The sequence below is a fragment of the Pinus tabuliformis genome, chromosome 1_1 (genome assembly GCF_031772625.1).
Source record: "Pinus tabuliformis cultivar Carrire ecotype Pingquan chromosome 1_1, CPIR1, whole genome shotgun sequence".
NCBI lineage: Eukaryota > Viridiplantae > Streptophyta > Pinopsida > Pinales > Pinaceae > Pinus > Pinus tabuliformis.
The window spans coordinates 329,175,872-329,247,960 of record NC_142297.1 but is presented as its reverse complement, the minus strand read 5'-3'; the positions used below and the strand labels follow the sequence as shown (position 1 = coordinate 329,247,960).

General features: G+C 38.1%; 3 protein-coding genes across 3 annotated transcripts; all 3 read left to right on the top strand.

The window, feature by feature from the left end:
* Window positions 1-34,421: 34,421 nt before the first annotated feature.
* On the top strand, window positions 34,422-36,329 carry LOC149212898 (disease resistance protein Roq1-like). Its single transcript, XM_089390686.1, has 2 exons — window positions 34,422-35,094; window positions 35,201-36,329. Exons 1-2 carry the CDS (start codon window positions 34,559-34,561, stop codon window positions 36,327-36,329), a joined length of 1,665 nt encoding a protein of 554 aa, XP_089246812.1. The 5' UTR covers window positions 34,422-34,558.
* A 74-nt stretch (window positions 36,330-36,403) lies between these two features.
* Window positions 36,404-37,334, top strand: LOC149212897 (uncharacterized). The gene is made up of 3 exons (XM_089388862.1): window positions 36,404-36,697; window positions 36,866-37,257; window positions 37,325-37,334. Exons 1-3 carry the CDS (start codon window positions 36,404-36,406, stop codon window positions 37,332-37,334), a joined length of 696 nt encoding a protein of 231 aa, XP_089244988.1.
* On the top strand, window positions 37,331-39,680 carry LOC149212896 (uncharacterized). The gene has a single exon (XM_089390685.1). It carries the CDS (start codon window positions 37,334-37,336, stop codon window positions 39,548-39,550), a length of 2,217 nt encoding a protein of 738 aa, XP_089246811.1. The 5' UTR covers window positions 37,331-37,333; the 3' UTR covers window positions 39,551-39,680.
* Window positions 39,681-72,089: the final 32,409 nt, after the last annotated feature.

Here is a 72,089-nt window from a genome sequence, read left to right as displayed (position 1 = left end):
CTCAAGTATACTCAAGCACATTTTATCTTTGTTTCAAGCTTTTGTAAAAATGAAACCATTCCCACTTTACATCTCATGTCCCACTTTACATCTCGTGATTGTCATTTTTATCAGTCGATTTTTGCAAGATGAGCTTTGGTTTTTTCATTCCATCATCACCATCTCTTTAGCCGATCATATGCTTTCACTTGGTTGTTTTACCCTTTCCTGGGGAACAGCTGTGATGAGTGGTCTTATTAGCTAGCCCCTTGACCATTACATGTTTTGAGAAGTTCCATCATTACCAAAACCAGTTTCTATCCTTTTTTTATCATTCATTCCTCCAAGAGGAATCATCTTTCGGCTCTTTTCTGACTCTCAAAAAATGAAAGGATTTCTGAGTACTTGTCATTTCGAACTCATTAAATTAAATGAATTGGTGTCCTCTCAGTATAAATTTACCCATTTTTCGAGTTGGGATTGACTATTTACGAAAAAGGAAAACCTTGATCAACATGGTCAAGAGGTTCTCTCGAATATTGTTTTCTACCTTTTCAAATTCGAGAGATAAATTATGAAATGGGACATGATGGAGTTTTATTTTTCATCTCTTTTTTAGACTATCTAAGTATTAAAAAGATACCGAGCCATTCTTCCATCGGACTCATAAAAAATTAAATGATGAAAGATTTGCCACCATTGTTAGCCCTGCTATAAAATTATGGTTTTTGGAGGGCAGGGATAAGCTCGATTAGATGGATTGTGCTCAAAAGAAATCCTACAGTGGTCACCTATCTTCTTATCCTTTATCCCGTTTACTCCCTTCCACCTCCGCTGCCTCTGTTTTTCCTCTAAAACCTGGCATAAACCCTTGTTTCCTCAAGCTCTGAGTGCAAATCTTAAACCCCCGTAAATCCGTATTCACATGACCCCGTACCTCAATAATCCATCGTCACCTTTAATCACAGTCGTCGATTTCGACACAAACGATCCAACGGCAGTCTCTCTCCTCGCACCCACAAACCACTAGGACGATAACGCGCGATGGAGAGTAGTTTTCTCTCTCCTTCGCCGCCACGCATCATACGCCGAGTGGAATCGCGTGTGTCCATCCTTTTACTGCCTTATGCCCTAAAGTGGTGTGATCAATACCGGTTACCGCTCAAACCTATGTTCCTACCCGATAAATGTTGTGCGCCGTCGTCGCCCGATCACCGTTGGATCTGTCCTCCTGAGATCCAACGGTCCACATTCATTCTGCTCCCGCTTCTTCTGATACCCTCCGCCAAGTCATCCCCGCCATCTATCCTCCCGATCCGATGGCCAATCTCGCCCCTTCATCCGACTAGTCCACTTGCTATGCAGTCCACATCCCTTGACTATTCCGTGCACCCGAAGGACGAAGGTGATCAGTCTTCCAATACCATTTGCAGTTGATCCTCAACAACTGCATTCAACAGATAATATGGCCGAGAAGGAAAAGGACAGAGCATGAGCATGTAGCTACATTTATCAGTTATGGAACTTCATGAATAAGGACACTCCAGCTACCTGAGAGGATAGTAGAGCACCCGAGGAGATCAAATTCACACACAGAGACAAGTAAGCGCACTCAGAGACTCCATCAGGCAGTTAAATGTAGTTGGTGGTCAATTATGACCCCTCCATACCTAGAATGGCCAAGTGCCTTTGTAATGAAACTCTATATATGCCCAGAAACAAGAAGTAATTAGGGTTGATGGTTGATGTTTTGATGTAAGGTTCAACTTCTAGAGACTGTAACTATTTTGACACTTGGACTGTCTGGTATTCATTTTCAGCTAATACAAGATTCTTTTGTTGTTAATTGCTCACTTTCCATTTATCTTCTCTTCTAAGTTGTGCCTGATATGTTGTATGCTTGAAATCTTGATGTTTAGCATTGGAATAGCTGTCATCCTGGCTCAATGTTAAAATCTTGCATGTATCATTGCATAAGTTATTCAGGTTTCTCTTCATCTAGTGCCAGAGAGTTGTCATCCTGTCTGTGCTTTGGTAGATTAGATTTGTAGACTTCTTTACTAGTTGCAGCTGACCATCACATGGTCTTGTGCATCTGCTGGTGTGGTCAGTATTCTCCATATTCACCCAATCTTAAACTGTGAGTAGTTGGTGGTCTAAAACCTTGTATTCTAAGGGTGTTCATGCATGTCTGGAGTTAGGCAAAGTAGAAGTGGTTATCTGGCTTGGACAAGCATCATTCCTTCCATTCATCCATTTGCAACAATAAGTTGAATTTATATGTTACCAGGCATCTCTGAGCTACAACCTAGGAGAGTTTCTTGGAATCCTAACATAATTGGCGCCATTGCCAGGGAGAGGAGATTGAAGCTCAGCTTCCCTAGGAGAACGACACAGTTCCAGCTTTGATGATAGACAAAGTTTGGATACATTTATGGTTGTAATCATCTATCTGGCAACTCTACTGGAGGACCAACCTTTGGCAACTCCACATTACAGTTCTGGCTTAGTTTGTGAGGCATACTTAGAGAAATCCTCAGAAATCACCAGCTGACCCAGTGCTTGACCCTGAGAAGATTGTCAAGAAAAGGAAAACATCACAGAAAGGAGCATCAGGATCAGGTAAGCCTAAAAAATCTTATGTGTCTCTACAAGGGGGGACTATAGCTGAGAATATACAGTTCGAAGATATAGAGCCTAGAATTGTTAGTGAAGAAATACCCTCAGAGATTCATAAATCTCCTTGTTCATTTAGTTCCCCTTCGGATCTCAGTCCAAAGAAAGTCTCCCATATAGTCGATCATATTCCTTTGTCTTTTCCATCTATTTCACTGCTCCCTACCACTCAGACTACTAGTATCCTTCCACCTACCCCAGTCATGGTAGGCCAGCAAGCACCTACTAAGATGGAAAAACTCATAGCTGCTAGATATGGACCCCTGGTCCTGCCTATTCCTTCGAATGCCATGCTTGCATGAGAATATCAGAAGTACATGCCTAAGTTCAATGGAATAGAGGTAGTAACTACTGAAGAACACCTTGAGTCTTTTTATAGTTATGTTGATAACCTAGATATCAGTGAGGACGATGTGTGGATGAGAGTATTTGTCCAAAGCCTTGATGGAGAGGCTAGAAAGTGGTTTAGAGAATTGGCCCCTAGGTCGATAGCAGACATTGAAGCATTAGATGATTTATTTTTAAAGCATTGGGGAGATAAGAAAAACATGTTGTATTACCATACTGAGTTTGGTAACCTGAAGAGGGAAAATGGGGAATCATTATCTGATTTTAATAAAAGATTCAATCGTATGTATAGTAAGATACCAGCTGAAGTAAAGCCTACCCCCACCTCTGCCAAACTCACCTATGACAATGCTTTTGACTCTGGTTTCTACCTGCTTTTGAGAGAAAGAAGATGTGCCACTCTAGCTGAAATGCAAGATGCAGCTTTAGAGGTGGAATCTAAAATCACGGCTGCAGAGAAACTCAAAAGTCACGTTGATCGGAGGAGGTAGAGAGCTGAGGCTTCTTCTTCCTCTGCTTCATCTTCAGAACCTAAGTTAGACAAAATGACTAAAATGATAGAGTCATTGGCTGCTGAAATATCTAAGCTGAAGGTTGAGCAGAGCTCTGGAAAGGCAAGGCTTTCAAACACATTTGCTCCAAGAAATTCAAATCCATTCAGAAAAGCAAATGAACAATTGCAGGTTATTAAGAGGGGTAAAGAAGTTGGTGAAGAACAAAAGGTTAAAGCTCCTTTCCAAAACGTGGTCATGGAAGAGGAGCAGTTTGAAGAAGAGGATGAAATTCATTGTATGGAAGATAAAGGCAGTGCTGCCTTTTTGACATTGGCTGCTTATGAAGAATCACTACTCTAGGACCAAACCAATCAAGAGTGGGACAGAGAAGTTGTTCTAAAAACTGATGAACAACAAAGATATAATCAGAGGTCAAGAACAAGAAATGTCAAGGAGAATCCTGCCCAAAGAGCTACTGCCCCCACAGAACATCAGAACATCAAACAGAAAGGATCAGCAGCTGACCCAACCATCCTCAAAGCGCCAACCCAAGAGGTAAGAGGCCCTGACAAGTCTCCTTCCCCTTTCTATTTTGAATCAAAAGTCCAGAAGTTAAAAATATTTGTACCTCTGATAGAACTTGCAAAGAGTGAAGTTTTTAGAAAACCTATCCTTGATGTTGTCAAGCTAAAAGCCTCACAAGCCTCCCATGACTATGTAAATTTGCAAGATGATAAGCCTACAATTGTGCTTAGCCCAATGGCTGAATCCTCTGACAATAACTCCCCATCATTCTATGTCTCCTTGACCATTCATGACAAAACCCTCCATAATTGCCTGCTAGACACAGGGGCCAGCCACAATCTGATGCCCAAAGCTGTCATGGAAGAGTGTTAGGCCTTGATATCACCATACCATATCATGATTTATTCTCATTTGATTCAAGAAAGGTAAAATGCCTAGGATTAATCAAAGCCCTGGCCATTACCCTAACTCAGCTGCCCATGAAGAGCATGATGATGGACATTGTGGTAGCAGATGTCCCTCCTAAGTTTGGCATGTTTTTGTCCAGAGGATGGATTAAAAGGCTGGGTGGAACATTACAAAATGACTTATCTTATGCCACTGTCCTAGTTTTTGGAGGGGAGAGCAGGAAATTGTACAGAGCAGCATAGCTGGCATACATCATCAGTGATGAGAAGAACCCTTCTAATCATCCCATATATGCTGTTGAAACTGATTTTGGAGCATGTATTCTCTTAATAGAAGAATCCTAGAAGGCCTCGTTGCAACTCAAGAAACCAATAGTCCAGGCCGTGGGAGAGCAAGGAAGTCAAGTTTGGGAGATGTTATTTGATGGATCATGTTCGAGGGAGACTGCAGGAGCAGGAGTGGTGCTGATATCTCCAGAACAAGAAAGCACACATCTGTCTTTTAAGCTGGCTTTTCAAGTCACCAACAATATAGCAGAGTATGAGGCTCTGATACTGGGCCTTAATGTAGCTAAAGACAGAGAAATCAGAAACATAAAGGTTTTTGGAGATGTTGATCTCATCATTCAGCAAGTGAACAAAACGTTCCAAGCAAAGCACCCAACGCTGAAAGCATATAGATATGAGGTATGGAGACACAAAGACTCTTTTGATAATTTTTGTATCTCATACATCCCTAGAGTCAAAAATCATCTTGTTGATTCCCTTGCTATGTCTGCTAGCATGTTTATTCCTCCCATGCCTCCCAGGCTAGTTTATGAAGTTCAGATGAAATCTGGACCATCCTTACCTGATAATGTCTAGCATTGGAAAGTTTTTGAAGATGATGATGAAGTGAATAGGTTTCTGCAAGTCATTGATGAATTCTCTGAAATGCAAATTGATCAAGAGAATCAAGCCTTGGAAGAAAGTCCCCAGCCCCAGCTTAGAAACAAAATTGGCAAAGGTAGCATTGTCTAGCTGCCCAGCAATACCTAAAGGCCTAGTTCCCTTAGAAAGGCTTTTTGACCAAAATGGTGTGCCTTATAAGGCTGCCCAAAAAGAAGATCAGTCTACAGTCTATAAGCATAGCATAGGGAGTCCAGAGCATCCAAGGTATATAAATCTGTCCACCCATCTGTCTGCTGCCCAAAGTTCTGAGTATTGCAATCTAATGAAGCAATTTGCTGATGTTTTTGCCTGGGAATATAGTGACCTGAAAACGTATGACAAAAAGATCATCCAACATAAAATTCCTTTAAAGAAAGGCACCATCCCTTTTAAGTAGAAACTGAGACCCATAAATCCTTTGCTCCTCCCTCTGATTGAAAAATAAATCAAGAAACTGTTGGCTGCCAAAATCATAGTCCCTCTCAGATATTCAAAGTGGGTAGCCAACTTGGTAGTTGTGAGGAAGAAAAGTGGAGAAATTGGGCTTTGTGTTTATTTCAGAAACTTAAACAAATGCTCTAAGAAAGATAATTACCCACTACCCAAGATGAAGCATTTGCTGCAGAAGGTCTCAGGAGCCAAAGTGATGTCTTTCCTAGATGGATTTTCAGGGTATAACCAGGTTGTTATACATCCAGATGACCAAGAGAATACTGCATTCACCACTCCTTGGGGCACTTTTATATATTCCAAGATGCCTTTTGGGCTGACGAATGCTGGAACCACCTTTCAGAGAGCTATGGATATAGCATTTGTAGGAGAGAAGGATAAGTTTATCCTTATCTACTTAGACGATATAATAGTATACTCCAGTAGCCATCAAGACCATTTGCAGCATCTGAAGGAAGTGTTCCTGAGGTGCAGAAGGTTTGGGATTTCAGTCAATCCTAAAAAGTCACAGTTTTCTTTAGATGAAGGCAAGTTGTTAGGACATGTTGTGTCTGCTGCAGGTGTCAGAATTGACCCAGAAAGAGTAAGGGCAATACAGACCTTGTCTGTCCTGAGATCAAAGAAGGATATCTAGTCCTTTTTGGGCAAGATAAATTTTGTAAGGAGGTTTATTCCTAATTTTGCAGAACTTGTAAAACACATCACCTCCATGTTGAAAAAGGGGTTAGAAATCAAATGGACTGATGCAGCAAGAAGATCATTTGAATCCATCAAAAGGGCCATTATGGAAGCTCCTACTTTGATTAGCCCAGATTATAGCAAGGAATTCCGTATATTTTCATTTTCCTCTGATGACACCCTGGCAACAGTTTTATTGCAAGCAGATGAGGAAGGTTCAGAGCATATAGTGAAATTTTTCAGCAAAACCTTAAGGGATGCTGAGCTAGGTATGATATCATTGAAAAACAGGCATATGCTCTTATCAAATCCTTGAAAGCTTTCATAATTTACATTCTACGTTCCAAGGTAATCGCATACGTGCCCTCTGCTTCAGTGAAAGATGTTCTAATGCAGCTAGATGTTGATGGAAGAAGGGCTAAATGGATTGAAAAACTGATTGAATGCAAAATAGAGTTGAAGCCCACCAAGCTAGTCAGAGGTCGGGGCCTTGCTAGATTAATGGCTGAAGAAAATTGCAGAATGCTACATGAATCTCATAAGCACAATTTCAGAAGATGGTCAGATAGAAGAGGAAACAGTTGAACCAGGGCAAAATTAGTCATTGGCAGAAAATTTAGCCTCTTTTAGATGGTATTCTGCAATAGCTCAATTCTCGCTGAAGCTAGAAGTTCCTCCAAGCCCCAGTTCAAGCCAAGCTAGAACTATCAAGCTCAAGGCAACCAAATATTGCATTCATGAAAACCTATTCTACTGGAGGGACCCCTCTAGAATTCTTTTGAGGTGTCTGGACAAAAAACAATCCATGGAGGTTATGCAGCAGTTTCATTCCAGAAACTACAGCCCACAAGATCCTCAGGGCTGGGTATTATTGGCCCGCCTTATTTTATGATGTCTTGTCATTTGTTAAATCTTGTGACAAGTGCCAAATATTTGAAGGGAAGCAGCAACTGAAGTCCCTGCCCTTAAAACCCATACATGCTAGTGGCCCTTTTCAGCAGTGGGGCCTGGATTTCATAGGGGAAATCAATCCACATTCCAGTGGCTAGCACAGGTGGATTTTAGTAGCCATTGACTACTTCACTAAGTGGATTAAGGCCATCCCGACCAGAACGGCTGATCACCATGTAGTAATGAAGTTCTTAACAGAGAATATCTTCACCAGATTTGGTTGTCCACATAAGCTAGTTACAAACAATGCAGCAGCCTTCAGGGCAAAAGAATTGGTTGACATGTGTGACTCAATGGGCATTAAGCTAGTTCATTCCACCTCTTACTACCCTCAAGGCAATGGTCTAGCAGAATCTTCCAACAAGAGCCTAATAAGGATAATTAAAAAGCTGTTGGAAGACAACAAAAATAATTGGGATTCTAAGCTCAAGTATGCACTATGGGCTGATAGAGTGACCATCAAGAAATCCATAGGGAATTCTCCATTCAAGCTGGTATATGGCAGTGAGGTTGTATTCCCAATTCAGTTAACCCTCCCTGTGGCAAAGTTCTTGCAAGGAGAGCAGAATGAGGAAGATGAAATGGAAAAAAGGATCACTAATTTAGCAGAGGTACACCAAATTAGAGAACAGTTGGTTGAGAAGTATGCAGCAAACCAAAAGAGAATCAAGGAAGCCTTTGAAAGAAAGGCAAAAGTAGACAATTTTCAGGTTGGAGACTGGGTTCTTAAGTGGGATGCACTAAAAGAGAAGAAAGGCAACCATGGGAGGTTTGATGCTCTATGGACGGGACCTTTTATCATCACTCAAATCCAAGGGAACAATACTTTCATACTGCAAAGTATGGAAAGAAAGAAAACTTTTGATGGTCTAGTTAATGGGTAGTTTTTGAAAATTTATGTTGTTTAAGGTCTTCAGGCCTTAAAGTTGTAAATATGTTGTTTTAATCAGTTTTAGTGTAGGCTCAATTAGACTCCATGCCCAATGGAACACTAGGAAATTTTGCTCATCTAGTTTTGATAGGAAAGGCAATGGTTTGCAGTTCTTGAGACCTCACAGGGAGGATCTCATCCCCAGAAGGAGCCAGTGTTAGCCCTGCTATATAACTATGGTTTTTGGAGGGTAGGGATAAGCTCGGTTAGATGGATTATGCTCAAAAGAAAGCCTACAGTGGTCACCTACCTTCTTATCCTTTATCTCGTTTACTCCCTTCCACCTCCGCTGACTCTATTTTTCCTGTAAAACCTAGCATAAACCCTTGTTTCCTCAAGCTCTGAGTGCAAAGCTTAAACCCCCGTAAATCCGTATTCACATGACCCCGCACTTCAATAATCCATCGTCACCTTTAATCACAGTTGTTGATTGCCGCACGACTGATCCAATGCCAGTCGCTCTCCCCGCGCCCACAAACTGCTAAGGCGATAACACGTGATGGAGAGTAGTTTCCTCTCTCCTCCACCACCACGCATCATGCACCGAGTGGAATCACGCATGTCCATCCTTTTACCGCCTTATGCCCTAAAGTAGTGTGATCAATACCGGTTACCTCTCAAACCTACGTTCCCACCTGATAAATGTCGTGCACCCTCGTTGCCCGATCACCGTTGGATTTGTCCGCCTGAGATCTAACGGCCCATGATCATTCCACTCCCGCTTCTTCCGATACCCTTTTCTAAGTCATCCCCGCCATCTATCCTCCCGATCCGACGGCCAATCTCGCCCCTTCATCCGACTCGTCCACTCGCTATGCAGTCCACGTTCCTTGACTATTTCGTGGACCCGAAGGATGAAGGTGACCGGTCTTCTAGTACCATTTGCAGTTGCTCCTCAACAACCACAATCAATAGATAGTATGGCCAAGAAGGAAAAGGACAGAGAATGAGCATGTAGCTGCATTTAGCAGTTATGGAACTTCATGAATAAGGACAGTCCAGCTGCCTGAGAGGACAACAGAGCACCCGAGGAGATCAAATTCACTCACAGAGGCAAGTAAGTGCACTCAGAGACTCCATCAGGCAATTAAATGAAGTTGGTGGTCAATTATGACCCCTCCATACCTAGAATGGCCAAGTGCCTTTGTAATGAAACTCTATATATACCCAGAAACAAGATGTAATCAGGGTTGATGGTTGATGTTTTGATGTAAGGTTCAACTTCTTAAGACTGTAAATATTTTGACACATGCAGCGTCTTGTCTTCATTTTCAACTAATACAAGCTTCTTTTGCTGTTAATTGCTCACTTTCCATTATTCTTCTCTTCTCAGCTGTGTCTGATATGTTGTATGCTTGAACTCTTGATGTTTAGCATTGGAGTAGCTGTCATCCTAGCTTTGTGTTAAAATCTTGCATGTATCATTGCATAAGTTATTTAGGTTTCTCTTCATCTAGTGCCAGAGAGCTGTCATCCTGTTTGTGCATTGGTAGATTAGATTTGCAAACTTCTTTACTGGTTGCAGCTGGCCATCACATGGTCTTGTGCATCTGCTGGTGTGGTTAGTATTCTCCATATTCACCCAATCTTAAACTGTGAGTAGTTGGTGGTCTAAAGCCTTGTAGTCTGAGGGTGTTCACGCATGTCTGGAATTAAGCAAAGTAGAAGTGGTTATCTGGCTTGGACAAGCATCATTCCTTCCATTCATCCATTTGCAACAATAAGTTGAATTTATATGTTACCAGGCATCTCTGAGCTACAACCTAGGAGAGTTTCTTGGAATCCTAACAATCATGACGAGACCAAGTTTCTCCTTCCTAGGACTCGTAAAACTTACTAGCATGGATTCATCCGAAGGGTGAACTTATATGACAAGCCTATGCTATCCCCTTCAAGCTTGTGACTAAAAATAATTGGGGTACTCGCTAGAAATAGTGGAGAAAATGAAAGTGAAACATCCTTTGTATAGACAGCATGTTGCTCTTGAACATGACACTCATATGTTTCTCGTGTCAGGTTTAGGATATCCTCACTCAGTCACTTGTCTTTCCAGGTTTGGGTGATCCACTTTTCCTCTTATTTGACTATTTCATTTCTTCATTATGACCCTTGTACTTACGTTGAGTCAAATGCCACACTCCAGAATCGTGTCACCAATATGTTCAAGAGAATTCCTATCTGCATTTTATTACCTATACATTGTCTGACCCTTTGTTACAGTCCTAGATCCTCTTCATTTCATTCCACTTTATTCCTCATCTCGTGTCAATGATTGGGGAATCATCATGGCCCTCCTTCAACGAGTCACTTCTTGTCCACTTCAGCTCATTATAGAGGAAGATGACTTAGAGACCCCCTTTTATTACCTTAGATCTAGAATGCCTTAATGGCAAGTTCTTCACATTTGATGACAGGTTCTCATCATTGGCCCTCAATCAGATGATTCCATGAGTGTTTGACTTCAGTTTCATTTTCACATTCACATATTGTACTATCGTACCTTGAGATCCATTGTCATTATTGGTGGTTTGTCTCGTGCTTGTTAACGGTCCACATCATTGGCCGGTAATCAGGTGGTTTTCTAACATGTTCGACTTCGACACATTCATTCGCATGATAGAATTCGTACTTTGATCTGGTTGGGATGGAGTGCAAGACCTTGAGTTTTGTCTGATATAACTCAAGTTGCATGGAGTTATGTATTGTTAATGATTGTACACATGTTTCTTTTATACGGATGGATGTGACCATACTGTGGGACTTTACATTTATTATGATCCTTCTATGTCATATCGTTGCATCCATCACTTGGATCTTAGATTTACAAATGATATTTTTTAATTTGGATGGCTATGGCCATACCATGGATCCTTTCCAATAGTCCTTATTATCCGGATGAATGCGTCCATGCCGTGGATTCATGTTTTGATATTAGATATGTATATGTATATGCATCCTTGATTTGTAGGTCTCCTGATAGTGTTTTTTCTCGTCCTTGCAAAATCTCGTAAAGCATCTCAACCACCACTACCTGTTCCGCCTTCATGCTTTAGGGGGCATCTGTTACACAACATTTTGTCATGCCTCCTGCACTTCCTTGTGACATACCCTGAAGTGCCTGAAACATGACCATCATGCAGTGTACTTATCCAGATATGTAGCTTAGATCCTCCCTAAAACAATGATTGCAAAATGCCTTGAGCTTCCCCTGAAGGAAATGGCTCTAAAGCCCTAATTTTAGCATCATCATTCCTCTGGTAATGAAAAACGTGATGGTCGTCAGTTGCACTATACAAGAACCGCGATGCCAATGCGCTTTTGGATTGGATACCAGCGATGATCCCTAAAAGGAAATTTTCCCAAAGAGGACAAGAAGCTTCGTGATTTAGAGGATTCCAGAACGACAAGCTGGAGGTTGTTCAACATGGATGAGGTTGAGTTCTCTCAACTTGGCCTTTTGGTCTTATCCCTATGAGTTACCTCCTTGAGATGAGGGCCTTCTCCTATCTTTGGAGATATCCTAACTCCCTTTCCCTACCTATATATGCATCCTCTCCCATTCCCAAATGGTTGGTCTTTGGCTATTTGCACCCTTATGCTGAGATTGTCCCTCCATGCTACTCCTTTGGCTTGGAGAAGGAGTGCTTGGAGAGCTTGAACTTGGACTTGGACATTCACTCAAGGAGAGCTTATTAACATCAAGGCTTGGTTGTATGATAACTCCTTTATTCTATTTATATATACAATTGTTGGTTCTTTTTCCATAAATGTGTATGTTAATGCATCATTTATCTTAATGTTCCTTGATCAGTTAAGTAGGTTACTTTTTGATGATGTTATTTGTACTTTCATGCTTTGTTGTGCCTTGATCTCTTGTTCATGCATTTAAACATTGTGAGCAGTAAGATTGAACCCGTGATGCAAGTGATTCAAGGTCTTCAACAAAGGAGGATGTTATAGCATTAAAACAATGTAGGCCATCTTCCTCGTCTCCTATTTCAATTGTAACTTAGGAAAGTGTCCAATAGATTGTCACCTAGGTTGCTAGTCCCACTCATTGGGCTAGAGGGATCATCTCTATCTGCAAAGAGGATTTCCTAGATAACACTCATCATGAGTTTCCTCGACTACCTTTCCATCATTAGGAAGCCTTTCTTGTAGCAACTTTGTCCAATCTTCCTTCAAACCTTCCATGTATTTCTTAAAATCTTCCATGTTTCCTTTCAATTATGCTTCTATACCATCAATATTAGCTTCCATGGCATATATAAAACTATTTATCTTAGCTTCAATCCCATTCTTCAAATCGACCATCCAATTTTGCTTACTAGGTGTTTCTATTTTCTTGATTCAAGTCAATTGTTTTCTTGCTTTTAAGATATCTATATTTAAATGACTATAACTCTGTAATTTTGGATCTCCAAGTTCTGAAGTTCTAGCCCACAGTAGTCCTCAAGTCGTCATTCCAACCCCATAAGTCTTATCGAGATTGGATTCCCTAAGAAAGAGTTATGCCCAATATCCCACGATGATCTGATTATAGACTTGTTCAGTAGAGCAAACTTGTACAAGGTGCCACGTGTCACTGTTTTGACCTTCGACCTTCAAAACAATACCCAACAAATTAAATTTTGTCTTCTTTCTGTGACATTTTATGAAATTTGAATCTGATGTTAAGAGAGAAAGTTATGATGATTTTCTCTAGGTCACTTGTTTGAGATGGAATTCTAGACCCTAGAAAAACCCTAGCTTCCTCAGCTCATATCTCCGAAAATATAGTGAGAAAATATCTGAAAATCAGACCCAAAGTTCATCAAGATTTAGGCTTAAATGGGTTTTAATTTCAGCTTCTAAAGCTTCGTAGAAAATAGTTATAGCAAAAATTCCATGATGACCTGTCTGAAGCAACAAAACCCTAGAATCCAAAGCTCTGATACCAAATGTTATGCAACCAGCTCACAGGAAATAAGAAGAAATAGATCAACGACTTCAAAATTAGCCTCTTCGAGGGGAAACCTCTTTTACATTACACAAATGATCAAATTATTGGATGATATAAATGACAAGACCTCCTTTCTATTGTACCTCTGAGATGATAATGGTCAGCTATCATGCCAAAGCATATAAGGTAATTGTTTTGGGGGTTTTGTTTTAATTTGGAGGACCAATGAATGAAACAGATATAACACTGTAATGCCTAACCTTGTGAATAATATTAATACCAAAGCAGAGGGCTGCTATAAAATTTCACACAGTGATATAGCTTGAATAGTGGTGAGCAGAATCAAAGAAATAATATGATTATCACAGTTTTGAGACTGAAAATTAAATAATCATAAGTATGAAAAACTTTAAATTATGTTCAGAAGGTTCAAGAGAATATGCTTAATCTTACAAAAGATGCTGATGATTTATTGATTCAGAGGGAATTAATTAAACAAACAGTCCATTAATTCATTCTCTTTATAGATTATCACTTCATAAGCTTATAGGAATAGATTGAAACCCAATTATTCCTACCTAGTTATCTCTGTAAGACATAAGAATATGAGGAAAAACATAATGTGTAATATTGGAAAAACTTACAAGAAACACAAATTGTGTAAAACATGATTCAGAAACTTTTGCTTTGTATTAAGGCTCCAGAAAAGTCACGTACATCAAATGCCTAGAAATGTTTCATCAAGGGTGCAACCCTTTAATAACTCGTGAAGAGAGTAATTTATACAACAGTAGAACTAAGAAAATATCCTAAAGTATTTTTACAAAATTAGATTATTATAAAAACAAAATAAAGACTGCTAGTTGATCTGGCACTATTTTGATGTTGTGCTATTGGTGACTATCATTGAAAAACTAAAAAATTGTTGAAGTTGGCTGACTGTTCCTGTTATTAAGGTTCTGTTATCTTTTAGACTTTGATCTTTTTCTCTTTAAGCTACTTGGCTGTTTGGTCTTCACGTTGGATGTCATATTCACTTATGACCTTTGATCTGATACACTTTCATCTTATACTCTTTGACCTTGTTGACCTGTCAATATCCTATAATGTGCTTTTTACTTTTATTGTACATTTCAAGTTTTTACTATGTATTTCAACATTAAATCATTTAGTTTTTCACATGTCTCATCATCTAGTAGTTGGATATTCATCATATTCCTATCTATTTCATCTGTTTGTCTTTTAACTGTATGCTTTATCTGCCTCCTATGTTTTAACATTTACTGTCTCTGTGTAAATTATTTCTTCTTTGTTTAAAATTATTGTATAAATTGTTTCCTTCTGCTCTGTGATAATTTCCTTTTTCTTCTGAATAAAGGCTTTTGAATGGATTTCCTTGTGAATCTTGGAGTAAATATATTTTTAGATCAGTATCAAACTTTTTATCCAAACTTCTGGGCTTTTGCTAATCACCTGCAAAATACAACAATTTATTAATAAAAACATAGGTTGGCAAGGAGGTGATAATTCTTTGAGAGAATATGAAAGTGTGTGGATGGAATCTTGGTAGTGTTTGGATGGTAATCGAAGGTCAAATTGTGTTGCAAAGGTTTAGGGTGGCACAGGAAGGGTTAGGCAAGTTTCACTGTGTAAACGGGCGAAAAGAGCGAAAACGAGGGTCTTTGGCGTTTAAACAGGAAACTTTGACATGGAAATTAATAATGTGAATAGTGAGTGGTTTCATCATACGTGAGGAGGCGGTTTCGGAGGCCATCACATCGCTTTTGACAGTCAGGCGGTATTTCCCTAAGGGCACGCGAGTTAACGTGAGACTGTTGTTAGCCTCCTGTTGCAACAGGTTTCATATTTCATGATTGACAGTGGAAGTGCCAAAAATGTTCATCTTTTTCATGCTGCAAAAGTTCCATTTTTGAAATATTTCTCAGTTAGGGAAAGCCAAATAGCCTAAGCTTGGTTTCCCTAGGTTTAAATTGTTTGTCTTAGATAATAGAGAAAGAAAATCTGTCCAAACAGTTTAATCTTGGCAGATTTGTAGATAGGTAGAGAATCAAAGGAGCCCAACTGCTTAATCTGGGCCCTTGGCAGAAATAAGTGTAGATTTAGATAGGAGGGCAGTCAAAAGAAAAATTGTAAAGCAGGGTCTGCAAGTCTAAGTGCACCCAAACCAAAAAGAAGAAAAAATGCTAGGTAAGTAGGCTGGGTAGGTAGTTTGTGAGATTGTGGAATGTTGATATGTGATAAGTTTTGTGTTTTAAAGTGATATTGTACTTCAGATCACAGGTACAAGGTAGTTTTCATTTGGAGGAGCTCAAACTGGACATCTCTAACCTCCCCTTCTTCCTCTTCCCCCAAATCACTCACTAATTTCCCTGAAGAGGTCAAGATCTGCTTCATTCCTCTTAGTTTCATCATTTTCCATATCATTTGTGTGGTGAAGATCTGCTTCACTCAAAGATTTCCATTCTTCCTCTATGAGTCACTTTTCCCCCTTTGATAGCCTAAGATCCACATACTTAGCGCTTTCTTGTCATTTCCATATTAACTACTGACTCTATTATGTAAATCCCTATCTGTGTTCCCCTTCCCCTACTAAAATTATGTTAATAGCTCCCCTATATACTTATCCCCTCCCCTTGGTTGAAACATAACCATAAGTTCATTGGGAATTGCTAAGTTTATCTGAAACTCAGCAAGAACCCTCATCTCCACCCTCCAACTATCTCTTCATGCATATTACTCCATCACACAGCATAAAATTCCTTTCATGTGTATAAAAACCATCTTATTTGACTTATTTTCACCCTCCCAAGGCATAAACCCCTTGTTTTGCCTTAAAACCCTTCTCAAACTGCATAAATCCATCTTTCTAGGCTTTCGGACCCCTCCCGATGCCTTTAAAAATCTGTTATAACCCATAAACCCACATTTCTAATGTTTAAAACCCCCCTCCATTTAATAAATCATTCAAATCGCGCCGCGGGCCCCATCCCTAATCCTCCGCCGCCTCATCTTTGCCGCCAACCGTTAGATCTGGCGCGCCGCAGATCAACGGTGGGCGGGTCCTTTCCCCAGCGAAGCCGCCGAGGGTTAACGCCCGGGAGATCGGCGGTTTTGCCGTCGTACTCCCGCCACGCGTCACCCTCCCGGCTGTGGCGGAGCCCCCTCTGCCGAAACCACCTACGCGGATAGGCGGTGCGCCCGAAACCGGATACCGCTCTCTCCCCCTTCCTGCGTCAGCATGACGTCACCCTGCCGCATCACCATCCCGCGCCGGCCTCCTGCCACCATGTCCTTGCCACGTAGCTGCCTCCGTACCGCCAAGTCACCTCCTCCGTCATCCTGCCACGTCACCGCCGTACTGCTGACTTCATCTGCTGACGTCATCGTCAAAAAGTGCGAAAGGCGCAAATCGCAGCCTAGGAAGCCCGGAATCAGAATCTGAGGCAGTTTTTCATGCGCGATTAGCGCCTAGCGCTAATCGCGCATGGCTACGGGAAATAGGCCAAAATGGAAAGCCCCTCACCGCACGGCCCCCAGCAAGCCCGAAAGGCGCAGAATGACCAGATTTTCTTCGCGAAGCATTCAGAAAGGGGCAAACACAGTTTTTAAAGCAACAGAGGGCCGAACAGCTGCCATGAAAGATCGATGGGACAGTCTAAACCACTCAGAAGACATTAAAGAGGCCAGGTTCAGTGCCAAAGAGTATCAGAGGAAAGATGAAGCAGCAAAGAGTATCAGTTCAGCAACATCGAAGCAGGTGAAAATTAAAGACCTTCATCAAAGTCAGCAAAACAATTAAGGCCATTTAAAAGCCTATCTGGTCGGGATTAGTGCACATTAATGCCAGCAAACAGCAGCAAAACCAAGTTAGAGGTGGAGATAAAAGACAAATCACAGTTATTACAGGAGGACTGCACCGAGCCACCCAGGACAGACATTAACTCAGTTTGATACAGCTGCCCTCAGCACAGCTCAAAGATATTTTCATGCATTTATTTCTGGATAAGATTAGGTTAAAGTAATCATTTTCTTTCAGACCTGTTTAGGTCGGCTGTAGTAGATTAATTTTTGGATAATTTTCCTATTTATACCGACCCTCTGTATTGTTTAAAGTTTTGGTTGGTTGATAATCCTTATTAGAGACTGGCACTGGATATTTGAGATGTTTTACTTAATCAAAGATTGCTGAAAAGCTTTGGGGAAACGACTGTCTTCTCTGTGTCTAATGGTTTGAAGAATTGAATGTGGAATTCTTGTGCTGCAATATGAATCAATAAGTGTTCTTCACCTCTGTTATTTCAATTTCATTTATGCTCAAGTTGCAGAACGAAGGATTGGTTTAGAATTTGCTTAGCTGCACTCTATGCTTAGTTTCTGTGGCTTATTAATGTTTTCTTCTTGATTTAGGCATAAATATGAATTCTGTTACGGCTCATGTTTGACCTATTTCACATATGGATGACTGTTATCTAGGAATTCTTAATTGCTCCTAGATAGGCTCATTTATCTTCTTTCTGCTAACCTGAATGAGATATTCTTAATTGCCCCTCATTCCTTAGCCTTTAATCTATCTTTTTTACCTTGATGATTGTTTCATATGTAGTTAGCTTGCTCCATATTCCTTCTTGTGACCAAGAAAACGCACCAGCAGTCCTACTCCTTGACTCCACGCCCAATGGTTCTAAAACTTTCATGCTATCCCGGCCTCTTTACTTGAAAGCATCATCCTTCCCACCAAAAAACAAAACAAAATCCCTTGAACTCAATAACTAGCCTAAAAACCTTATCAACAAAGCTAAATCAGAAAGAGAGAGCCCTCTCTGATTGCAGGTGGGCTAGAACCTGCAGTCCAAAGATTGGTCTGTGGTTACCTCGGTCGTATCCTTTTGAGCCGACCAGAAGGACAACCTGAGTGATAACAACTGCCACGTACCCAAAAGGGGCCTGAGCAAAACCACGAATCTCACGTGCTCTCCGGCCATTAAAGCTCAGAAAAGAAATGAACATGATATGGATGTGTGTCATTAGATTTGGGGCTGAAAGATCTAATGGCTATCGTGCGGTAAAGCTGCACGGAGGGCGCATGCACGAAGATTAGCGGGGCCCGGGGGATAATTACAAAGGATTTGTAATTATTTAATAATAAAGTGGCGATTAAACATATGCGGGTTTATGGAGTGGGACCAGGGTTAACTCCGGTGGGGTTTATTTAACCCCACCAAGGGTGGTGGGTTAAAAGAGTTTTTATATCGGGAAAATGGTGATTTGCGCAGTTAGTTTAAATAAAGTGGGAATAAACAAAACTTAGGCTAAATGGGGTTTTATGGGGTTTTAGGAAAAATATGGTATGGTGGAGTTAATAAAGTAATGCGGGAGTAAAGTGAGGCGGTAAGTAGTTTTGGGATTTTAAGTCCCGAAACACTAAAAAGCAGATAAGGTTGTTTAAGTGGGAGGTATAGAAAACTGCCTATTTCGGACCCCCCCCCCCCGCCGATAAAGTTTGGATGGCGAATGAGGGCTAAAAAGGGCCGTGGGCCATCAGATGATGGAAGGGTGTGTGGAATGAGAGGTGAGGTAGTGGGTGTTTAACACATGAGTGGAGGGGGGAATAAAAGTTAGGATAAGGGGTATTTATGGGTTTTTTTGGGTGAAATAGGGAAATTAATAAGGGGAAAGTGATTTTTTCAAAGGGGAAAGGGTTTCACAATAGGAAAAATGGGTTTTTGGGTAGGGGAATGAGTTTGGAGGGTAATTTGCTAGGAAAATGTGTGAAACCAAGGGTCAAAGGTGAAAATGAAGGGAAAAGGGTATATTCTTAAGAAATATGTTAGATGATCCAAAAATACAATTTTATCATAGGTTATAAAATTAGAATAAAATAATTATTAATTTAAGATATTAAATTAATAATTATTATTCTAGAATGTTTAATTATTTAATGGAGACTTTTAGAATTAGCATATTGTTGTAACTAGATATGACTCTCCAAATGTGTCGTATCTTAGGCTCTATTTTAGGAGATTAGTTAGCTAGTTGGTTTGAATAGCATTTATTGTAAATATACACTTGTTATTTAATAAGTGATCCATAATTAGAGGTAGTTAGGACATGGAGCTTATAAATAGCTCATTGCAAGAGTGTTTGTGTTGTTCGGGTGTAAACTCTTGCAAAATCAATTATGTAATTGTTTTTTTTCTTATTAATAAAACTACGTGTCTGAGGACACTTCTGCCATTAAAATAATGGGATATTGGGGAAATTAGTAAGTATGTAGTGGGGGATGAAATTAAATGAATGGAAGTTAATCAAATAAGCTAGTGAACATCCTTTCACTTTCATAAATGCTCCTGCACACTGAACACATGATCAAGTATAATGAATGTGCTTATTCTTTAATCAACTTTGTACTTCTGCAACCTTTCTTCTACCTACCCTTTACTTACCCTAACATTTTTTCTTCACTTTATTTGGTGCATTTAAGCTAGCAGACCCTTTTTTTCCTTTTTCTTTTAAAAAGAAAACTATCTAATCCTAACCTTATAACATCCAAGGGCTTAGATTAAATTGATGAGCTCCCTAATTCTCTACCTAACTACTGATATGCCAAGATTAAACAGTTTGGCTAGATCTTTTATTTTCTAACTATAAACATGAAATTTAAGGCATGAACTAGTCAAGATTAAACTATTTGACTATCATGGGTTGTGGCACTTATGACAAGCTGCACACAACCATTATTTTGCATAATAAAGTAAAAAGTAGTGGCACTTGGGCTTGCACACTTTCATGATCTGTTTTTTGTTTTTCTCTCTAACCTAACATTTTATTTTTTCCTTCATTTTTTAGGGCATCTATTCTAACATTTTCTTTGATATGGACATATTTATCAAAATATTTCCTAACATTTTCATTCATTATTCTTTTTTCCACATCCTAGCTTAAGATTTTTTGAAAAATATTTTCTTTTTTTGACTAATTGATTCTAACTTACCAAAACCAAAAAATACTACAACATTGGCTCCAATTGGGGACTAATTTCTCCTCTAGAATGCAGAGAACTTGTAGATCCATGTGCCTTCTCCTCGGGCTATGGAGTATTTTGTTGTAAAATATCACATTGACAGCTTGAAACGCAAAAGAAACCGGAGTTTTTACTATGGTAGTAATGAAATCTACTTCAACTTCTCAGTACTGAATGTAATTTTTAAGAAACCTTCTATTTACAAGATATGTGGAATATAGCCCCTCAAGATTTTGTAGCACAAAAGTGTTGTTTCCCTTCACTTCAGCAATTGCTAAAGGTCCAAACCACAGGTTGTCAAACTTGCCATGTTTTCCCTTTTATTCTCTCCTGGAATCCCATCTTAGAACTAGATCACCTTCCTTGAAGTCCCTTTCCTTGGCTCTTCTATCAAACAGGCTCTTCATCTTATTCTGATACTTTTTCAATTTGTATTGAACTTCATCTCTGTTTTCATTTAGTTCAATAATCTGATTTATTCTCCTTGAAAAATAATCAAGTTCATATGTTGAATCCTATAGGAATTTTAGAACAGGGAAGACCAAATTGGTAGGGAAGATTGCATCTTTCCCATAAACTAACTGGAAAGGAGATTTTCTAGTAGATCTCTTTGGAGTAATTCTGTTTTCCCATACTGCATAAATTAATTGAGAGTCCTAGCTCTTTTTATGATCTGCTAGTGTCTTTTTTATTACCTTTACCAAACTTTTATTTGAGGATTTTGCAAGGCCATTACCTTGTGGGTAATATGAAGTTGAATGATGTAACAACATATGATATTTCTGGAAAAACTCAATCATTTTAACACTAGAAAAATATGTTGCATTATTAGTGACAATTTGAGTTGGGAAACCAAATCTAGATAAGATGTTCTCTTCAATAAATTTGATTACTACGGAATCAATAACATTTCTCACTGGAATTGCTTCCACCCATTTAGTGAAGTAGTCTGTTGCAGTGAGGATCCATTTATGTTGATTACTTGAAGTGGGATGAATCTCTCCAATAAAACCTAATCCCCATTGGAGAAAAGGTTGTGAGACTATTGATGGAACCAATGGAAGAGCTGCTAGTTTTTGCTTACCAATAAACATTTGACAAGGAACACAACCTTTGACCTTTGCTCCTAATTGTAAGAACAATGTTGGCCAATAATATCATCCCCTTAATATCTTATATGTTGTTGCTCTCCAAGCATTATGTCCTCCACAAAATCCTGTATGAAACTGGTCAATAACTCCTTCAGTTTCTGATTCTGTTAAACATAATAACAAAATATTTAGTGGGTCTTTCCGGTACAAATTTGCATTTATGATACAATACTTGATTACTTTTAGTTTGAGAGTTTTACACTGGGTTTTGGAGAATGATGCTGGACATTCAAAATGGATCAAGAAATTTACAATGTCTTGGTACCAATATGACAACAGAAATTTGTCATCAATGTATAAAGGGTAGATATGATATGAAGGTAAAGGTTCTTGTGGATTATTTTCTTTAGGATGAAGGGAAGGTTCTTGTGTATTCTCCCCTTCCACAAGGATATAAGGTTCTTGTGTACTCTTCTTAACTAAAGTTTGAGAAGGTTCTTGTGGATTCTTCCCTTCTCCAGTTTGAGAAGGTTCTTGTGGATTCTTCCCTTATATCTCTAAAACAGAATTGATTCCTAACACTTTACTTCAGCTAGAAGCATAGCTAATACTTGGCCTTTTACTAGCTTTGTAGTTTTGATAGTTAGATCAAACTCCAGTATTTGAGTGATCCATCTACCTCTCTTTCCATCAGTGTTTGGTTGAGTTAAAACAATTTTTGCAACACTGTTAGGAACATAAGAAGTATAGGAGAATGTAGGACATACATCCTGAATGATTTCAGGGTTTGAATAAGGGCATAGGCTTGCTTCTCAATTATGTCATACTTAAGCTCGACATCTCTCATAACCTTACTGAAAAAGGCTATGGGTTGGTCATGGGAATCTTCATTCTTTTGTAGTAGAACAACAACAAGGGTTGTTTCTGAGGCAAAGGAAAAGATACTGAATGGTTTAGTGTAATCAGGGTTGGCCAAGGTGGGAGCTTCAGAGATAACTTTCTTGATCTGATCAAATGCATGCCTAGAAGAGACAATCCATTTAACTTCATGATCTTTTCGGAGCATGCTAGTCATATCTTTTACAATATCAACATAATTTGGGACGAATCTCCTTAAAAAACTAATCTTGCCTAGGAAAGCTTGAATCTCCTTGTTTCTAGGTAAGGTCAATGTTTTAATGGTAGACACACGTTGGGGATCAATCAACACCCCTTTTTCTAAAATAATATGGACCAACAATTTTCCTTCTTTGATTGCAAACAAAGACATTTTATGATTCAATGATATTCCAAATTTTCTACACCTATCAAAAACCTTCATCAAGTGCTTTAGATGTTTTTGACCAGATTTAGAAAAAACAGTTATGTCATCAAGATAAATGACCACAAATTTATTTACCTGACCCACAAAAGCTACATCCATAACTCTCTGAAATGTTGCTCCAACATTGGTTAAGCCAAATCGCATTCTAGCATACATGAATGTACCCCAGAGTGTAGTAAAGGTTTTTTTCTCTTTGTTTGCTGAATCAACATTTACCTGATTATAGCCTGAAAAACCATCAAGCATAGAAATTCTTTGTGCTCCTGAAACCATTTGAAGTAACTGATCCATTTTGGGCAAAGGATAGTTATTCTTTAATGGTGCTTTTTTCAAATTTCTAAATTCCACACAGAGTCTAATTTCTCCATTCTTCTTTCTAACAGGAACTAAATTTGCAACCCAATTAGAATATCTAAGAGGGAGAATGATCTAGGCATCTATCATTTTCTTGATTTCCTTTTCTACAGTTGGTAGAAGAGCTGGATTGATCCTCCTAAGTTTCTGTTGATAAGGAACTGCTTCCTGCTTTAAAGGAATCTTATGTTGTATTAATGAAGTATCATAGGTTTTTAGATCAACATAGGTCCATGCAAAAACATCCTTATAATTTTGAAGTAACTTAAGATATTTAGCTTTGATATAAGGATCTAGAGATGCACAAATTTGATGTTTTTAATATCATCATTTTTTCCAATATTAATTTCTTCTATGTCATCTTATGAAGAAATGCACTGAGTGTTTCGGAGGACATCATTTTGATGAGACAATTTTTCTAAAGGAATGAGGCCTTTGGGAATAAAATTGTTAGACAATTGAATAATGTCATGATCAGCAATTTTTGAATTGAAATTTGAAGTATCATTTCCATTTGTATTTTAAATTATTTTTGTTTTATCTTCATCAATTTGTAGAACTGGAAATTCATCTATAACCTGCATAAAAGATTTAAAATGTTCATCATCTTCAAATATCTTCTAGTGTTTTAGATTGTCTGGGATGGATAGTCTGTACTTGACTTGTATTTGATAGAGTACATTGGTCTGATCAGGAATTTTAAATGAACTAGCAGAAACAGCTAAGGCACATGCATGAATATTCTGATTTCTTGGAATATAAATCAAATTAAAAGCATCAAAGAAGTTTTCGACTGAATCGCAAACTTCATTTCGATAAGACCTAAGTCTAGGATGCTTAGTCTAGCAAATATTTCTCACTTGTTTGACAATAAAAACACTTAAGTTTTGAACCTTTAAGATTTTGGCTAATTGCAGTCCCAAAAGGAAAGCTTCATATTCAACCACATTATTTGTAACTTCGAAGTCGAGTTTGCATGAATGGGTGATATTTTATTTTTTCTAGTGAAATTAAAACTACTCCACCTCCTACTCCATCTTTTGTACAAGAACCATCAAAAAATAATTTCCATACGTCAGTTTGATTTGATACGGTACTTTCAATTACATCTTCTATTTTAACTTGAGTTTCATGTATTTGGTTTGAAGAAGTTGAAAGCAACCAAAATCCTAATCAATTGCATAAATGGGATGGTTCCTTGGCTAGTCTACTTTGAAAACAGTGTGCACAAATCTTAGCTCTCTATATAACCTTAGTTGTTCTCCCCCATAAAATGGAATAGTGGCATAAGACATATCCATCTGAAGGGTTCCCCTAATTTGGCACAACAAGACCTAGAAAGGAGCATTCGAAATTTGGTAGGAATATCTATGACAACTATATCAAGAACTACACTTTTCACTAGAATTTGGGCAAGGGTGACTACTAAATCCTTAATCAATCCTAAGCAGGGCACCCTTTTAGAATCAAAGGTGTACAAGTCATGATAGGATCTAGTTATGTCAAGTTTCAAATGGTCCATGATAGTTTTGGCATGAGGTTATGTGATGCTCCAGAATCAAGCATACAATTATATAACATGGAATCTTTTGTCTTAAGAGTCCCGTAGAAAGGAGGCACTATTTCATCTATCATATCTGAGCTAGGACCAAAGACAATTGCTAGTTTTTCATCTTGCAGACTAATGATATCACTTTCAGCATCAATCGAGGTGTTTTGTATCCATTTGGAGACTTGATTTTTATACCCAGGGTTTTTGGAAAGTTCTGAAAGTGGAATTGGGATTTTAACTCTTTCCAGCTCTTTTTCAACATTAAATGTAGTCAAAGCATTTTTATCATTTTGAGCAGTATTAGTTGACTGTTTTAATGGTTGAATAACAGTTGTTTGAGTTTCAGCAGCTTTGGTACGAGGTTCAATTATTGGAGTCTCCTTAGCAGGTCTTCCAGGGTTGGGTCTAGGCCTAAGATCATATCTCTTGTTCAACTCTGCAATTAAACATTCAGAGAAGACATGGTATTTAGAAATCTGTGAGGATTCTTGATCTTCTTGAACTTAATTTTGTTGTGAGAGAGGAATAATAACTGTTTGATTAGAAGAAGTATTCATGTTATTGATATCTTCAGTAATAGTCATAGTATTTTCATTAGGTTGTTGGTCATTTATCAGTAAAGGAGTGGGAACCTGCTGATCACTACTAGGTCTCTGAAGAATTTGTAATTGTGGATTCCTTTTATACTGACCTTGATTTTGATTTTGGGGTCTAGTAACTGTTTGTTGAACTATCCTAGGTTGAGTCTCAATCTTGGAAATTCTATTAGATAGATTCCTAAGAAGAGAAGTTATTTCATCTATTTTAGAATCTTCAGTTTTAGTCTTAGAAAAACTAGAGGAACTAGAGGCCTCTTGAACAGATTTGAGTTTTCTTTGGGCCTTTTCTTCTTTAACTTTCAAGGAAGTTGAAGCAGCCCTATTTGCTTCCACCTCTATAGCATTTGTTTTCATATCTTCAAGAGTTGTTGAAGTTCTCTCTCTTAGAATTACAACAAAATCATCCTCAAAGGCTTTAGGAAACCTAGACTTAGTTGCTGCTATAGGGGGTTTACAATCAGGGGGCATCTTATGATAAAGATAATTGAAACTTTTGATGAAATATAATACAGGTTCACAAAAGTTTCTTTTAAGTTCTTCAAACTCACTCAGAAAGTAAAGAGGATCTTTCTTCACACCCCATTGATTTTTAAATATGTTTGTAAGATCTTCCCAATTTCTAATGGAATTTAAAGGTAACTGCCTAAACCAGATTCTTACATTTCCTTCAAGTGACTGTACAAACAATCTCATCTAAACATCTTCTTGTTCGATATTCATGTTTTCTGCAAAGTCTAGAAAAGCTTCAAGATGGTCCTCAGCTGAGGAACTAGTTTCTCCATTATACCTGGGAAGGTATTTCAAGTACCCAACTGGGAATGCATCGAGGTTAGCAGGTAAGACTAAAGCTGCATATCTAGCCTATACAATAGGTCTGAATTCCATAGTAGAAGGTGGTGTATGAGGTGTTTTTGTCGATGAAGAAGAAGAAGATGAAGAAGAGTTATAAGAAGGTGATTGAGGGGGTGTGTGACTATGTGGAGGTGAAGAAGGAGGGGGTCTCCTGAATAACTTTAAAGGAGTCTTAAGAACTAACTTTGGGACCTATGAATGAATACCCTCTTTTGTTTCAAAGAGTGGATTTGAATATACAAAGAGGATCTCTTCAGGTTCTTCAGAAGTAGAAGCTTCAGGGCATTCAGAAGTGGAAGGAAATGAACAAGTGGTAGGAGATATGAAATCTGTGGGTTTGTATTCAGGTAAATAAACACTCAAAGTCAGACTCAGTTTTAGGTGATCCTAGTGGTAAAGGGGGTTCTTGATGTGTTTCAAAAGAATGAATGAGGAAATATGAATCTAAATCAACTCCCCTATCTAATAGTTCAGAAACCCTAGGAGGTATTTGTGTCAAATCAAGATCGGATGGAATATTACTAAAAGGATCAAATGATACTAAATCTTCATACTGCAAGGCTGAAGAGGAAGAAGAAGATGGTTGATGTATCCTTTTAGAAATGGCTTTTCTCAGAAGTTTTTCAGGATCTGACAGAGGATTAACTAAGTCAAATTCTGAATGAGATCTGGTGTGCTTAGAAGGTGTCAGTTTGGGCTAGTGGAGTCGCCAGGTGAAGGATTTTAACCTTTCTAGACCTTTAATCACCTTAAAGGAATAGAATGAATATCATTGCCCCACGAAGACTTAATGAAATTCGAATCCCCGACAACAGTGCCAGATTGATGTTGTACCTCTAAGATGATAATGGTCAGCTATTATGCCAGAGCATCTAAGATAATTGTTTTGGGGGTTTTGTTTTAATTTCGAGGACCAATGAATGAAACAGGTGTAACATTGTAATGCCTAACCTTGTGAATAATATTAATACCAAAGCAGAGGGCTGCTATAAAATTCCACACAGTAATATAGCTTGAATAGTGGTGAACAAACACAAAGAAATAATATGATTATCAGAGTTTTCATACTGAAAATTAAATAATCATAAGTATGAAAAACATTAAACTATATTCAGAAGGTTCAAGAGAATATGCTTAAGCTTACAAAATATGTTGATGATTTATTGATTCAGAGGGAATTAATTAAATAAACAGTCCATTTATTCATTCTCTTTATAAATTATCACTTTAGAAGCTTATAGGAATAGATTGAAACCCAATTATTCCTACCTAGTTATCTCTGTAAGACATAAGAATAGGAAGAAAAACATAATGTGTAATATTGGAAAAACTTATAGGAAACACAAACTGTGTAAAACGGGATTCAGAATCCTTTGCTTTGTATTAAGGCTCCAAAAAATTCAAGTACATCAAATGCCTAGAAATGCTTCATCAAGGGTGCAACCCTTTAATAACTCATAAAGAGAGTTATTTATATATCAGTAGAACTAAGAAAATATCCTAAATTGTTTTTACAAAAATAGATTATTATAAAATCAAAATAAAGACTGCTAATTGATCTGGCACTATTTTGATGTTGTCTTGTTGGTGACTATCATTGGAAAAACTGAAAATTGTTGAAGTTGGCTGACTGTTCCTGTTATTTAGGTTCTGCTGTCTTTTAGGCTTTGATATTTTACCCTTTAAGTTGCTTGGTTGTTTGGTCTTTACGCTGGATGTCGTATTCACTTATGACCTTTAATTTGATACACTTTCATCTTATACTCTTTGACCTTGTTGACATGTCAATATCCTATACTGTGCTTTTTACTTTTACTGTACATTTCAAGTTTTCACTGTGTATTTCAATAGTAAATCATTTATTTTTTCACATGTCTCATCATCTGGTAGTTCGATATTGATCATCTTCCTGTATATTTCATCTGTTTGTCTTTTAACTGTATGCTTCATCTGCCTCCTCTGTTTTAACATTTACTTTCTATGTGTAAATGATTTCTTCTTTGTTTTAACCATTACTGTGTAAATTGTTTCCTTTTGCTCTGTGATAATTGTCTTTTTCTTCTGAATAAAGGCTTTTGAATGGATTTCCTTGTGAATCTTGGAGTAAACAGGTTTTCAGATTAGTATCAAACTGTTTATCCAAACTTCTGGCCATCTACAAATCACCTGCAAAATACAACAATTTATTAATAAAAACACAGGTTGGCAGGGAGGTGATAATGCTTTGAGGGAACAGGAAAGTGTGCGGATGGAGTCTTGACAGTGTTTGGACGGTAATCAGAGGCCAAATTGGGTTGCAGAGGTTTATGGTGGTGCAGGAAGGGTTAGACAGGTTTCACTGTATAAACGGGTGAAAAGAGCGAAAATGAGGGACTTTGGCATTTAAACGAGAAACTTTAACGTTGGCGTGGAAATTCATAATGTGAACAATGCATGGTTTCATCGTATGCGAGGAGGAAGTTTCGAAGGCCATTGCACCGTTTTTTATAGTCGGGTGGTATTTCCTCGAGAGCACGCGAGTTAACGTGACACTGCCACGTAGCCAAAAGGGGCCCGAGCAAAACCATGAATCTCTCATGCTCTCGGGCCTTTAAAGCTCGGAAAATAAATGAGCACGATATGGATGTGTGCCGTCAGATCTGGGGGTGAAACATGTAATAGCTATCGCGCGGTAAAGCTACACGGAGGGCAGAGGCAAGGAGATTAGCGAGGCTAGGGGGATAATTACAAAGATTTGTAATTATTTAATAATAAAGCGACGATTACATATGCGAGCTTATGGAGTGGGACTAGGGTTAACTCTGGCAGGGTTTATTTAACCCCACCAAGGGTGGTGGGTTAAAAGAGTTTTTATATCGGGAAAATGGTGATTTGCACAGTTAATTTAAATAAAGCAGGGATAAACAAAACTTAGGCTAAAAGGGGTTTTATGCGTTTTTAGGAAAAACATGGTATGGCAAAGTTAATAAAGTAATGTGGGGGTAAAGTGAGGCGGTAAGTAGTTTCGGGATTTTAAGTCCTGAAACACTAAAAGGCGAATAAGGCTGTTTAAGTGGGAGGTATAGAAAACTACCTATTTCAGAACCCCCCTCCTCCCCCGCTGATAAAGTTCGGACGACAAATGAGGGCCAAAAAGGGTAGTGCGCCATCAGATGAGGGAAGGGTGTGCAAGATGAGAGGTGAGATAGTGGGTGTTTAACACATGAGCAGAGGGGCGAATAAAAGTTAGGATAAGGGTATTTATGGGTTTTTTTTTGTGAAATAGGGAAATTAATAAGGGGAAAGTGGTTTTTTCAAAGGGGAAAGGGTTTCACACTAGGAAAAAGGGGTTTTTGGGTAAGGGAATGAGTTTGGAGGGTAATTTGCTAGGAAAATGTGTGAAACCAAGGGGCAAAGGTGAAAATGAAGGGAAAATGGGATATTATTAAGAAATGATGGGGTAATGGGGAAATTAGTAAGTATGTAGTGGGGGATGAAATAAAATGAAGGGAAGTTAATCAAATCAGCTATTGAACATCCTTTCACTTTCATAACTGCTCCTGCATACTGAAACACATGATCAATCATGATAAAAGTGCTTATGCTTTAATCAACTTTGTACTTCTGCAACCTTTCTTCTACCTACCCTTTACTTACCCTAACATTTTTTGTTCTCTTTATTTGGTGCATTTAAGCTAGCAAACCCTTTCTTTTCTTTTTCTTTTGAAAATCAAACTATCTAATTCTAACCTTATAACATCCAAGGGCTCAGCTTAAACTGATGAGCTCCTTATTATTCTCTACCTAACTACTGATCTGCCAAGATTAAACAGTTTGGCTATATATTTTATTCTCTAACTATAAACATGAAATTTAAAGCATGAACTAGCCAGGATTAAACTATTTGACTATCATGGGTTGTGGCATTTATGACAAGCTGCACACAACTATTATTTTGCATAATAAAGTAAAAAGTTGTGGTACTTGAACTTGCACACTTTCATGATCTGTTTTTTTCTTTTCTCTCTAACCTAACATTTTCTTTTTGCCTTTATTTTTTAGGGCTTCTATTCTAACATTTTCTTTGATATGGACATATTTATCAAAATATTTCCTAACATTTTTATTCAGTATTTTTTTTGTCCATATCCTAGCTTAACATTTTTTGAAAAATATTTTCATTTTTTGACTAATTGATTTTAACTTACCGAAACCAAAAAATGCTACAACACTTTCTATATAGAGGAGTCTAAGAGGTCACAATATAATGAGAGCATACATAACAATAATATTGTAAGGGCACAACAATAACAATAGTGGTCCTCTATGGGGCACAATAATAATAATATGGGGACTACATGGGCACAATGATACAATAAGGGGGTTGGACTAATAACAATAAAGGGCTACACTAGTAGTATAGGGACCTAACACGTTGATTACTACACACCCTAACTAGGACATTTGGATATGATATTAGAATATAATCCACATATCCATGTAACATTACAATATAATTTGTAGATGATTGGAAAAGGGGGGCTTCATATAAATTCCAACGCATTAAAGTAAATTATGTTATTTATGTTCGAAGTAACAAGCTTTGCACAATGTAAACATCATTCCTACGAAATTTTAAGCTACATCCTCAATTTCCTCGATATTTGTTGTTATGAATCCACTCCTTTGACATCAATTTCACATTGTAAGGTCTATACTATTGATCTTATGTTGGATGAAGACATCATCTTTTCAATCTCTACAATTTGATTTAAAACACAATGGGTTGAACAAGATTTACAACACATTGACTTTGATTCTCTAACATCATTGTGAGTTGTCATTAAGTTTTGTTGCTCGGGGGTCTTTCAAACCACTAATGATTTTGTTGTTGGGCCCGCCTATTCATCTACTCCAAAAACTATGGTTTTTATAGACGGCTCGCTTGTTCTTCCACTCCAAACACTATGGTTTTCTAGAAGGGTCTACCCATCTCTACTTTAAATGTTTTTGTATATATATTTAAGGGTTTAGAAAAACCCAAAACACTATGGTCAAGCCCTTTTCACCCTAAATTGCAAATGCTAGTTTAAGAATTGATCGACAAAAATGTTTGATTAAAATTACGAAATGACTCCAACAACCTGTCATCAAGAGGGATGGGTGTATATGTACACATTAAATCCCTCACCTTTGGCATATCATTCATTAAACAGTCACTTGCCCATAAAATAAAATGTTCACTTCGCCTTTCCACTCAAGTTTCCACAGGTTTTACATTCAAGTGTTGTTGTGGTGTGAAAGCCATCAATTGTGCCTCCCCAAACTTGCTTCTTTATGTGTCGATCAATTCACTGTGAAAGAAAAAAAGTACAAAACACATGCGGACTATAATTCATTGTCGTCCATTCAGAAGCCAATATTAGACACCAGTCATGGACTAGATGCTCAAATAGCGGTATTCGCCCCCTCAAAAAAGAAAAAGCAACTGAATGGGGACCCCGGACCACTACCCTTTGGGAATATTTGGTTTACTTTTATGTTGCCACCAAGTATCACACAAATCACTCATAAAGTTGTACACCATTGTATTGATGGTTAGAATCAGTGATCAAATTTGAAGGGCTAGTCTTAATTTCAATTTGAAGGGCATATATTCATCAAACACTTGTATAATGAAAAGCTAAAAAAAATATTATTTCTACATTTCTTTTTTAATCATTTTTTTTCTATTAAATAAATTAGACTTAAAACTTTGTCCTTAGAAGATATCACATTATGAAAATATCAAATAGATAATATAATGGGATCTAAAAATTATGAAAAATGATTAGAATTGCAATTTTTTATAATTGTTTGCATTTATTAAATAACAAAATGTTTTCATTATTCTTAAAAATAGCTATGATATTCAAATTATGCATTCTTAATAATTAATATATGTGATTCAAGCCACTCTTCTAAAGTTTAACTGAAAAAATTCCAAGTAATAAAAAGCTATATATAAAACTAACTCACCAGCCTAGTTGTGGTTGATGGCTCTCTCGGCCAGACAAGAGATTTTAGAATTACCTTGAAATCATATTGAATGAACTTGTTGTTGTCATTATACTTATGAATAGGTTAAGGGTAAGGAACTGTTATTCACATTAATTGTGGTTTACTCATACAATGACAGTTTTTCTCTCAACTTTTCCAGCATCAATTAGACATTGAACATGGACATTACATGCAAATATAAGAAACCCAACAACACCTAGAAACATATTGAGAATAAGCAACAAATTATTCATTCAACAACAAAATATTCAAGTAAGCACTGCCATGAACAAATAGAACACATGCCATGAACAAATAAAACACGTGGGAAGTTCAAAATCTTGAGCCTACCATCTCTATCTTTCTTAATTAGAATCCATTCTACCATTCTTTCGGCAATAGAAATCAATGCTAACCTAAAAGCAAGACCTAGGTGGATACAAAACATATGATTTATAATACTTCCATCTCCCTTGAATAGATCAAGTAGAGCTGCATTCTTGTTGAAGGACATGTCTGTGCCCTTTCCTCCCATGGGCGCATTATTAACACTCTTGTTACGTATCCTTGGAATAGGGTTTCTGTAATATTCTTAGCATTTAATTATGTCTCATTGTTCCTCTCAGAGTTATAGGAGGAGCATGAATCTTGTTGCTGATCTTGGAGAAGATTATATTCAAACACACGTTAGACATCTTTTAACTATATGTTTGGCATTAAATGCTTCTTGATTGCAGGGACCCATTGGTCCTATTATTTACCAGAGAGCATAGGAGTAGGAAATTCAATGGATATGTACATGGTGTCTAGCTTTCACTTAAATCTTAATCTTTATCTTAGTGCCTATAATATAAATCTTGAGTTGATATGTTTGTTTATATAAATATTATAGTTGTATAAAAAAAGAGTCTTCTATGGAGGGGAGGAATTACCCGGTTAAAAGTGGCTGGAATCTGGGCAAAATTGTTTCAAAAAATCTTGCTCTAGTAGTGTTTGAATCATGTTTTTGATGGTGGAAATAGATTCAGCACCATCAAAAACCTCTAAAACACCCAAAATATTGAAGTTTGACTACTATAACTTAGATTTAGAAAAATTCCTGCTAGATTTTATCTAAACAGTCCGGTTAGACTAAGGCTATAAAATAAATGCTTAGATATAATTATTTTGAATTTCATTGTGTTTCATGAACAAACATTGATACAGTGAATGTGGTGGTGAAGAGGAATAATTTGTGGGGGATATAAGTTGTTCGTTTAAAGTTAAAACAAAAATTATAATGCGTAAAATAAATTTATAATGTCCCGGCATAGTTATTAGTACGCACTCTGGCCTTCATCAATGATATTTGGTGACATTACGACCGTGAAATTCATGCGTAACAGAAAGTGATAGGTTTTATTATTATTATCATTGATGTCGGATGCGTATTAATTATCATTTAGACCATTGCCTCGACTCAAGCCATAGCTCTAGGAATCAATCTACAACCTTGATGTGATGTTCACGAAATTTCTATGAAACCGCCCACCGACATATTTTATTGGTTATTGGTTCTTGGAGTCTGAGCCAGAATCCTGTAATTTTCAGAAATGGCCGCCAGACGAGGATCCCTTCACAGCGAATTTTATAATAATATTTAAATGGTTTAAACCGAATTTTATAATAATATTTAAATGGTTTAAAAAACCCGTAGAAATCAAAATTAAAATTTCCTTTTGACGCGTAATTTTTGCTGACCAGTTCTCTGACGTGTTCAATTTTGGGAGTATATTCTTCATCGATGTATTCGCACCATCGCTCACGGCGCTGTGCTCCCCCACCAGTGGTAGTGACAACCATCAATTGTGTGGCCCCTCGATTTATACACGCAACAAGCAAATTGAATTTCAAAATAGGCAAAACACATAAGTTTTTATTAAAATATTTTTATATATAGTTAATTGAATTTATCTTAAAGATGCTTGTTATACGCTCACCTAAAATTTAATTCCAACCAATCAAATAATGAACTTTATTATTACAGTAATTTGATGATAATGAAAAGTATGTTAAAAACAAAAGAAATAGAAAAGTCTACACATACGGCGTTAGCATCTCTGTGAAGGCTAAATGACCTATACAGGCACTAGAAGTCGTTGACGGTCAGCATATAGTTTGAATAACGTGTCCGAGAATTTAGTGGTCGAAATGGGTCTGGGTTCTTTAATTATAAAGAATAAAAATGCAGAAAACCCGCAAATAATTCAGTGGTAGGGTTAATGTGTGTGCATATAGAAGGATACCACTGCACACCGATCCTCACGACAATCTCAATGCGCTTCTGAAACCATAACTTATTTCCTCCTCTGCAAATTGCGTTCATAGCATCGACAAACATTACCTACCATTTTTACTTCTGTTTTTCTCTTTGCAATGGCTGCATCGTCTTCCATCGTTGCCTCTGCCTCCATCGCTCCTCATCCCAGCAACAATCAGTGGTACGAAGTGTTTATAAGCCACAGAGGTATTGATACGAAGAAAACCTTCGCCAGGTCTCTCTACCTTCGCCTTCTCGAAAACGGGGTGAGGGCCTTCCTGGATGAGAAGGAGATGCAACAAGGATACGATTTTCCTTCTCAAATAAAACAAGCTATCAGTACCGCCTCTGTCCACGTCGCCATCTTGTCTCGCGGGTATGCTGAATCAAATTGGTGCCTAGATGAGCTCGTACAAATGTTGCAGACAGGGGCTCCTACCATTCCTGTCTTTTACGGTGTCCCGCCCTATGAGGTTCGGTGGACGCGCGGTAAATATGACCTACAATACCTGGCAGTGAAGAAAACTTCTGACCCTCAAACACAGGAAAAGAAACGCATGCGTTATGACTCCAGCATCATCGAAAATTGGAGAAACGCACTTTCCCAGGTCGCACAGATCAGCGGTTTTGATCTGGAGGCGTGCAATATTGGGTGAGAACTCAACCTTTGAGCGCTTTGGATATGGTAGTATTTTATGTTTAATAAATAGAAATAGATGGTTTCTCACAATTCTATTTATGTTCTTCTGAATTACTAGCGAGGAGGCGGAGGTGGAGCTGCTAGATAAGGTGGTTAAACGTCTGCTGGACATACTGAAAAAGAAAAAACCAGATTTGCACGTCGCCAAATTTCCAACAGGTTTGGACGAGAAACTGAGAGATTTTGAAGATAATGTGGGATCGCAGCAACAGCAGAGTGGGAGATCTCGGATGTTGGGGATCTGGGGTTTAGGTGGCATAGGAAAGACTACATTGGCTAAAGAATTTTACAATAGGAGAAAATCTGATTTTCAGAAATCGTGCTTTTTGCATGACGTCAAAGAAAATGGGGCTAAAGGCACATTAAATTTGATGCAGAGAGAACTTTTTCAAAGCTTGACCTCAAAAGATGAGCCAGTAAAGAGTGTTGATATAGGTACAGAGATGCTCAAAGAGCCTCTCAAATCTTGTAATGCCTTAGTTATATTAGATGATGTAGATGATGTGAATCAAGTAGATGCACTTTTGCCAGTTGAAATCCGCGATCTCCACCCGCATACCTTAATATTGATCACATCGAGAGATAAGCAAATTCTCATAAGCTCAAAAGTTGAAAACTCATCCATTTATTGGTTAAGAGAGCTTAACCCAGAACATTCTCGTGTTCTCTTCTGCTCCTACGCCTTCAGCCAGCCGCATCCAACGCCAACATTTGAAACTTTAGTAGATCGGTTCTTGGAAGCTTGTAAGGGATTGCCCCTCTCTTTAAAGGTATTTGGAGCACTACTTTATGGAAGAGACCGATCTGACTGGGAAGATGAATTGGGGAGTCTCCAACACATACTTCCGGACGAGATCCATAAGAGGTTTAAAATAAGTTATAATCAACTTAATAATGAGGAAAAACAAATATTCTTAGACATAGCATGCTACTTCATAGGAACAGAGAAAGAGACGGCCATAGGAATATGGAACAGCTCAGGCTGGAGAGGAAGGAAGGGTTTTCAAACTCTCCAAAATAAATGTTTAGTAGAAGTCGACAGAGCCAACAGGATACGTATGCATGACCACGTTAGGGATTTGAGAATAGAATTTGCTGAGTCTTCGGCTCCGCGTCGACTTTGGCGTCTGACTAAGTGTTCAGTTATTCAGTCCTTTATAAATTATGACTTTTGGATCGATTATTGAATGAACATGTAATAACGATTGTTCTTTTTAACAATGGATAGGAAATAAGGTCTGTGCCTGTGCGGGGAATTCGGATGGTTCACGGTGAACATGATGAAGATAATGTTTTTGGTGTTGATGCTACTGAGAAAGCTACTGAGAAAGCTGTTCTGGAAAGGATTTTCAGGAATTTGAAAATTCTTGATACTGAAAATGATCTCTTGGAATGCATTTTGAGGAAGGTGGAGTTACCAAATCTCTTGTGGCTCACATGGAGAGAGTGTCCCCACTCGACCCTGCCTTCCTGGGTTGGTGTGAAGAATTTAAAGTATCTACAGGTGTCCGGCAGCGAATTAAACACACTGTGGGAAGGGGAAGGTGAATTACAGGTAAATAGGAATTTGTTGTGTCAACATTGTATATTTAGTTCCTATAAAGATTGCACCGCAACGTATCGAATGAATTAGAAAGGTTATGTAGAAGAAAATCAAGATACACATATACACATATAAATATCTTTGTCGTGTTTGAAAGACGTGAACATTTCGTTTTCGCAGGAACCCCTCGAATTGCCGGAATGTTTGGAGGAGTTGTGGGCAGACGGATGCGTGGAGCTGAAGAACATACCGGGCTTGGCGCGGTGTACAAGGCTTCGAATCCTCAGTATCTTTGGCTGCTCTGAGCTAGAGGAGCTGCCATGTATGGCAGCATTGGTATGTTTGGAAGAGCTATGGGCAACACAATGTGTGCAGCTGAAGAGAATCAGGGGGCTGGAGCATGCGACAAAGCTTCAAAAGCTAAGTGTCGAAGGGTGCTCCCAGTTGGAAGAGCTGCCAGGTATGGAAGCATTGGTATGTTTGGAAGAGCTATGGGCAGCTGATTGTGTGAAGCTGAAGAGAATCAGGGGGCTGGAGCAGGCGACAAAGCTTCAAAAGCTAAGTGTCACAGGGTGCTCCCAGTTAGAAGAGCTGCCGGGTATGGCAGCATCGGTATGTTTGGAAGTGCTATCCGCCAAGGATTGTGTGATGCTGAAGAGAATCAGGGGGCTGGAGCATGCGACAAAGCTTCAAAAGCTAAGCGTCAAAGGGTGCTCCCAGTTACAAGAGCTGCCGGGTATGGAAGCCTTGCTATGTCTGGAGGAGCTATATGCAGCGGGATGTGTGCAGCTGAAGAACATACCGGGCTTGGCGCGGTGTACAATGCTTCGAATCCTCGTTATCTCTGGCTGCTCTGAGCTAGAGGAGCTGCCATGTATGGCAGCATTGGTATGTTTGGAAGGGCTATGGGCCAATGATTGTGTGAAGCTGAAGAGAATCAGGGGGCTGGAGCATGCGACAAAGCTTCAAAAGCTAAGTGTCGAAGGGTGCTCCCAGTTACAAGAGCTGCCGGGTATGGAAGCATTGCTATGTCTGGAGGAGCTATGGGCAGGCGGATGTGTGCAGCTGAAGAGAATCAGGGGGCTGGAGCATGCGACAAAGCTTCAAAAGCTAAGTGTCGAAGGGTGCTCCCAGTTACAAGAGCTGCCGGGTATGGAAGCATTGCTATGTCTGGAGGAGCTATGGGCAGGCGGATGTGTGCAGCTGAAGAACATACGGGGCTTGGCGCGGTGTACAAGACTTCGAATCCTCAGTATCTTTGGCTGCTCTGAGCTAGAGGAGCTGCCATGTATGGAAGCATTGGTATGTTTGGAAGATCTACGTGCCAATGATTGTGTGCAGCTGAAGAGAATCAGGGGGCTGGAGCATGCGACAAAGCTTCAAAAGCTAGGTGTCGAAAGGTGCTCCCAGTTACAAGAGCTGCCGGGTATGGAAGCATGGTTATGTCTGGAGAACCTATGGGCAGGCGGATGTGTGCAGCTGAAGAGAATCAGGGGGCTGGAGCGGTGTACAAGACTTCGAATCCTCAGTATCTCTGGCTGCTCTGAGCTAGAGGAGCTGCTATGTATGGCAGCATTGGCATGTTTGGAAGAGCTATGGGCCAATGATTGTGTGAAGCTGAAGAGAATCAGGGGGCTGGAGCATGCGACAAAGCTTCAAAAGCTAATTGTCGAAGGGTGCTCCCAGTTACAAGAGCTGCCCGGTATGGAAGCATTGCTATGTCTGGAGGTGCTATCCGCAAAGGGATGTGTGCAGCTGAAGAACATACCGGGCTTGGCGCGGTGTACAATGCTTCGAATCCTCGTTATCTCTGGCTGCTCTGAGCTAGAGGAGCTGCTATGTATGGCAGCATTGGTATGTTTGGAAGAGCTATGGGCCAATGATTGTGTGAAGCTGAAGAGAATCAGGGGGCTGGAGCATGCGACAAAGCTTCAAAAGCTAAGTGTCGAAGGGTGCTCCCAGTTACAAGAGCTGCCCGGTATGGAAGCATTGCTATGTCTGGAGGTGCTATCCGCAAAGGGATGTGTGCAGCTGAAGAACATACCGGGCTTGGCGCAGTGTACAATGCTTCGAATCCTCGTTATCTCTGGCTGCTCTGAGCTAGAGGAGCTGCCATGTATGGCAGCATTGGTATGTTTGGAAGAGCTATGGGCCAATGATTGTGTGAAGCTGAAGAGAATCAGGGGGCTGGAGCATGCGACAAAGCTTCAAAAGCTAAGTGTCGAAGGGTGCTCCCAGTTACAAGAGCTGCCCGGTATGGAAGCATTGCTATGTCTGGAGGTGCTATCCGCAAAGGGATGTGTGCAGCTGAAGAACATACCGGGCTTGGCGCGGTGTACAATGCTTCAAATCCTCGTTATCTCTGGCTGCTCTGAGCTAGAGGAGCTGCCATGTATGGCAGCATTGGTATGTTTGGAAGAGCTATGGGCCAATGATTGTGTGAAGCTGAAGAGAATCAGGGGGCTGGAGCATGCGACAAAGCTTCAAAAGTTAAGTGTCCGAGGGTGCTCCCAGTTACAAGAGCTGCCAGGTATGGAAGCATTGCTATGTCTGGAGGAGCTATGGGCAGAGGGATGTGTGCAGCTAAAGAACATACGGGGCTTGGAGCGGTGTACAAGACTTCGAATCCTCAGTATCTTTGGCTGCTCTGAACTAGAGGAGCTGCCATGTATGGCAGCATTGGTATGTTTGGAATATCTATGTGCCGATGATTGTGTGAAGCTGAAGAGAATCAGGGGGCTGGAGCATGCGACAAAGCTTCAAAAGCTAAGTGTCGAAGGGTGCTCCCAGTTAGAAGAGGTGGAAGGTATTGAACATTTGTCGCTCGAGATGCTTGATGTCTCTAAGTGTCCAGTGTGGGAGTAGTTCATTCCAATTTGGCAATGAGAGGGTTCATTCCAAAGGGTTAGTATCTGGCAACTTGTTACTACTACATTAATCTGTTTTTGACGGGTGAAAGCTCTTTAAGAAACTAGTACATTGTTACTGTTTTCATTCCGAGCGTATGAATTGATTCCCTTCGTTGCAGAAAAATTGATCCGGATTATTAGTCAAATTTGAGTAACATTCCATTAAGCAATGAGGTATCCAGGATAGGTTTGGTAGCTATTTATATTATAAACATTATTAAACGTTAAGGGTAATAATTTTTCTTTTGATTTTGTTCTTTTAATTAAATTAATTATTTACTAACATGTTTAAATTCTATATTTTCACGGAATATCGATTTGATTTCAATTGGTACATATTGTATCACGAACAATTTTGTGAAGAATAACAAAATAAAAGAGAAAATGAAATATTCCAATTTATTAAAAAGTTTTTGTTAATTTAATTAAATATAATATAATAGGTTACAAATAATTTGTATTATATAAAATAAAAATAATTATTTAAATGTAAAAATATATTTAAATATGTAATTATATGTAAAAGTTAATTGATTTTATTTTAGGTGGTCGGTTGTTATTTTTTGAGTTTAGTATAATTTTTTTTTAATAATATAATGAGTATGTTTTGATAATTTTTATTATATGTTTTGATAATTATGGTTATAATAACTTTTTGTTTATAAATATTGTTATATTAGTTTTTTGTAAAATTATATATATAATTATGATTGATTTATGGAATTTAAAAACAAGTTAAAAGTTATTTTTTTAATTTTAGTTAAAAAATATTAACAAAAATTTTTCAAGTTTGTAATTTTTGATGATTTATAAAATTAAGAAGTTCAATATTGTAAAAGATATTTTGAAATAAAATTATAAAATTTAAGTGTATATAAAACATTTTAAAAGAAATTTAAATAAAATATTTTTTGGAAAAATATAAAATTAAATTTATTTAAAGAAAATTTAAAATTTATTATATAAAAAATAAACATTATTTTAACTTAGTCTTTATTTAATAATATATTTATTTATTTAATAATTTGTTTTTTTAAATAATAATAAAATCATTTTGATATTAAATAACATTTTAAAAAATAATTATCATTATTCAACAAATACAATTATCATCATAGTTTTCTTTACGTAATAAAATGGATAAAAAAATAATGTTTAATTGAAATACACAACTATTGTCTTTTAGATAGAATAGATAAAAATAATAAAGTTTGAACGGGTTCAACCAATGAGCTGCAATGTTGCACTTAGGATTCTAGGCAGAGAAAATGAATCCTAGAGTGTGACTAAGGAGTGATTGTTAGAAACCTTGAACAATACTGAGAGGGAGGAGGGTGAATCAATATTGTTTCTTATGACCAATTTTACCAATTTTTCACCTTTCTTATCACAAACCTCAATTCATCTATTCATTCGTAGTTCATTAGCAACATAGGATATGAGAAGATATAAATATGAACGAGTAAACCACATGAGCAGCTACTACATAAGTAAATAACCATGAACCATAAGTAATAACATCAATAAACATGAACATAATATCAACAACAGATCAAGGCGTAATCACACATAGAGACACCAAATGTAAGGTAGAACGCGCAAGGGTAAAAACCATCGGCGAAAAATAGTCTTCATCATCGTCTCTTCTATTATCATATTAATTTTACATCTGATTCACTGGCCACCACCAGTGTGTAAGCCACAAGCTGTCAATCATCCAAGTCATTATTCGCTTTAGACAACAACCTGTATGAACTTTGCAGACCAACACCTACAGGAAGCCACCACTCCCTCGACTTTATAGGGCACACCTGCTGGAAGATATTACTTCCAATAAATCTCACCCAACCAACACTAAGCTATCTAGCCACAACTAGATGGAAGTCAAACACTCCCAAGTTCTCGGTCTGCTACCTGAAGGATGTCATTACACCCAAAATATGCAAGCCACCACTTGCTCACTAAAAGCCCCAACCTTCAACACATCTCATGGACCCCATTTCAAAATATTTCACACTGGGCCCATATACTCAAATCAACAAGACAATGAGCCTCTTTTCATCAATTTTCAAATTGGAATCACAATAACAATTTGCACATATAACAATCTCTCTACGACAACCAATCTACTCATATATCAAACTTTCAATATATGCCCTCCAACGCAATCTTAGCCGCAATCAATACATCATCTCAACACAATCAATACATCATCTCAACACAATCAATACCATAAATAAATCTACAATCCACATATCAATCCTCCAACATATATAATCTCAACATAACTCAATCAATAGTATAACAAATCTAAATACGAAAACTCAATCGTGTATCAACAAAATGACCATACGAGCTATATGAATACAATGCTACAACCATATGAAATAAAACATGATTTGCTTAGTTGTAAACCCCTACATACACCATGTTAGCAATACAAGTGTGTTGTATAAAATATGCTAAAATCCAATCTCCAACGTAGCGAGAATCGCCTCCATCAAATGTCTTCATAAACCTGCATCAACCATTTGTTGAAGCATGCATACAAAAATTCTGCAATAAAACTTATCACCTCCAACAATATGCTATAGCTATGTCTCTCCTCTCACCATTGGTTCTCAAAGCTCTCCAATGACTAAATCTCATAAAGGAACCAACCAACTTTCACAAATTTTTCTCCTATAAATAAGTTTTTGGAGCAATTAAACATTCAAAGAGAAGGAGAGTTAACCATGAATGTTCATACATTATAAATTTTGTCTGACTCATAGAACTTTCCTCCTTAACTCAATCGACCATCGTTTTCATTGAATGAGAGATATTTTCGAACTTAACTAATCACCTTCTTCAATAAATAAGAGACTTTTTCAAGTTTAATCAATCATGTCGTTCAATAAATGAGAAGATATATTTTCAAATTTGATGGAGATGATGATTACATTGAATTCCTATTTTCTAGAGGACCAAAATCAACCTACAGATCATCAAATTTGGATAAGGGAAAGTGTGCTTATGAAGAAAATCCCACACATGCACATTTGGATAGGTCAACCCTAAGGGAAAATTGGTCACCCTTGGAAGCATATAAATAAAAGTGACCGCAAGCTCATTTGGACATCACCAAGCATATTCCTATTCTTGTTTCATTGATTGGTTTTCACGGGTCTTAGGTTGGGTTGACAAAAGAAGTTCGCAAAGGTATGAGATTACAAGATCTAAAGCTCGCACATGTTTCTAGGGTTTTGGTTTACAGTTGTTGGCTTGTCAAAGGATAAATTTGGTTGCAGTCATTAGCTTATAGGATCAAGGGAGCAACTGAAATCTCCCAGTCATTTTCAAAACTCTTCCTCCATGCGGCTAGAAAGTAGGGTTGAAATTTTACCATTAACCGAAGACATGAAAAGTTGTCTTTGATGTATATTGATGCTAGAAACATATTTATGAATTTTATTTGGTTATTTCGCTAGATGATATTGTATTGGGCTCATTGTAATCTTTGCTGAAACATTTTATGACAATCTAATAGAAGAATAATTTTAAAGGGTTTTCCCCCGTAGTGGGGCTTTTCCTTGGCCTTTGACCAAATCTAGCGTCTCTTGTTGATGTGTTGATTGTCTCTAATCTAGGTGGATGTTGGCGGCCACCCACCTAGCCCACTTGGACCCCCATAACTATCTCTTTCAGTTTTTCAGTTTCCTTAGTTGTAGCACAATTTACTATTTTTGGCAATTTTTCGTGTCCTGAACTTCCGGAGCCATTTTGAGGCCCTAAACGACATTTTTTGGGAAAATTGGGAGCAAAATGGGTCCATGAGCCTATGTTTCTCACTCGAAAGTTGTATTCTTCGGATAGATCTTTCTAATGAGGTATTGTGCGCGTCAAACGAAGATTGTATGCCAAAGTTACGACCCCGAGAAGTTGATGCACCAATTTACCCAAACGGGGCCCATAGTTTGGCGCTTCATCTCCTAGGGTTAGGTTTTTGGATGTTTAGGGTTTTCCATTGTTTCTCAAAAATAAATAGACCTGCGAGCCTCATTGTAAGACAATTCAGAGGCATCTAGCCGCCACATCTCTTCTCACAGATAAGCTACCATCGCCCTAGCTGCTTTATTCCCCTTTTTGTTTGTAAGCATATTTCAACATTTTACATTAATGAAAAGAAGTATTATTTCTGCTGCATCTTTGTATTCATGGTTATGTCTGTAATTTGTTGTTTTCCTGTTTAAATCTAGATCAGTCTCTTTTATCATTACATTTATTATTCTATCTTTAATTATTGTTGATGATTGAAAAGATTAATTGTTATTGAAGAGATTGCTAATTGAAGTATTGAATTGGTCTAAAGTAATTGATTTAGTATAGAACAATCTAAAAATTAACATGGTATCAGAGCTAAGGTGAAGTTTAAGCCCAAAATGAGACAAGCATTGAAGCAATCATATTTGGAAATTGAAGGAGCCTATCTAGTCAAGTCAAGATGTTTTCCTTCTTCAAGGAAAATGAGAATTTAGGTGACTCATCCAATTTTACTGCATGGAAAGTCAGGTTGGAGATCATAGTTGATAACACTGATGTTTTGGAATACATTCAAGGAAAATTACCTGAGCCTTTGGAGAATACTTGCACTGCTGCCAATAACAAGTACAAGAAAGGTGAGTTAAAATCAAAGCAAATTATAGCTGATGGTTTACAAGTTAATCTACCTGCATATGTTGGAATTTTGAGGAATTCTAAGGACATGTATGATAAGATAGTTGGCATGTATAAAGTCAACGGTTTGAATGAAATCATCTCTTTGAAAGATCAACTCAAAGACACCTAGAAGTAAGAATAACATGTTTGATGATTGAAAAATAAAAGATGACCGAAGGAATGATCGCAATGGAAGAGATAAAAGAATATTCAAAAGATATGCTCCAAGTGATCATGAAGAAGATCATCATCCCCAAAAGTATTCAAGATTCTCCACATATGAAAGTAATGTTGCAAATCAATCTGAATATATTCGTATATATTCCCTTATTATTTCTTCTCATATGGATTCGTGGGATAGTTGGTTGTTTGATAGTAGGGAAACTCATCACTTCTCTGGGTATAAGGAAGTTCTCTCTAATTTGATAGAGAGGGAGACAAATTTGAAAATTATTCTTAGAGACAATTCCATTCATCCCGTCTAAGGCTTTGGGTTCACCAAATTTCATTTTAATTCCAGGGAATCTGTTTTTCTTTATGATGTGATGTATGTGCTAGGATTGAAGAAGAAATTGGTATCGATATGCACTTTGGAAGACAAAGGGATGAGGATTATCGTCATCAAAGGAAATGTTCTTACATGGCCCATTGGATCACTTATGAGAGATGCATTCACATTGGGATCAAGATTCGAAGTAATCTATAGAGTCACTGGAAAACCTGTTCTAACATTGGTCCATGATACTAATCATCTAAGCGATCAATGACACCAAATATTGGCCCATATACATTATGATGCTCTTCCAAAATTGGAGAAATTGATCTCTGGGATTCCAAGGTTCAAGCCCTACCTGATGGAGTATGTCCAGGATGTGCGGGTGGGAAGAGTACAAGGGGACCATTCCCCTCTAGCGAGAACAAGACAATTGACATCCTCCATCTCATTCATTCCGACATATGTGGTTCGATGCCCATGCACTCTATTGGTGGCCATCTCTACTACATCACCTTCATTGATAAATTCTCAAGAAAGACATGGATATCTTATTTGAAGCACAAGGATGAAGCCTTCGAACTGTTCAAGTAGTTCAAAGCCTTGATTGAAAATCAAACAGGGAAGAAAACCAAAATATCCAGGTCTAACAATGGTGGACAGTACACTTCAAAGGAGTTAATTGATTTTTACAAGAAGGAAGGTATCAAGAAAGAGACAAGTATTCCCTATACTCCCGAAAAAAATGGAGTGGTTGGAAGACAAAATAGGTCCATTATATAATTTGCTCGTGATGTGCTTTGTGATCAGAAGTTGCCAAAGTTCATTTGGGTAGAAGCAACAAATGTTGTCATATATGTTCAAAATAGGGTGCCTCATCAAGCATTGGACACCAAGACTACCAAAGAAATGTTCACAAGTATCAAGCCTGATGTTAGCAATCTTTGTATCTTTGGCTACCCCGTGTAATTTCATGTGCCAAAGGACAAAAGAAACAAGTTGAATGCCACGAGAAGGAAATGTATGTTGTTTGGATATTGTGAAAATTCTAAAGCATTTAGAATATATATTCTTGGTCAGAGGAAATTTGAAATTAGTAGGGATGTTACATTTGATGAAGATGTTGCCCTTGGGATATAAAGGGAACTTATTCTGCCTCCTCCTCCTGAGAAGAATGATGACATGGATATTTTAGATGGTCCTTCTATGCCCGAATATGAGACATATATTGTCGATGATCCCATGGATCCTTTAGATCCTCCTCCATGTGATCCTCCCACCAGGAAGAGGCCACTTTAGATTCGTGACACATTACAGGGTGATGAGAGACACACTCCCGTTCAAAGATCAGTTAGATAAAACAATAATGTATGTAGATACCAGGGGTATGTTGCAGCCATGAGCACCATGATTCAAGCTGAACCTCCCACCTTTGAAGAAGTTATGAAAGAACAAGTTTGGAAGGATGTTATGGCCAACGAATATGAATCAATTATGAAGAATCATGTATGGGATGTCGTGTCGAGACCAAAGAGAAAATCCGTGATGACTTCAAAGTGGATATTCAAGATCAAACATGGATTTGATGGTAGCATTAATAAATTCAAGGCAAGATTCATGGCCTAAGGATTTTCATAGAAAGAGGGAGAAGATTATGACAATATATTTTCACCTATGGCTTAATATACAACCATTCATTTAATAGTTTCCTTCATTGCAAGTCAAGGATGGAACCTTCATCAGATGGACGTAAAGACAAAATTCCTTCATGGTATGTTACAAGAAGAAGTGTACGTTGAGTAGCCACTGGGATTTGAAGTAGAGGACACATGTTTGTAGGTTGAAGAAGGCATTACATTGTTTGATGCAAGCCCCTAGAGCATGGTAAGCCTACATATACAATTACTAGGTGAAGTTGGGATTCACTAGAAGCAATGTCGATCCCAACCTCTACTTCAAGGTAGTCCAAGTAATGTCATTTATTTTGGTTTTATATGTTGATGCCTATTCTTGACAGGTAGTAAGCCCCTGATGATAGAGTGTAAGAGGGAGCTAGCCTCTGAATTCAAGATGAAGGACCTTGGACTCATGCACTACTTCTTGGGCCTTGAGGTATAGAAAAGGCCCGATAAGATTTTCCTTTCACAAGGAAAATATGTTGTGAAGCTATTGGAGAGATACAAAATGACAGAATGCAAGTCCCTACCTAAACTGATGGAGATTATTCAAGAAGTTATATGGAGAAGCTGCAAAACCTAATTTCATGAATCCATACAAATATAGATAATTGATTGGGGCTCTAATGTTCTTGCTGAACACCCATCCAGAAATATGCTATGTAGTGAACACATTGAGTCAATTCATGATTGAGCCTCTCCATGCACATTGGATCACCACCAAACACATTTTCAGACATTTGCATAGGATAATCACACTTGGTTTGAGATATTCTGCTAGAGATGTTCGACTTCATGGATACATAGATGCTGACTGGGAAGGAAATGTTGTCGAGAGGAAGAGTACATATGGATGTTAATTTATCCTTGGACCTTCCATGATATCTTGGATGAGAAGGAAGCAGAAGTCTGTAGCACTGAGTACTGCTGAGGCAAAGTATATTTCCACTAGCATGGCTAGTTGCGAAGTTGTTTGGTTGAGGAAGCCATTTGGAGAGCTATTCGAGTAGGTCTTGGAAACTACAATGATATATTGTGAAAAAAAGAGTGGGATCTGTCTAGAATATAATTTCGTATTTCATGACAATTCTAAGCAAATAGAGATCTGATATCATTTCATTCGAGACATGGTGTATAGAGGAGCCACTAGACTCCATCATATATCGACTGACGAGCAGATTGAAAGTATTCTCACTAAAGCTTTGTTAAAAGGAATGTTCTTGGTCTTCAGGGAGTAGCTTGAACTGACAGATGTTACCCCTCCTGATAGGGGGCATCATTGATCGAGGACACTAAGCTAGCTCTTCCCCCTGTTTATCTCCCAAGGTGTGGAATTGAGATAAAGGGCTCCTGAGGTTGAGGGATCTCTGGACAGTAGGGTATCACCCCTATCTGTTACCCATAGGGTTGGAGATGTTGCTCCCTTATCTTGGTATTTGTAGAGTATACCCCAGTTAGCATCATACTCACAAGCTGGGCTTGTTGGGATTGTCCCTCCCAGTCTGGCCAATGGGTTGAAGAGGCTTGGGGCATGTGATCCTTACCTTTTAGTAAGTCGGGTATCTAGCCCAAGTTTAGATTATAATGCAAGTGTTCTACCACATTACCCTTAAAGGGCATTGATGGGAAGATCAGTGGCTAATAGGTTGGGTTGAGATGTGCTCCCCTATTTCACCTATTTCTTGATATGAGGTCAGAGATACTTAACTCCCCCATGAGATTCCAGGTTGAGATATGCTCCCCAATGTGGTTTCAGGTTGACATGTGCTCCCTGATATTATTTCGGATTGAGATGTTCTCTCCGATGCTATATAGGGTGGTAATTGATGCTCCCCAATGATTCTTCCTTTTTATATTGGAGAATTCTTCAGTAGATAGAGTTGAGTAGAGATGGGACATTATATGACGACAAGATACACATGACATGATGCAAGTGGAATTCTCCCTAATTGAGAGGGAGTGTTAAATTGGAAACTAGGGTCAAATTCCTCTTTAGACAAATCATTTTATAGATATTATTATTGCATTGAATTCCTCTTGTCGAGAGGACCAAAATCATCCTAAAAATCATCAAATCTGGACAAGGGAAAGTGTACTTATGAAGAAAATCCCACACATGCACATTTGGACAGGTTGCCCCTAATGGAAAATTGGTCATCCTTGGAAGCCTATAAATACAAGTGACCTCAATCTCATTTGGACATCACTAAGAATATTCCTCTTCTTCTTTCATTGATTGGTCCACACAAGTCTGAGGTTAGGTTGATAAAAGAAGTTTGCAAAGGTCTAAGATTCCAGGATCCGAAGTTTGCACATGTTTCTATGGTTTTGGTTTACATTCACTAGCTTGTCAAAGGATAAATTTGGTTGCAGTCTTTGGATTATAGGCTCAAGGGAGTGACTGAAATATCCCAGTCATTCCCACAACTCCTCCTCCCTGCGACTGGAAAGTAGGGTTGAAATTTTACAGTTGACCAAAGTTGAATACCGTTGACCGAAGACATGAAAAGTTGTCTCTGATGTATATTGATGATGGAAGAATATTTATGAATGTTATTTGGTTATTTTTTTGGATGACATTGTACTATGCTCATTGTACTCTTTTCTAAAACATTTTATGACAATCTAATAGAAGAAGAAATTCAAAGGGTTTTCCCCCATAGTGGGGTTTTTCCTTGGTCTTTGACCAAATATGGTGTCACTTGTTGATTATCTCCTCTGTCATTTCATTTATTTCTATCTTCAATAACTATTTATGATTGAAAAAATTAATTATTATTAAAGATATTGCTAATTGAAGTATTAAATTGGGCTAAAGTAATTCATTCGACATAGAAAAATATTAGAATTAACACAACCCAATCCATGGTCAGGTGTTTTGTGGAAGTCCTTGTCTCGGTTTCCTTTTGCATATATTAATATGAGTCATTTTCTTATTGTGATCAATGAGCGCGTGTATTGGTTATTATCTTGATCTTATGGTTGGTTTTTCATGGATTCTATTCCGGTTATATGTTGGTTATATGCATGGTTGAATGATGTGTTCTTGCGATGGATCTTGTTCATGATTTGATAAGTTATTGAATGATTAATCTTTGCATGGGATAACAAGTGTCATTGCAGCTAGCTTGAGAGGGAATTGATCCTTGTTGATGATTCTCTGATGAAGTTAAGAATATCATGATCCATTCATGACATGTAACTACTATATTTACCATGTGTTTGACAAAATGTTTATCACATGACTGCCATGTTTTGAGCAAGACATAGCCTTATTATTCATTATACATACTTTTTATCATCCTAGATTTTATTATGAAAAGTTATGGGCAGTGGGTTGTATGCTAGCCTTGAAAAAGTGGCACTGATCTCGTAACTGCACACTCTAAACTAGAAAACTTTAGTTGTAACCACATGGAGTGAGGCTCATGCATGTGGTTGGAGCCTTCCAACTGCATGCATAGTGTCTCATGCTTACGGTTGGGGTGTAAAGCCTGAGAAAAGGAAGTTCCATCTTGGGGATTGATCACCAGGGGTGGTTATCAGACACCTGGGTGATCTAGGGTCCTTGGGGGATGGTAGTATGTTTCTGGCTGATAGACCCCACTTCCATAATTAGAACTTGGAGGTTGGGTCATATAAGAGAAAAACTCAACTTGATGAAAACTTGACTAAAATGAGAGGGTGGGGGGGGGGTGAATCAGTTTAGTATATTCATGGACATTAAATTATTTTCTTCAATCTCACTAACTGAACCATTACATGAGCATCTTAGCAAATGATGACCAACAATTTGAATATGTGAACAACAATTAATAAGAAAACTAAAACATCATATCAACACATAATAATAATGCATATTGACACCAGATATATGTGGAAACCCATAAAGGGAGAAAACCACAGTTTTATTATTGTTGTGATGCAAAGGCAAGCTCCTACTCCTTATTACATCTGATTTTTTGTAGGCCCCAACCTACAGGAGGCTGCTACCTCAATTTTCTGCAAGCTGCAACATGCAAGGAAGCTCCAACTCCCATATGTTTTCTGTAGGCTACAACCCATAGGAGGCTCCTACCTTAACCAGCTCCAACTAGATATTTATCATGCCTCAACTTGAAAGGAGACTACCATCCTCTGATGCAAACAAGAAATAACAATGTGATGGTTTATCTGCTCATAAATTCTGTATATCTCCATCTTCATTTTGACATCTTCTTCCCTTCAAGTATGTTTCACATCAGCTTCATAAGTGCCAAGTAACTAATGCATAATAGTTCAATCAAATATCTCTCATTCTTCAATTCTCTAACCTCTTCAATGCCTTCCAAAACCACATCTTTTAGAAAGATTGTTTGCTGGTTGTTTGTATCCCACATAGGAATATGAAGTGAATAGGATTTACTCTTTTCCTTCCACTCACTCATTTCCAAACTCTTCATATCTTGAATATTAGAACACAAAAATAAATAATCCATCCAATATTAATTTTAGCCACATGAAATCATTAAATGCATCAACCTGATGCCAACATCAAATACCAATATTTATCATTGATGCATCACAACAATCTTTTCCTTTGCCTTGGAGTCTTGCCTTTGCATCACAACAATTCAGCTCAATCAACCAATTTCACATCACAACAAATTCTTCAATAATAATAGAAATCTAAACATTATCAAAACATTTCAATGTATCATAACTCCTACTCCTTCTTCTATTCCTTTGCATTGTTGATCTTGTTCATTAGTGTATATATTTCCTTGTTGTGTCTCCTTTACCTGTTATTTCTCCTTCATTGTTCCTTGTTGTTGCTCCTTTGCCTTTGCTACTCCTTCATTGTTCCTTTTTGCTGCTCCTTTGCCTATTATTTCTCCTTCATTGTTCCTTTATGTTTATCTTTTGTTGCTTGTTGTTGCTTGCTTCTCCTTTTCTTTTCTCTTGCATACCTTGCTGCTCCTATTGCCTTGTTTCTCTTTTGCTGCTCCTGCCTTGCTACTGCATACCTTGCCTCTACTCCTTGTTTTTTTCTCCTTTTCTTGCTACCCTTGTGTTGTTCCTTTACCATCAATGAAAACAATGCCAACAATCCCCCCTTTGGCATTGATGGAAAAACACTAATCCTCCCCCTTTTGTCCTGAGTATTGATAAATTAGCCTCCATCCTTATGATTATCTCCCCCTTTGACATCAATGGCAAGGGGGTCTAAAAAGAAAAATTTCCCACAATGATGTTCATAGAGGTGATATTTCTCTAAAAAAATAATTTGACAAGCATAAGTCGGTTAAGTTTGAAGCTTCTAGCAATTATAGGTTCAACAATCATAACATAATTCTAAGGTGATCTCCAATAAAATCTCTAGATAATTGGAGTAAACAAATAACATACTGTAAGAGATATTGTGGGGCACATAGACAAAGAAATAGATTCCTGATAGGAGAGGAACAACTACATAAAATCATCAATACATTCTCTCTTTAGAAGTGAGTGCTATGTCTAAAGAAATTCCCCCAAGTGATTCTTTCATCCCGTCATTATTGAATATCCCCTGCACATTTAAAGAAATAATGCGATATTTTAATAAGGCACCATTCTCCAATAAAACGATCATACTCTAGTTACATTCATGCAGAAATCCTGACCATCGTGAATCATGCTCCTCCTTCAATCTTGACATACATAAGCTCAAACTAATTGTGTATTTGAGGAGATCATCTCAGAGAATTTTGAATATTCCAAGAGAAAACCCTTCCATGCATCTTTTGAATTAATCTTTCAATATCAATTCGAGGGTTCAAATACTAATCAATGCAGGGTAGACTCTATTAAAAAAACACACAAATGATATCAACAATTTTAAAGCCTTCAATCATCTTCAAAGGGAGTAACGTCTTCCCACCTTTGTCACATGATGGCTTTGGAGCACCTATATATGCATGCATAATCTTCAATTTCCATTTTCAAATATCATATACCATGCCATTGTAACCCTTCGATGCAGCTACCTATTTCAAAAGTATAGAAATGTTGGACCTTTTGTTCTTCCAACAGACACACAAGACAAAGAAACATGGGGAGATAATGATCATAGACTTGCATGTGTCTCAGAGACCACTGTAATTCACAAGGATATAATGAAAATTAGTGATGATCAATTGTAGAGAGTCTTTTCTCATGGCTACATCACACAATGGGTTGCAATGTGTAAGGACCTGCGGTTCCACCCGATGTGCGACTGCGTTCGACGATGGACGAGCGGTTAGAAAATGCGAAGTGCGACTTGAACGAACAAGTTACAACATAGCTCTACGACCAATGCGTGAGGAAACATGTTATGATGTGCGTAGAAGGATAGAGCGAAGGTTTATATAAGCATGGGAGTGTGGATGGCTAGACCATGGGCCGACCTACAATTAGTGCAAAGGCCGACATGTATTTGCGATGAGTAGGGGGCACTCCTTGCTTGGAGGATGAGTCGGCTTGGGAAGCTCGACTCGCCCTCCCACCCATATAAGTAAACATTGTGAAGAGCTCATTTGGACATGACAACTTCGCTCATCACATGTAGAGAAGTGCACAGATCAATTGTGGACGCAACAAGAAGAAAAAGCACAGTTTGGTGATGCGCCCGCTCTTGGGCAAGGCCGCATGAAGGTAGCACGATATCTCGGTTTTGGGTGAGACTTGACACGGGTGTCTCGGGTAGCTTAGGTGAGCGCCCACCCGTCATGCAAGGGTAAACGGTGGAGACTTGGTGGAGTCGCCCGCCGGTGCGAAGTTGGAGAACGGTGGAACATGGTGAATCCAAGTGCACAGTGAAACATTAATGAAGCTGGGTGTGCGAAGGGGGTGTCTTGGTGACTTGGTGGAGTCACCCGTCTGTAGTGCAAGAGAACAAGGTTCGGTTGTAAAGTGCGGAAGGCAACTCGTGTGAGGGCGCGCCCGCCCGCCTTGGGAAAGGAAATCTTGGCTATCACACGGAGGTGTGATGATGTTGTAAAATTGGCTAAGTATGAAACTTGGTGTTTCCAAGTATACTTGTAAAGCTTTGTAATATTAAAAGACTGCATAATATATTATTCGGGTAGACTCATTGTTCAAGGAGTTGCCCCTCCCTTTATACTGTGCAATTGTGTTCTCATGTATAATTGCTGTTGATAATGAATGTGTATGGGTGTTCATTGGTATAAAGGAAACATTAATAATAATTGGTTGCAAAACACAAACTAAGTAGGATAAGTGGTTAGGCGTAGTCCATGAACATAAGTATTAGTGAAAAGAAAGTGTTTGGTGGTGCCACACCTCGCCAACCGCGGTTGAAAGACTACCGCCGGCCTGGGGGCGTGGCAGGTGGTATTAGAGCAATTGATTCGGGCATTGAAGGTTGAAGCTGATACACACCTCCACTAAAGTGAAGGTGGTATCAGAGCTAGTCTGAAGACTTGGAGGAGTCTTGCAGGAAGCTGGGTGAAGTAGGTGTACATACACTTGACAGTTGGTGACAGTAAAGCAGGTACTTGCAGGTGAAGGAAGCTGTTTCACATACAAGTGGGACAAGAGCTGGTTCATGGTTGCAGGCAACTTGGTGAAGTTGTTGGATGGTTGAAACTAGATCGCAAAGAAGGAGGAAACTGTTAGCAGTGGCAGCTAAATCTCAGGTTGGGTCTAGTCACGGTGCGAAGGATGCTACTATTGCATTCATTGAAAAGGTGTTGGAGAAGATGGAGGACTTAGAGGTTTATTGGGCTAAGAAGATGGACTTGGTCGAGAAGGATCAAGAGGCCAATTCGAAGATGAGGGAAGAGCTCAATGAACTCCAGACTCAACATGAGTACACTGATCTTATGTGTACACAACTTGAAGTAAGGGTCAAGGAGATTGAAGAGGCAAGAGATCGAGGCTTGGCAGAGATCGTGGACTTGCAGAAATCTCTTGATGAAGCCAGAGATGAGATCGCGGTGTTGAAGAAGGCCGTGAGGCATAACTCAGGTGGAGGAGTGCCTCATGTGAAAGTCAAGGAACCAGAATCTTATGATGGTGCAAAGAGTGCCAAGACTCTTGATAACTTTCTATGGGACATGGAGCAACACTTGGAACGATTGGGTCTATCTGATGATGAGACGAAGGTGAAGGTAGCTGCTCAGTTCTTGACAAAGGATGCTAAGATGTGGTGGCAAAGGAGAATGGATCAGATTGCCAATGGCAGTGCTGGTGACATTACTTCGTGGGATGAGATGAAGAAAGCTTTGCAGACCCATTTCAGTCCTCAGGATGAAACGTGGGAAGCAAGGATGAAGATTAAGTTCATAAAGCAGACAGGGAACCTTCAGACATATCAGCGGGAGTTTGCAAGTGCGGTTCTGGAACTTCCTGACATGGCGGAGAGGGACAAGGTGTTCAACTTCATTATTGGATTGAAGCCTTGGGCACGCAATGAAGTGAAGAGGCAGAAGATTAAAACACTTGAGGAAGCTTTTGTTGTTGTGGACAGGTTGGTGGAGCATTATGATGAGACTTCTGATGATAGGAAGAAGAAGTCTGATAAGCCGAAAGAGAAGAAGAAGGATGATGCTTCAAAATCAGATGATAAGTCGAAGACGAAGAAAGCCTTGAAGTGTTGGATATGTGCTGAACCACATACGGTGAAGAATTGTCCTTCTAGACCGAAAGTGGCTACTATTGCACAGTCTAATACGAAGAATGAAGAAGCTTCTGTGGGGATGATGTAGATACTTGGAGCTACTGCTGCTACAGAGGTGATCTCTCGGAGGGATCCTGAGAGGAACAAGTTGGAGTATGTTTGGATGAAGGTTGAGGGTGCTGATATGCTCACTATGGTGGATAGTGGGGCTACTCACAACTTCATGGGTGAAGATACTACGAGAAGGATTGGGCTGAAATTTGTACTGGTGAAGGCACAAATGAAGATAGTGAATTCTCCTCCTAATTGTGTTCTTGGTGTAGCTGAAAAGGTGGACACAACACTAGGTGAGTGGACAGGGAAAGTCGACTTCACTATAGTGCGGATAGATGACTATGAAGCTGTGCTGGGGATGGAATTCTTGAAACAATTTGATGCTATGATTGTTCCACATTTGAAGAAGCTGTACATTTACGATGGAAGGGAAGATGTACCCATTGGTGTACCAACCATTGGAGTGACAAAGCCTGATTGTAAGTTGGCAGTGATGCAAATGGAGGATGAGAAGCGAATGGAAGACATGAGTAAGCAGTTGTCTATGGTTGAGACAAAGCTTACCGAGTAGTCATTGGTCATCAGGACACTTTCTGATAGTATCTTGGATTTTTCAAGAAGGCTAGAAGTGGTTGAGGATGATGATGATGATGAGGAGGCTTATGTGAGGCCGAATGTCCGGGAGGAGGATCGGGTCACTTATCTACAGAGGATGGAGATAGAGAATCCTGACAGATGGATTGAGATGATTAGTGAGGGTGAGCCTTCAGGCTCTACTCCCTCCACATCTTCTTAGATGACAAAGAAGATGGGGCTCATTGTTAGCTGCTCATGGCAGTGAGTCCTTAAAACAGGTTGAGTAGGTATGACAGATGGTGCAGGGATGGCTTGGCATCAAGCATCATGACATGTTGTAGATGGGATGGAGTTTCCATGGACCTAAGCATGGGTGAGATTCTTGGTGAGTCCAGGATGTGGCAGAATCCGAGATAGACTGGTGAAGGCATAAGGATGTTCACTCTCATGGCTTGAGTGTGACAGTTGGATTAGCTACCCAACTAGTTCAAACATGGGGTCCGGAAGTGCACGGAGAGATGTTGGCATCAGGCAGGTGGGAAGGATGACAATTCACAGGATGGGATGGCACATGATGGAGATGAAAGTTCTACATATGTTGCAGGGATGTTTGCAGTATGTGGAGGAGTTGACATCATGGACCGAGGATGAGACAGATATTGATGATCTTGGTGGATGGCTACCAGGATGGTATGTTGTCGAGGACGACAACGACTTCAGGTGGAGGAGGATGTAAGGACCTGCGGTTCCACCCGATGTGCGACCGCGTTCGACGATGGACGAGCGGTTGGAAAATGCGAAGTGCGACTTGAACGAACAAGTTACAACACAACTCTATGACCAACATGTGAGGAAACATGTTATAATGTGTGTAGAAGGATAGAGAAAAGGTTTATATAAGCATGGGAGCGTGGATGGTTAGATCATGGGCCGACCTACAATTAGTGCAAAGGCCGACATGTATTTGCGATGAGTAGGGGGCGCTCCTTGCTTGGAGGACGAGCTGGCTTGGGCAGCTTGACTCGCTCTCCCACTCATATAAGTAAACATTGCGAAGAGCTCATTTGGACATCACAACTTCGCTCATCACATGTAGAGAAGTGCGCAGATCAAGTGTGGACGCAGCAAGAAGAAAAGGCGCAGTTTGGTGATGCGCCCGCTCTTGGGCAAGGCCGCACGAAGGTAGCACGATATCTCGGTTTTGGGTGAGACTTGACACGGGTGTCTCGGGTAGCTCGAGTGAGCGCCCGCCCATCGTGCAAGGGTAAATGGTGGAGACTTGGTGGAGTCGCCCGCCGGTGCGAAGTTGGAGAACGGTGGAACGTGGTGAAGCCGGGTGCACAGTGAAACGTTGGTGAAGTCGGGTGTGCGAAGGGGGTGTCTTGGTGACTTGGTGGAGTCACCCACCCGTTGTGCATGAGAACAAGGTTCGGTTGTGAAGGGCGGAAGGCAGCTCGTGTGAGGGCGCACCTGCCCGCCTTGGGCAAGGAAATCTTTTCTATCACACAGAGGTGTGATGATGTTGTAAAATTGGCTAAGTATGAAACTTGGTGTTTCCAAGTATACTTGTAAAGCTTTGTAATATTGAAAGACTGCATAATATATTATTCGGGTAGACTCATTGTTCAGGGAGTTGCCCCTCCCTTTATACTGTGCAATTGTGTTCTCATGTATAATTGCTGTTGATAATGAATGTGTATGGGTGTTCATTGGTATAAAGGAAACATTAATAATAATTGGTTGCGAAACACAAACTAAGTAGGATAAGTGGTTAGGCGTAGTCCACGAACATAAGTGTTGGTGAAAGGAAAGTGTTTGGTGGTGCCGCACCTCGCTAAACATAGTTGAAAGACTACTGCAAGCCTGGGGCATGACACAATGTATCCTCAAGATATAGATGAAATGTTTTATGGTCATTCTATGAATGAAGTTGTTGTCTTGGCTCCTCTCCTGAAAAATTATGATCTATTGTAGGAAAGAAATCATTCATTGTTGTATGAAGAGGCTCATTATGCCCATGTGAAGAGGCTTCTTTGGATCTACGATGACCAAAAGCAGTTTTCCAAGAGAGACGCTTCAAAATATTTAATTTGGAGCTTAATTCAATTTCATAATCATCACATTCTAATGTTTCTCTCACCCATTCAACCTATGCAAGCAAGAAAGGGATTCTCAGAATCCATAATCCTTCTTTGATCATTACTGTAGCTGACATTGATGTAAAGGTCAGGTATGTGTTAATATTGGTTGCCTCAAGTAATCAGAATGTATCTACATTGAGCCAATTTCCAAGATCGACTATGCCTAAAGTGCTCTGGATAGATGATTTGAGGTCCATAGCTCTAAAAAGTAAAACATCTCCTCACCCACTTGAAGGAATCATTGATTTTTCAGACTGAGCCCTTCAAATCTCCTTGTTTGTTCATGTTAAATTTAGGGATTACCAGAGTGAGTGATATTATTTATAGTTAAGTCCATCAAAAGATCTTGTAATGGCACTCCGCAAAAGTGTAATGGAATCAATTCTATACTTTTCCAGCCAGTTAAGCCCAACTCTTTGTTCGTTCAACTTCCCAAAGCTTGTGTAATGGCACTTTGCAAATCTGCAATGTAATCAATGCTAGATTTTTCCAGCCAGCTAAGCCCAACTTTAACTCTTTGTTCATTCGTAGGTACTCGATACAAGTAAGCCAACTTCCTTGCTATATTTACTACACGGCCATTAGGAATTAAGTCCTCTACGAAGGTTGGCGCACATACTACATCATTCTTCCCAATAGTCATCATCTCTCCTAAATTTTGAAACCTGAAAGGTAAAAGAGGTTGGACATTGATCGCTGCCCAAAGATTCTACATTAACAACTTGGACCTTCCCTTGATCTGCTAATCTTTCTTCGATAGTTTCAGCTAATTCAACCCCACAGTATTCGGATCCAACCACAATGACATGAATAGGAGACTCTCTCTTTCCAAACCTTTTCTGCTCCAAGGATCTAAGTGTTTTCTCCAATATCTCTTTCACAAGCTGCTCGCCAACACCCACACAATCCACTTTGAAACTATGGCATATTCCAAAGTAGAAAATGGTCGAGCAAACTCTAAGGCACCTTACACGATATCCAATTTTGCCTTAGCACCAAGTGTCAACAATAACCTGGAAGTCATATTCAACCTTCATTCCACTTTCAAGAAGCGCCAACATTGCTAGAAGTCTATAATCCATTGCCTTTTGAACCATAACAAGGGCATATGGTCTTCACTTTATCTTTGATAAATAGCACAGAAGAGTTCAATAGTAGTTTTGAGGCTTCTTATCAGGAGGCCACATCAAGGAATCTAACTGTAAAGCAATATAAAGACCTTCAAATCCACCGCCCATGATGCATATTCGTGGACTCTTTGAATCAGGTCATGTGAACAATCTCACAGAGGAATCTTCATCATATGATTGAGCAGGATCTCCGACACTACTCTCTCCCATGGATGCAAATGTATGCAAGTGTCCTGAATGTGACTAAGAGATAAGTTGTCTATCACTTTTGCCTTTAGTTTTCCTCTCCTTCGTCAAAAAATTCCAACCATATATATGTCTTCTTGAAACATTTGCATGAACAAAGCTTCTACAGATTATTGTGGAATCAACAAGTGATGAGTAATATGTTCCATGCAAGCATTCTTGATCTCCCAAATAATTTCCATTTATTGGTGGAATTTGTAGAGAAGCTATCATATATGCCATTTATACAACTTCTTAATTGATGTATTATTCAAGGGTGACGGTCTCAGGATAATGTGATACGCCTTCAAAGACCTGCGATCAATGATCAAATTTGAAGGGCAGGTCTTAATTTCATTTAGAAGGGCACATATTCAGGGTGCACTTCTATAATGAAAAGCATAAAAAAAAAGAGCAATTCAATTGACAACAGTAAATTATTTTCAAATTTCTTTTTATTTTTTCATAGGACAATGGTGGAACAACAACCCCATGGATGTTGTTTATAAGGTAGGTCTGATATGAGCCGCAACTAATATATCGGATGCATTTACCATTAATGGATAAACATGAGACCTATATTCCTGCTCCAGTTCAAATAAGGGTTAATTTTGTAGGAAATTTTTGTGACCAGAACGTTCAAGCCAATATACAAGTAGCTCAATCAAATTTAAGTTTATTGCATGAATGAAAAAATTCAGTAAAATTCTAAACAGGTTTAGGATTCAACAAAAGAGTGTACAAAGGTGTACATGTTTTTGGTATCTCCTTTTTTAATATGAAAACATACCAGGAATTGGGAATCCACAAACAAATCAAATCCAGTATGTTAGAAAGTCTGTTGAATGCGTTCCTCTCCAAGCATAAATCATGCTTAAACCTTGCTTGACAGGCGTTTGCTGAATGATGAATCTATGCTCCTCTCAGCTTAAATCCTCTCAAACCTTGCTTTGGGCAGCCTTCAGGCACAACCCAATGAAATTACAGACCTAATACATGGCCCATATTGACATCTAGTCACTCTCAATTGAAACTACCAAATGTAATGGTATCAAAGGGTAATTGTGACATAATAATTAATAAGAACTTCCATCATATGCACAATTAGAAAAAACAACTCAAAAAGAAACTGTGGTTTTTGAAATGGGAGCAACTCAGAAACTGACAAATGTAATGGTATCAAAAGGTAATTGTGACATAATAATTAATAAGAACTTGTATCATATGCACAATTAGAAAAAACAACTCAAAAGGAAACTGTTGTTTTTGAAATGGGAGTTTCTGAAATGGATTTAAGTTTTAACATGAAAAGAAATTTACAAATTCAACATTCCTAAAATTCTAATTTCAGAAAAAATGAAATTTAAAAAAAAGATTGACAATTTGACAGCACTTCTTAAAAATTTTTAAAATATTATTCCAATCTTTTTTTTAAATGACAAAAATCAATTTATAAATTTTTTTTGACTGGTAAAATTTTCTCCCTACTTCTCTGACGTGCCAGAGACCCTTTGAAGGGCTCTGACGTGTTCAATTTTGATCCCTGCCTGCGATGCATTTAACTCGGTGGTGGCGTTCGTTGTGCGTATATAGTAACAATGCCAATAATGATATGTCACCTATATAATGATATAGATTTGTATTTCATTCACCATATATCATCCAAACATATAGGAGTGTTAACCGTTGTAGACGTTAATATACAACTCAGTATAAGAAAGAAATAAATGCACCATCCTGTAACACTGGTCCAACCCAATTAATCCAACTTTACCACCTTAACGCAGGTAGGGCACAAAACCCTAATATCAAGTCAGCGTTGTATAACGCCCATCAAAATGTTTTCTTTCCACTTCAGTTAATGCATTGAATTGCCACCTTTACAAATTTTTAGGCCGTGTAGAAAGGCCATTCCTTCATTTAAAAATTCCTCTCCATACACTTCAAACTTCTCATTCTCAACGGGCATGGCGATTGCCAAGTTTTTATGCAAGGGACGATGATGATTAGAATTTTTTTCTTCAAAGCATGACAATCTCATTTAAAAATCATTCCTAGGCACTGACACCATCTCAAGGTTTAAAAATTCACGTTCAGGTTTTGGGCAGAGACTCATGGCTCTACTTCTCAAAAGTTTCCATTGCAGCTTGCAATTCATCAGTACTTCCAACAACTCGCATTGTGTAAATGTATACAGTTGCAACAAACTCAGTCAATCCTCCTGCCACTATAATGATTTTCATCTAGAAGTCAAGCTTGTGGGGCTTCGGAATTCAGACATCTCTGATTACCCTAGTTTTGTCTCGCGTTTAGAAAACAGGGTATTCCTAGACCACTTCCACCTTGGTTTTTTTTTTCTATGGATCCACGGTGATATTCAAACGTCCATTTAAAACCACGACGACGATTAGATGACGAGAAGGATATCTAAAGTATGTACAATCTGCAGGAAACGAAGGGCTTACCAGGGTGACCTTAAGCTTGAATGAAACAGGCGAAAAGACACACGAGGAGAAAAACATTGAAGTTTGTTGGCACCGAAGGCATGGATCCAACATCACACAAGGATCAGAAGTTTCCAAATTGAAGAATGATGGTAATCTCAATGATTATTTCAGCACATATGCATGACAATAAATGCTCCATATCTAAAGTAACGTTGCACCATGTAACCACTTCCATTGTGCATACAATAACCCTATTCCTTGTCAAATACGATGCCAATTGTATAACACAGTAAATGCTGGATATATGTTTACCATTGTATATCGCACTAAAAATTGGTCAGAACTTTCCAACACCATATGAACGTTTCACATTTTTGCACCATCAATAATAATCTATAATGCATCATAGTTGTGGAATATAGTATGTCACCTGCCAAGTGAATATCCACTGCCCATTATTATCTTTCTGACATTAACGTTTAACATTTCTGCAACTGCTGCCAGACTTTAACGTTGCATATTTAATCCAGTCAAATTCGTGCGTTATGATAGATGTCAATTCTGCCAATGCAGACAATGTAACAGTTTACTAATCTTGTAACATATGTAATGGGTTCATCTTTGTAACGTTCTCTAAAATTGGAGTATTCTCGGTTGAGACGGTTTGAACTTTTGGAAGAATGAAACTATTCTTCAATACTGTTTTATTTTAAATTGTGTTCTTTGAATTATGATGAGACTATTGCGGCATTTTCCTCCACCAACTCTTCTAAAAAATCTCTTTTCCACTCCTCAACCATTCGGGTGATGAGATTGACTACAAATGATCTCTTGATATCTTCACAAGATTGTAGATGCGTTTTTGTTACAACTCTCTTGCATCATATTCTTGCTTTGTTACTTTGTCGATAAAAGGAGATACTATCTATCATGCTGCCCATAATATGTATGATTGATTAACAAGATACACCTTCCCTAAGCGCTCTGGATAGAAGTCTTGCAAGGTTTGAACAACTGCAATGTTCAAACTGCAATGGTGCCATGAAGGTTTACATTCTTGTATGCCCAATTAATAAAATATGCTATATTGGAAATTTTGTTTGCCCTCTTGTAGCACTAACAGACATTTTATCAAAGGCATAGACAACAAAACGTTTAAAAACCTCCATAGTCAGGTGGAAAGAACTATGATCTCACCATGTCCATTATCATACACAACTATGATCTCACCATGTCCATTATCATCTCAGTACATTTTATGGGTCTCTCTCCCCTAGGATGTGTCTTCTCTAAAACTGTCATTAACTTGGTTCTTTGGTTCTTTATTGATCTCATGAGCAACTCTCCTCAAAATATTTATGATGTTACAATTTCCATCTTCTTTTATGTTTCTTTTCTTTGTCTGTAAGTTGGATATAATATAGTGGCAATGCCATCCACTAAATTATTTTATTCAACATATTTTCTAGAGTATAAATGTATTTCACACCTTCATATTCAAGGCTTTATTGTCAATATTGAGGTTTCTCCCCCCTCAATGCTACTGATCTAACACTTACAGATTCTTCTTTTTGTTCTTGAGTAACTCCCCTGGAGACTAAGCTAGGTCACTGGTTGTTCTTTATTCTTTCTCTTCCACACTTTAGTAGGATGTATTCTCTTATTTTCCTTTCTTTCATTTTTTTATCTGCTTGGAGTTGCTTCCATCTTCTATTTAGTTCTCTTTAGAATATATGACAGCTTACAATCCTTTTCTTTCTGGTCAAGATTATTACACACAAAAAAACTTGTGTGGCCAAGAAATAGAGAAAATCATGTGTTTCTTCTTGCGTTCATGTTTTTATTCATATACACTTTTCATTCAAATTCCGTATGTCCATATTCATGACACATATAATAATAACCATAGAAAGAGTTATGTACCTAGTGGCTAATGTTCTCCTTTGATTATTTGTTTGAGGATATCTTCTTGCTTGTTGTAGGCTATGTTGATTAATCTTGACTTTCTGTCTCTTACATTCTATTTCTACATGTCCAAGTCTATGGCAAGAAAAACACTTGATATCTTTTCCAGGTGAAAATAATCTCCTTTGAGATCTTCTGAATTTGTTCAACTCATCTCTAGGAGGAAATGACCTTTTTGCAAAATTCATTTTCTGTGACTCACTCTTTGGCTCTTGTTGTTGCTGCTTGGTATTGTTTGCCTCTTTTTTATTTACTCTGCTTGTACCTTCCTCTAGTGGTCTTTTTAGGGCTACTTCATTATCCTCTATGGATGCCTTTGAGCTACTGCTCTTTTCTTCTGAGTCCTTCATGGATGCTATCTCCTCTCCTAGTTGCTTACAGAACTTGTTCTTTTCATCTAACTCTCTTCTAGTTGAATCAACCTCAGCTTCTAATATTTTACATTGTAGGTCTCTCTCCTTGAATTTACTACTCATCACCTCTTCTAGTCTCCTTGCTTCTTCAAGTTGTGTGTTGACAATTTACTCCTTTTACTCATGCTCTTTGTCATCACATATCTGCAAGAGTTTATTCAAATCCTTGTTTTCATTCTTAAATATTTCTATACTAGCTAATGATAAGTCAAGCCTAGCTTGATTTTCATCTGATTTTTCTTCATGAGAGTCAGACACATTCACATAAGTAGAGGTTTCACTTTCCTTAAGACAAGGTTTTTTCTCCTACCTCTTTCTCTTTCCTTTCTCTACATTGTTTTTGCTAGTCTTTTCATGCATGAGATGAAATCTATCCCATATTTATTTTGTAGAAGTTAGATCTATTATTGTATCAAGATCCTTATTATGAAGATTGTTATACATGACACATTTTTCCTTAGAATTCCATTTTTGTTCTTCAAAGAGGGAGAGTATTTGCAATAGCCATCACATAATAGTTTCCACACACCAGGTCCATAATCTATCAGTTCAAATTTAATCTTATCTCTCCATTCATGAAAGTTCAATGTACTAAGAACAAGTATAATTTGACAGTCCATGAATCAACCAGAACTACCTTCAAGTTGTTAGGCTTACACTGAGGGAACCTACGCATACCAATTCTTGACTAAACTGAGCCAGGGGGGACTGAACCATTACATGAGCAACTTAGCAAAAGATGACTAACAATTTGAATATGTGCACAACAATTAATAATCAAACTAAAACATCATATTAGCACATAATAATAATGCATATTGACACCAAATATATGTGGAAACCCATAAAGGGAGAAAACCATGATTTTATTATTGTTGTGATGCAAAGGCAAACTCCTACTCCTTATTACATCTCATTGTCTGTAGGCCCCAACTTATAAGAGACTGCTACCTTGATTTTTTTGTGTTGCAACATGCAAGGAAGATCCAACTCCCATATGTTTTATGTAGGCTACAACCCACATGAGGCTCCTACCTTAACCAACTCCAATTGGATATTTATCATGCCTCAACTTGAAAGGAGTCTATCATCCCCTGATGCAAACAAGAAATAACAATGTGCTAGTTTACCTGCTCATAAATTCTGCATATCTCCATCTTCATTTCAACATCTTCTTCCCTTCAAATCTGCTTCACACCATCTTCATAAGTGCCAGGTAACTAATGCATAATAGTTCTATCAGCTCTCCCTCAATCTTCCATTCTCTAACCTCTTCAATGCCTTCCAAAATCACATCTTTTATAAAGATAGTTTGTTGGTTGTTTTTATCCCACATAGGAATATGAAGTGAATAGGCTTTACTCTTTGCCTTCCGCTCATTCGTTTCCAAACTCTTCATATATTGAATATTAGAACATAAAATATAAATAATCCATCCAATATTAATTTTAGCCAAATGCAATCATTAAATGCATCAACTTGATGCCAACATCAAATACCAATATTTATCATTGATGCATCACAACAATCTTTGCCTTTGCCTTAGATTCTTGCCTTTCCATCACAAGAATTCATCTCAATCAACCAATTTCACATCACAAAAAATTCTTCAATATAGCAATCTCTGCAACATTTTCAAAACATTTCGATGTATCATAACTCCTCCTTCTTCTCCTTTGTATTTATGATCTTGTTAATTAGTGTATACATTGACTTGTTGTTTCTCCTTTACCTGTTGTTTCTCCTTTGCCTTTGCTGCTCCTTCATTCTTCCTTTTTATTGCTCCTTTGCCTATTATTTCTCCTTCATTGTTCCTTGATGTTGCTCTTTTGTTTCTTTTTGCTCCTTGTGCTGCTCCTTTGCTTGCTTCTCCTTTTTTTTTCCTACATACCTTGCTGCTCCTGTTGCCTTGTAGCTCTTTTCTTGCTCCTGCATACCTTGCCTCCACTCCTTTCTTTTTTCTCCTTTGCTTACTACTCTTGTGTTTTTCCTTTGCCACCAATGAAAATAATTCCAACACAACTCATGTTTACCCTAGAGAGCTTCTAAAAGCGGGTAAACGTGGGATGGGGTCATTACATGCTAGTATCATAGTAGGTTCACAACACTAGACCTATGGGTAAAAGAAAATTGTTATATAGGTTTATATATTTGACGTGCATGACATGTCATTATGGTTCATGCATTGTAGATATATGAATTCTAATTATTGTTATTGTGGTTGCATGCGTGATAGTAGTCTCTTGATATATTATATATCGTGCTAATCTAGACTAATTTGTGTAGATGTGATATCCCTCCCCCCGCCCCCTCCGAGATACACTAAAGTATGATTTTGATTATGTCTTCTATTTGGTTTATCTAACATGGTATGTTTGCAGGAAATAGAAGGCTAAAGATGAAGAGTAGAATGTTGGATTACAGTTCACATGACTCCCCATACAGGCCTAATGTAAAATCAGTGGAGTGGGAAAAGTCAGTTGAGCAGTAAGGAGGAGTATTCTTTTGATCTAGAAGATACAATGAGTATGAGGGTAGAGATTAGAAGTTGCAAGGAAGATAATAACATGTTGATTGAGGCACAAAAAATACTTGCAAGGGCTCAAGAAAAGAAAGCAAAATCTAATGCAATGATTTTTCAAAGCCTTTCAGACTTACAAAACTAGGGATAACTGGGGATGATTCATGGAGATAGGCAGGAAGAGAAGACTAATGGGGCACATGGTAGTAGGTCTCAGAGAAGACACAGAATGGACAAAGATGATACAGTCAAAGGTGACAAATCTTTGGATACACCTAAGAGAAGGGGTAGTACTTACGGATTCTATTCTATCTCCCGTTCTAGGAGACATCATCACCATCACTGTCAACATATTTGTAGGAGTGAGAAGCACTGTTTGCCAAAAAAGTTCAAGAAATCCAAGCCCCCTACTTTTGATGGAGAAATGAAGAAATTAAAAGATGCAGAAGCATGAATACTTGGGATAAAGAAGTTTTTCAGATTGAATGATTATTCAGAGAACATGAAAGCCATGATAACTACCTTCAGTGACAAGGGAAAAGAAGATATCTGATGGGAGGATGTAAATCATGTCAAAGGCATTAGAGAAGAGGAGTTGATTTGGAAAGAGTTTGAAAGACTCTTCAAGAAGAAGTATATGTCTGAAATATACTATGATGAAAGTTCCAAGGAATTTTATGAGTTGAGGATGGGTTCTGTGACAGATGATGAGTACACTTGTTGATTTATGGAGTTGTTGAGGTATGTGCCTTAACTCAAGGGTGAGAAAGAAAATATTCAAAGGTTCATTAGTGGGTCGCTAATAGAATTCAAAGATAAGATTGAGTTTGATGAACCTCGGTCATTGGAGGAAGCCATCAGAAAGTTGAAGCATTGTTATGAGTATTCAAAGTGCAATCTGAGTTTAAGAGTGACTAGAGAGGTAATGAAAATACTAAAGGAAAGTTGTCTAAGAAGCGAGGAATACCTCAGGATAAAAGTGACAAGGAAAATGTGGCACCTTATAAAAAGTTCAATGCAGTTGAGAGAGGACATGGGTCTCAGCCTGAGGAGCAACAGAATAAAGTCAATGAAAGAAAACCTTTGAGATGTTGGACCTACGGTGGAGACAATAGTTGGAAGGATTTTCCATTGTAACAAGGTGGAATGCCTCAGATTTAAAGTGCTTAGGAGGCACATATAGTTCGATATGTTGGTTAGAGTATTCCTTAGATTTATGTAGCAATGGATAATAGGAAGGTAGATCATCAGACATCCATTATTGAGATGGAAGGTAAGATTTGTGATCAAGTTGTTCCTATTTTGATACTGGATCAAATTATAACTATATCAATCCTGACCTGATGGATAAGTGTTTCTTGAATAAAGAAGTGCATGCAGAATCTTGCTTGGTGTAGATGGCTACAGGGACAAAGAGAAGAGTTCATGATTGGGTGAGATCTTGTGCATTTGAGCTTAATGGTATGCCTACACCAACATGTCTAAATGTGCTTCCTTTGGGTTCATATGGTATGCTTTTGGGCATGGAATGGTTGTTCATTCAAAACACTAAAGTGGATTGCTATGACAAGGATATTGAGGTTTTGGATGATCATGGAGAAAAGCAAGCCTTGTAGGGAGAGAAGAAGCCTACATCAGTGAGAGTGGTCACAACTATGCAAGAAAAATGTAGCCACAGGGAAGGATTTTTATTGTTTGTAATGCATGTTTCCAGTGATAAAGAGAAGGGAGATGAAGTCTTGAGGAAGTATCTCGTCTTATAACATTTTCAGGATGTGTTTCCTACAGAGATTCCAGAGCTATAACATCATAGGGAAGTGGATTTATCTATTGAGTTGGTACCAGGAGTATCACCAACATCTAAGGCACCTTACAAGATGAGCACTCTGGATTTGGTGGAATTGAAGGTGAAACTTAAAGAGATTCTTGATAAGAGATACATAAGGCCAAGCTTTTTTCCTTGGGGTGCACTAGTGTTGTTTGTAAGGAAGAAGGACGGTACTCTTATATTTTGCATTGATTACAAGCAACTGAACAAGGTGAATATCAAGAATAGGCATTCATTGTCACAAATTGATGACTTGTTTAATCAACTAAAGGGAGTAGTGGTATTATCAAAGATTGATTTGAGATCAGGATATCATGAGGTGTGCATACAAAAATAAGACATCCACAAGACTACATTTCAAACAAGGTATGGGAACTATAAGTTTGTGGTGGTTACTTTTGGTCTTACTAATGCTCCAGCCACCTTCATGTGTTTGATGAATAATGTGTCGCATCCTTACCTAGATAAGTTTGTGATAGTTTTTGTTGATGATATATTGGCATATTCAAATAATGAGGAAGAGCATGTAGCACACTTGGAAGTAGTGTTGAGATTTTTGAGAGAGCATCATTTGTATGCCGATCTTAGCAAGTGAAACTTCTTTTAGTCTCAAATTCATTACTTCGGACAATGTTGTTTCCAAGGAAGGGATAACAGTGGATCTGGAAAAGATTAAGGCTATCATGGAGTGGCCAACTCCTAGGAACGTGGATGAGGTCATATCATTCATGGGACTAGTAGGTTATTTCAAGGGGTTCATCAGGAACTTTGTCAGGCCCTGGAATTGTTGTATTTAATGCATCTTTTTACTTATATGATGCCATGCTTATTGCCTTGTTTTACCAACTTATGAACTTCTATCTTGTACTTATACATTCTTTTGATGCAATAGTGAAGATTTTCATTATTTTGTCGAACAATACCTTCATTATATTCATTTTTTAGGACTTATGTTCATAAAAATGCTAGTAATGCGAATTATTCAATCCCCGCACTATGCATAAGAGATCATGCACCAAAGGGATGGACATGTAGGTTACTTTGATCATTGAAATGTACCACGTGGGCCCTTGATTACACTTTTCAGAGAGAATTTTGAATATTTTGTCAAGGTCAATTGCACTTCCCTTCACTAATGGTGATTTACTAAGTGTGGTTCAGTTCCCAAACTAGCAAAGCGGTTCCTACACTGACTTAGGGGTTCAACATATCGGCACACTTTTGGGTAAAAAAAAATATGTATTTTTTCCAAAATGATGTTTTAAAATATCCAATTGAGTTATAATGCACCCAGGTCGTACAGATTAATATTCAAAAAATAATTAATAATTCAACCCTAAATTCACATAGTTTTTAAACTTCCAACTTTGTCCTCGATTTGCGTGAAGATGAAGAATAATATCAGAACTCTAATACACAATTTTTGTTGAAAATATGGAAAATTAAGCTCCCTCCAAGCATTTTTCAAAAATTTGTCATGGTTTGAAAGTTACATGGGGTTCATTGAGGCCAATTTGTTAAAAATGCATAATTTTCTAGAATTGAAAATTTGGGTTGTTAAAACCAAAATTCATCTTGTAACCTTTATAAAAATCCCATCCATGGCTTGTGGAGGGATACGATGTTATTATAAATTCATTTTTCTCATTTGCACCTTGAGAAAATGGTCGCAGATGTAAAAGGTTGATTTATTTTCAACAAAAGTTTCTAATGTCAGGTTCCTCTTTTTACTTTTTTTGTGTATTTCATGATTCACTTTGGCTCTGTAATTTATCGTTTTAAACAAGGATGTGAATTTTACTAGTAGGAACCACCAAAAAAACTCAACATCCTTCTATTTTTTGATTTGTAGATCTGCAAAGTTGGTGTGTATTTTATTATTGTGTAGGTGTGTTAACAACAAGGTTCTTTAGTTGGTTTGACAGATCTATGGATTCCTCTCTTACATATTTTCCTTTATACATGAATGACACTTTGACTTATGTTTTATTGAGTGCTCATATCTGAATAATTTATCCTAAAAATAGTAAGATTCTTTTCAGACTTTGCACTTCTTTAAACTGTGTGATCAAGGAAATTTATATGTTGTAGTGATACCCTGTTTTCACATGCAAAATATATTTGGGTCATTTCATTGTGAGTGGAGAAAAATATTCAGTTTTGAGATCCCCTTCCATTATATATATACAAGTACTTAGTCCATGATATTTTGAAATTACATTGTTGTTGTGAGAAGTTGAACAATATCTTCAGGTTTTCTAACAAGTTGAAAACATTGTTAAGGATAACTAGCATTGGAACCTGATCCATAATTACCTTGAGCTTGCACACAATGTTAAGACCTTCATCACAACAAAACTTCAGATAAATATGGGACTGTGTACTTTCAACTTTGATATTTGTTGGTATGGTGGGAAATAATATAATTTCTAAGATCATTTTCCTAATATTGCAAACCCTTTGTTATCATATGAATGTATCGATTCATGAGCTTAGAAACACTTCGTCAATTGGATTTTCATTAGGGCTCATAAATTATATGTCAAGGTTTTCTGGTTGTTTAATTAGTGATGGGATTTTATTTATATTTAATTAAACTGAAGCCTGCTATAAATATAATGACCATAATCATTCAAGATAGTTGTCAACCAGAGTGTGAATTACTTCATGAACAATTTTTTTCAAACAAGGTATGTTTCTTTAATTTGATCTGGTTATTTGATCACTCCTTAATGCTTTTATCTATGGTCACTTTTGATGATTTGAATGTGTACTAGATCATTTGAACAGAAATCAACATTTGTGAGATAATGCACTCGTGATATACACTAAGTGCAGGAACAAGAATCATAAAACAAAATTGGCACCTGTAGTTTTATCTTGCAAATTATTATTGGACATTGTGTTTTCTTTGATATTCCCTTGCAAGAATGAGGTCATTGCTAATTTTAAGATTCCAAATTTGTTTTGAAGATATCTTTTGACAAAGTGGGTTTGTTCCAAGATTTGAAGAAATATTAACTGGAGTGAGGTTGATCTTGTTTTTGCATATAATAGTTGTTTTGTAGTTGATACACCAAAATGCATCAATAACATTAAAGGAAAATTTGAGTCATATTTAATTTTTTTTTTCACTTAGAGTACACTGATTATGATCTTCTTCTTGCACATATAATTGAATGGGATAAGAATTTATTGCAAGAACTCAAATAAAGGTTCTATTTTTCAGTTAAGAGTTTGGTTTGGCATTAGAAGAGCTTGGATTGTATAGGATCTACATGTTCATGTTGATAGTATTTGTATTCAATTGGTCGGTGCTCATGTTTTCCATAATAATTAATAGCTAGGGTTTGTGCTTTGATTGTTACTAGTTAGGGTTTACTTTTTCAATTGCTAATAACTAGGGTTTGTTTATAATTGTTGATAGAACTGTAGGATTGGCGTTTGCAGGATTTATGGTTTTGATTTTAATGAATTCCTTTGAGTGAAGAATTAGAGAAGGGATTGATTAAGTGCAGGAACTCAACGTGCGAGCGATTTATAAGAAAACTACGGTTTTGTTTTGTAGGTTGTTGAAGTTTCTCTCTGGAATTTCTAGTGTTGCGTCTCAAAGTCCACAAACCCTAGATTGACAATTAAATGTTGGTCCATCCATATGCCCTATATTGCAACCAACATTTTGGTGTC

Excerpts from the sequence above, each read along its gene's own strand:
- LOC149212898 (XM_089390686.1), top strand. The coding sequence starts at position 34,559 with ATGGCTGCATCGTCTTCCATCGTTGCCTCTGCCTCCATCGCTCCTCAT. Across the intron at positions 35,095-35,200 it reads CTGGAGGCGTGCAATATTGG|CGAGGAGGCGGAGGTGGAGC; the intron begins GTGAGAACTCAA and ends CTGAATTACTAG.
- LOC149212897 (XM_089388862.1), top strand. The coding sequence starts at position 36,404 with ATGGTTCACGGTGAACATGATGAAGATAATGTTTTTGGTGTTGATGCT. Across the intron at positions 36,698-36,865 it reads AAGGGGAAGGTGAATTACAG|GAACCCCTCGAATTGCCGGA; the intron begins GTAAATAGGAAT and ends TCGTTTTCGCAG.
- LOC149212896 (XM_089390685.1), top strand. The coding sequence starts at position 37,334 with ATGCTGAAGAGAATCAGGGGGCTGGAGCATGCGACAAAGCTTCAAAAG.